This window comes from Eucyclogobius newberryi, unplaced genomic scaffold, assembly GCF_026437365.1.
Source record: "Eucyclogobius newberryi isolate DKJ021-1_F unplaced genomic scaffold, fEucNew1.0.hap1 SCAF_100, whole genome shotgun sequence".
Classification (NCBI taxonomy): domain Eukaryota; kingdom Metazoa; phylum Chordata; class Actinopteri; order Gobiiformes; family Gobiidae; genus Eucyclogobius; species Eucyclogobius newberryi.
The window spans coordinates 21064-85912 of record NW_027315725.1 but is presented as its reverse complement, the minus strand read 5'-3'; the positions used below and the strand labels follow the sequence as shown (position 1 = coordinate 85912).

The following is a 64849-nucleotide window of genomic DNA, read 5'->3' as shown; positions in this document are numbered from 1 at the left end:
TCCTGCATGTGTCCTCTGCAGAGTGCACTGCATGTGTCCTCTGCAGTGTGCACTGCATGTGTCCTCTGCAGCGTGCACTGCATGTGTCCTCTGCAGTGTGCACTGCATGTGTCCTCTGCAGTGTGCACTGCATGTGTCCTCTGCAGTGTGTCCTGCATGTGTCCTCTGCAGTGTCCATCTGTCCATCAAAACCAGACAGAGCATTTGGTCCCAAACGATCGAGTTGTAGTCGCTTTAGTTTGAGTTCCAGAAGATGAGCCAGAACTGGACTAATCTGCATGTTTCATCCCCATAACTGTCCTGCAGCTGTTCTCGGACGCTCACGGGGTTAAAACACTCTTCTAAAGGGTTTAAGACTCCTCTAAAGGGTTTAAGACTCCTCTAAAGGGTTTAAGACTCTCCTAAAGGGTTTAAGACTCTCCTAAAGGGTTTAAGACTCTCCTAAAGGGTTTAAGACTCTCCTAAAGGGTTTAAGACTCCCCTAAAGGGTTTAAGACTCCCCTAAAGGGTTTAAGACTCTCCTAAAGGGTTTAAGACTCTCCTAAAGGGTTTAAGACTCTCCTAAAGGGTTTAAGACTCCTCTAAAGGGTTTAAGACTCTCCTAAAGGGTTTAAGACTCTCCTAAAGGGTTTAAGACTCTCCTAAAGGGTTTAAGACTCTCCTAAAGGGTTTAAGACTCTCCTAAAGGGTTTAAGACTCCCCTAAAGGGTTTAAGACTCCCCTAAAGGGTTTAAGACTCCTCTAAAGGGTTTAAGACTCTCCTAAAGGGTTTAAGACTCCTCTAAAGGGTTTAAGACTCTCCTAAAGGGTTTAAGACTCTCCTAAAGGGTTTAAGACTCTCCTAAAGGGTTTAAGACTCTCCTAAAGGGTTTAAGACTCTCCTAAAGGGTTTAAGACTCTCCTAAAGGGTTTAAGACTCCTCTAAAGGGTTTAAGACTCCTCTAAAGGGTTTAAGACTCTCCTAAAGGGTTTAAGACTCCTCTAAAGGGTTTAAGACTCTCCTAAAGGGTTTAAGACTCTCCTAAAGGGTTTAAGACTCTCCTAAAGTGTTTCCTGAACCTTTCATTTGAGAGTCAAATATTCATCATTGAAACATTATTTTTGGAGGAATGAAAGTGATTTCGAGCGTCTGAGAACATCTGCTTCTGCTTCTGCTTCTGCATGTTCTGCTCTGTGATCTCTCCTCCTGCCCTTCTCCTCCTGCCCTTCTCCTCCTGCCCTTCTCCTCCTGCCCTTCTCCTCCTGCTCTTCTCCTCCTGCCCTTCTCCTCCTGCCCTTCTCCTCCTGCTCTTCTCCTCCTGCCCTTCTCCTCCTGCTCTTCTCCTGCTCCTCCTGTTCCTCTTCTCCTCCTGCTCCTCTCTTCCTCCTGCTCTTCTCCTCCTGCTCTTCTCCTCCTGCCCTTCTCCTCCTGCCCTTCTCCTCCTGCTCTTCTCCTCCTGCTCTTCTCCTCCTGCTCTTCTCCTCCTGCTCTTCTCCTCCTGCTCTTCTCCTCCTGCCCTTCTCCTCCTGCCCTTCTCCTCCTGCCCTTCTCCTGCTCTTCTCCTCCTGCCCTTCTCCTCCTGCCCTTCTCCTCCTGCCCTTCTGCTCTTCTCATCTCCTCCTGCTCCTTCTCCTCCTGCTCTTCTCCTCCTGCTCCTCTCTTCCTCCTGCTCTTCTCCTGCTCCTCCTTCTGCTCCTGCTCCTCCTCCTGCTCCTCTCTTGCTCCTCCTGCTCCTCCTCCTGCTCCTCTGCATGTTCTGCTCCTTCTGTCTTTGCTCTCGTGTTGGTCGTTGTTCTAATTGTGTGTTTTGTCACTGGCTATAGCAGGACTCGGCTGTGCCCTCCTCCTGCCCTGAAGACTCCTCATGAAGCTCCTCCTCCACGTGGCTCCTCCCACACCGGCACGCTATTGGACCAGGGGTAAGGTCACCTGACTCCGCGGGCCAAAGGGAGACGAGCGTCGGCCCCCGGCGAGCGCTCCTTTACGGTCGCTCTACCTCAGTGAAGTGCGTCCCAAACGTGGCAGAGTGGTTAGCCCTCACCCCACAGCGGGAGGGTTTTGGGTTCGAGTCCCAGAGTTTATCGTCTGCTCCAAAAACATGTCCGATAGTTCTGAGTCTGGAGCTTTTATCCCGAAGCCTCAATGAAACACGTCAGCTTCACGTTTACGCCGTTATGTGTTTAAACGTGTTTAAAGTCTGTTCAGACTCTAATCCAACTAAGTTGAATAAAATGATTAAATCAGTTAAATTTGTGACTTGTTTTTTCTCAGTTGAAGAACAAAAGTGTCTCGTTTGTAGCTGGTTCCCTGAGGTTAACCACTCTGCCACTGCTTCACCTGGAGCTGTCCCTGGTTCTGAACATTTCACTCAAACCATCCAAACGTCTTCCAGTCCTCAGTGTGAACCGCCCGGGTGGCTCGGGGGGTGGGTCGGGTTTGACCGGCTCGGGGGGTGGGTCGGGTTTGACCGGCCCGGGTGGGTCGGGTTTGACCGGCCCGGGTGGCTCGGGGGGTGGGTCGGGTTTGACCGGCCCGGGTGGGTCGGGTTTGACTGAACCTAGTCTGAGAGAAACACGTCCAGTTAGAAAAGTATTTTCAACAAAACAAGAAGGACTTTCAGATGTCATAAGCATTTACTGCGTTTCACTTTGAGCTGAAGCGTCTCAAGTTTGACCTTTATAACTTTGAGAGAATTCAAGATGAAATCGGCTTCGAGAGTTTCACAAATGAGTCGTAACTTTGACTCCTGAGACGAACTGGGATGGATCTGGATCTGGTCTTGGATCTGGATCTGGTCCTTGATCTGGTCCTTGATCTGGTCCTTGATCTGGTCCTGGATCTGGACCTGGATCTGGATCTGGTCCTGGATCTGGTCCTTGATCTGGTCCTTGATCTGGTCCTGGATCTGGTCTTGGATCTGGTCCTTGATCTGGTCTTGGATCTGGTCCTTGATCTGGTCCTGGATCTGGTCTTGGATCTGGTCCTTGATCTGGTCTTGGATCTGGTCCTGGATCTGGTCCTGGATCTGGTCCTGGATCTGGACCTGGACCTGGATCTGGTCCTGGATCTGGTCCTTGATCTGGTCCTTGATCTGGTCCTGGATCTGGACCTGGATCTGGTCCTTGATCTGGTCCTTGATCTGGTCCTGGATCTGGTCCTGGATCTGGTCCTGGATCTGGTCCTGGATCTGGTCCTTGATCTGGTCCTGGATCTGGTCTTGGATCTGGTCCTTGATCTGGTCTTGGATCTGGTCTTGGATCTGGTCCTGGATCTGGTCCTGGATCTGGTCCTGGATCTGGTCCTGGATCTGGTCCTGGATCTGGACCTGGTCCTTGATCTGGTCCTTGATCTGGTCCTGGATCTGGACCTGGATCTGGTCCTGGATCTGGTCCTGGATCTGGTCCTTGATCTGGTCCTGGATCTGGTCCTGGATCTGGTCCTGGATCTGGTCCTTGATCTGGTCCTTGATCTGGTCCTTGATCTGGTCCTGGATCTGGTCCTTGATCTGGTCCTGGATCTGGTCCTGGATCTGGTCTTGGATCTGGTCCTTGATCTGGTCTTGGATCTGGTCCTGGATCTGGTCCTGGATCTGGTCCTGGATCTGGTCCTTGATCTGGTCCTTGATCTGGTCCTGGATCTGGTCTTGGATCTGGTCTTGGATCTGGTCCTGGATCTGGTCCTGGATCTGGTCCTGGATCTGGTCCTTGATCTGGTCCTGGATCTGGTCCTGGATCTGGTCTTGGATCTGGTCCTTGATCTGGTCTTGGATCTGGTCCTGGATCTGGTCCTGGATCTGGTCCTGGATCTGGTCCTGGATCTGGTCCTTGATCTGGTCCTGGATCTGGTCCTTGATCTGGTCCTGGATCTGGTCTTGGATCTGGTCCTGGATCTGGTCCTTGATCTGGTCCTTGATCTGGTCCTGGATCTGGACCTGGATCTGGTCCTTGATCTGGTCCTTGATCTGGTCCTGGATCTGGACCTGGATCTGGTCCTTGATCTGGTCCTTGATCTGGTCCTGGATCTGGTCCTGGATCTGGTCCTTGATCTGGTCCTGGATCTGGTCCTGGATCTGGTCCTGGATCTGGTCCTTGATCTGGTCCTTGATCTGGTCCTTGATCTGGTCCTGGATCTGGTCCTGGATCTGGTCCTTGATCTGGTCCTGGATCTGGTCTTGGATCTGGTCTTGGATCTGGTCCTGGATCTGGTCCTTGATCTGGTCCTTGATCTGGTCCTGGATCTGGACCTGGATCTGGTCCTTGATCTGGTCCTTGATCTGGTCCTGGATCTGGACCTGGATCTGGTCCTGGATCTGGTCCTTGATCTGGTCCTGGATCTGGACCTGGATCTGGTCCTTGATCTGGTCCTGGATCTGGTCCTTGATCTGGTCCTGGATCTGGTCCTGGATCTGGTCCTGGATCTGGTCCTTGATCTGGTCCTGGATCTGGTCCTGGATCTGGTCCTGGATCTGGTCTGTGCTTTTCACCCTTGAATATCTAAATGTTTTAATTAAACTTGTAAAATATGATTTTGTAAATCTTTTGAATCTGTTTTTTTAAATAACATTTTAAACAAAGTGGATTTAGCAGAAAATCTAAAGCTTTGACCTGTTTTAACTTTGTAGATGTTTTTTAAATTGGTCAAAACCATTTCATCTTTTCAGAATCATGTGAAACGACCTGAACGTCTCTAAACTTCTGTTTCTTTAGCAACATTTGTGTTTAATCTAACGCTTATGGACTTTATTTTGAAGCTCAAATGTTTTATTTTGAAGCTCAAATGTTTTATTTTGAAGCTCAAATGTGTTATTTTGAAGCTCAAATGTGTTATTTTGAAGCTCAAATGTGTTATTTTGCTAACGAGAGTGTTTTTACATCTCGTAAACTGTTTTATATTGTACAGAGACAAAACTTATTTTTCTAATAAAGTTTTTGACACAGACTTGTTTTTGATGCTTTTTTAATACATAAAATCTTTCATTGAATAAATGTAAAGAGTTATTTATAGAATAAAAACAAATGCATTTGCTCTTTTCACAATAAAAGTGACGACACTTTTGTCACTGACGTTTTTCATGAGTTTCAATAGAATTTAACAAATGTTTTTAAATTTAACTTTTACAAACGACAAACTCGACACGAGCTTCAAAAAAAAGCTTAAATCACAGAAGAAGCATCGGCGGAGCTGCACCTCCTCCACCACCTCCTCCACCTCCTTCACCACCTCCTCCTTCAGCTCCTCCACCTCCTCCACCTCCTCCACCTCCTTCACCACCTCCTCCTTCACCACCTCCTCCTTCAGCTCCTTCACCTCCACCTCCTTCACCACCTCCTCCTTCACCACCTCCTCCTTCAGCTCCTTCACCTCCAGCTCCTTCACCACCTTCACCTCCTCCAGCTCCTTCACCACCTCCTCCTTCACCACCTCCTCCTTCAGCTCCTTCACCTCCACCTCCTTCACCACCTCCTCCTTCACCACCTCCTCCTTCACCACCTCCTCCTTCAGCTCCTTCACCTCCAGCTCCTTCACCACCTTCACCTCCTCCAGCTCCTTCACCTCCTCCTCCTTCAGCTCCTTCACCTCCAGCTCCTTCACCACCACCTCCTTCAGCTCCTTCACCACCTCCTCCTTCAGCTCCTTCACCTCCAGCTCCTTCACCACCAGCTCCTTCAGCTCCTTCACCACCTCCTCCTTCAGCTCCTTCACCTCCAGCTCCTTCAGCTCCTTCACCTCCAGCTCCTTCACCACCAGCTCCTTCAGCTCCTTCACCACCTCCTCCTTCAGCTCCTTCACCTCCAGCTCCTTCACCACCAGCTCCTCCAGCTCCTTCACCACCACCTCCTCCAGCTCCTTCACCTCCTCCATCTCCTTCACCACCTTCACCTCCTCCAGCTCCTTCACCTCCTCCATCTCCTTCACCACCTCCTCCTTCAGCTCCTTCACCTCCAGCTCCTTCACCACCAGCTCCTCCAGCTCCTTCACCACCACCACCTTCACCTCCTCCAGCTCCTTCACCTCCTCCATCTCCTTCACCACCTCCTCCTTCAGCTCCTCACGTCTCCATAGGATAGAACTGGTATTCTTCCTGTTTTAAGGAAGTGCAGGATTTTCAAAATAACATTAGACAGTTTCTAACGCTGTAGTTCTGAAACGTTTCGCTCTTTAAACTGCACTTTATGAAGAGCCAGCGCCATTTACTTTGAGTTCAAATGAATGATGAAAAATATAAAATACATTAGTAACTGGTACTACTGTAGTTTTCTCCTTATGTATTTTTACTTTGAAGTTCAGTTTTGGCTCGTGTACTTTTATCGCTGTTTGACTTTTTAGGACAAAGCTGTAAATGTAACTTTGCTCCTGATATTATCAGATGTTTCTATGAACTTTTAAGTTTAAAATATCCTCCACACTTTAAAAAGTCTATACATACAGTGTTTAGGATGATTAAAAGTAAATAGATAAAAAGTATTATATTCTGGCGGAAGTTGCGTCCGAGTATGTGACGTGTTTCCGGTGTGGATTAAAAACACTGCTTCTGTCAGTTTACGGCTGTAAAACTCTTTAACTTGGACTAAAGTGTATAAAAGTACACGTTACTTTACTTTATTTGTACTCGAGTCTCTCCGTGGCGCCGCGTTCACGATGGACCCGGCTTTGGAGCTCTTTTCTCGGCTTTAAAGGCGCGTTTGAGCCGCGGTTTGGCCGCATTCTGCCTCGCTAAGCGCTTTAGTCCCGGTATGTCCTGGTCTGGTCCGGTATGTCCTGTTCTGGTCCGGTATGTCCTGTTCTGGTCCGGTATGTCCTGGTCTGGCCCGGTATGTCCTGTTCTGGTCCGGTATGTCCTGTTCTGGTCCGGTATGTCCTGTTCTGGTCCGGTATGTCCTGGTCTGGTCCGGTATGTCCTGTTCTGGTCCGGTATGTCCTGTTCTGGTCCGGTATGTCCTGTTCTGGTCCGGTATGTCCTGGTCTGGTCCGGTATGTCCTGTTCTGGTCCGGTATGTCCTGTTCTGGTCCGGTATGTCCTGGTCTGGTCCGGTATGTCCTGTTCTGGTCCGGTATGTCCTGTTCTGGTCCGGTATGTCCTGTTCTGGTCTGGTCCGGTATGTCCTGGTCTGGTCCGGTATGTCCTGGTCTGGCCCGGTATGTCCTGTTCTGGTCCGGTATGTCCTGTTCTGGTCCGGTATGTCCTGTTCTGGTCCGGTATGTCCTGTTCTGGTCCGGTATGTCCTGTTCTGGTCCGGTATGTCCTGTTCTGGTCCGGTATGTCCTGTTCTGGTCCGGTATGTCCTGGTCTGGTCCGGTATGTCCTGTTCTGGTCCGGTATGTCCTGTTCTGGTCCGGTATGTCCTGGTCTGGTCCGGTATGTCCTGTTCTGGTCCGGTATGTCCTGTTCTGGTCCGGTATGTCCTGTTCTGGTCTGGTCCGGTATGTCCTGGTCTGGTCCGGTATGTCCTGGTCTGGCCCGGTATGTCCTGTTCTGGTCCGGTATGTCCTGTTCTGGTCCGGTATGTCCTGTTCTGGTCCGGTATGTCCTGGTCTGGTCCGGTATGTCCTGTTCTGGTCCGGTATGTCCTGTTCTGGTCCGGTATGTCCTGTTCTGGTCTGGTCCGGTATGTCCTGGTCTGGTCCGGTATGTCCTGGTCTGGCCCGGTATGTCCTGTTCTGGTCCGGTATGTCCTGTTCTGGTCCGGTATGTCCTGTTCTGGTCCGGTATGTCCTGGTCTGGTCCGGTATGTCCTGGTCTGGCCCGGTATGTCCTGGTCTGGCCCGGTATGTCCTGTTCTGGTCCGGTATGTCCTGTTCTGGTCCGGTATGTCCTGTTCTGGTCCGGTATGTCCTGTTCTGGTCCGGTATGTCCTGTTCTGGTCCGGTATGTCCTGTTCTGGTCCGGTATGTCCTGTTCTGGTCCGGTATGTCCTGGTCTGGCCCGGTATGTCCTGTTCTGGTCCGGTATGTCCTGTTCTGGTCCGGTATGTCCTGTTCTGGTCCGGTATGTCCTGTTCTGGCCCGGTATGTCCTGTTCTGGTCCGGTATGTCCTGTTCTGGTCCGGTATGTCCTGTTCTGGTCCGGTATGTCCTGTTCTGGTCCGGTATGTCCTGTTCTGGTCCGGTATGTCCTGTTCTGGCCCGGTATGTCCTGTTCTGGTCCGGTATGTCCTGTTCTGGTCCGGTATGTCCTGTTCTGGTCCGGTATGTCCTGTTCTGGCCCGGTATGTCCTGGTCTGGCCCGGTATGTCCTGGTCTGGCCCGGTTCTGGAAGTGTGTGTATAATTATTTTGTGTTTTTATTACCAAAACTTTTATTGTTACACTGAATGTGTCATTTATTTCTTGTATTTGAACTTTGTGAACAACAGAGTCAAAATTCATGGCCTTCATGGTGTCATTGTGTGTCCAGGTCCTCCTAAACCATGGCTGGGCTGCTGGTCCGTCTGAAGCTGCTGGAAAAGGCTCTGAAGCTGGACGTGCTGCGGGAGGCGGCGCAGCAGTTTCCTCTCTCCTGCTTCCTCATGGGGGCGCTGCTCACACTCACCCTGCTGCTCAACAGGTGACACGCCCCGAGAATTACAGCCTCTGGTCAGGGTGGAGACAGGGGGAGACGAGTGTCTCTGGTCAGGGTTGAGACAGGGGGAGACGAGTGTCTCTGGTCAGGGTGGAGACAGGGGGAGACGAGTGTCTCTGGTCAGGGTGGAGACAGGGGGAGACGAGTGTCTCTGGTCAGGGTGGAGACAGGGGGAGACGAGTGTCTCTGGTCAGGGTGGAGACAGGGGGAGACGAGTGTCTCTGGTCAGGGTGGAGACAGGGGGAGACGAGGGCCTCTGGTCAGGGGAAGGTCTGCAGTGCTTTATAAAAGTGGTGTAATACCCTCTGCAGACAGTAGATGGAGCCAAAGCCCAGTCAGTCCCTGTGGAAACAGCAGAGATCAAATGTGATTTAGTTCTAAAACATGTGATGCCAAACTAAAGGTACAAGAACAGTTCTGTGACCGTCCCAGCAGCCAATCAGATTGCTCCGTGTCATTTCTTTTAGGTTCTTCTCATGTACCTCCACAGCCTTATGGTCTTTTTGGTTCTTCTCATGTACCTCCACAGCCTTATGGTCTTTTTGGTTCTTCTCATGTGCCTCAACAGCCTTATGGTCTTTTTGGTTCTTCTCAGGTACCTCCACAGCCTTATGGTCTTTTGGGTTCTTCTCATGTACCTCCACAGCCTTATGGGCTTTTTGGTTCTTCTCATGTACCTCCACAGCCTTATGGTCTTTTAGGTTCTTCTCATGTACCTCCACAGCCTTATGGTCTTTTAGGTTCTTCTCATGTACCTCCACAGCCTTATGGTCTTTTAGGTTCTTATGTGCCTCAACAGCCTTATGGTCTTTTTGGTTCTTCTCAGGTACCTCCACAGCCTTATGGTCTTTTGGGTTCTTCTCATGTACCTCCACAGCCTTATGGTCTTTTTGGTTCTTCTCATGTACCTCCACAGCCTTATGGTCTTTTAGGTTCTTCTCATGTACCTCCACAGCCTTATGGTCTTTTAGGTTCTTCTCATGTACCTCCACAGCCTTATGGTCTTTTTGGTTCTTCTCATGTACCTCCACAGCCTTATGGTCTTTTAGGTTCTTCTCATGTACCTCCACAGCCTTATGGTCTTTTTGGTTCTTCTCATGTACCTCCACAGCCTTATGGGCTTTTAGGTTCTTATCATGTGCCTCAACAGCCTTATGGTCTTTTTGGTTCTTCTCAGGTACCTCCACAGCCTTATGGTCTTTTGGGTTCTTCTCATGTACCTCCACAGCCTTATGGGCTTTTAGGTTCTTCTCATGTGCCTCCACAGCCTTATGGTCTTTTTGGTTCTTCTCTGGTACCACCACAGCCTTATGGTCTTTTAGGTTCTTCTCATGTACCTCCACAGCCTTATGGTCTTTTAGGTTCTTCTCATGTACCTCCACAGCCTTATGGTCTTTTAGGTTATTCTCATGTACCTCAACAGCCTTATGGTCTTTTAGGTTCTTCTCATGTACCTCCACAGCCTTATGGTCTTTTTGGTTCTTCTCATGTACCTCCACAGCCTTATGGTCTTTTAGGTTATTCTCATGTACCTCCACAGCCTTATGGGCTTTTAGGTTCTTCTCATGTGCCTCCACAGCCTTATGGTCTTTTTGGTTCTTCTCAGGTGCCTCCACAGCCTTATGGTCTTTTTGGTTCTTCTCAGGTACCTCCACGTCCTGATGGTCTTCTGGTCGTTCTTGGCTGGACTTGTCACGTTTTACTGCTCCCTGAGTCCAGACACTCTGCTGCCGAGCGTTTGGTTCTGCTCCAGACCTCGACACACGGTCAGTTTAGCAGAACCAGAACCATTAAACAGAACCAGGACCAGTTTAGCAGAACCTTTTGGACTCTGCTGGTGTAAAAGTGTGTTTCTCGCCAGCGTCAGGAGCCGGAGCTGTTCCCGTCTGGACTCTGCTGTGCCGTTTGTGGGAAGAACAAGTGCAAAAGACACCGGTATGTTGGGACCTGCAGGTCATTCACACGGGTCATTAACACGGGTCATTAACACAGGTCATTAACACAGGTCATTCACACGGGTCATTAACACAGGTCATTCACACGGTTCATTAACACGGGTCGATTAACACAGTTCAATAACACGGGTCATTAACGCGGGTCAATAACACAGGTCATTAACGCGGGTCATTAACACGGGTCATTAACACGGTTGATTAACGCGGGTCAATAACACAGGTCATTAACGCGGGTCATTAACGCGGGTCATTCACACGGTTCATTAACACGGGTCGATTAACACAGTTCATTAACACAGTTCAATAACACGGGTCATTAACACGGTTCATTCACGCGGGTCATTAACGAGGGTCAATAACACGGGTCATTAACGCGGGTCATTAACGCGGGTCATTCACACGGTTCATTAACACGGGTCGATTAACACAGTTCATTAACACAGTTCAATAACACGGGTCATTAACACGGTTCATTCACGCGGGTCATTAACGAGGGTCAATAACACGGGTCATTAACACGGTTGATTAACACGGGTCATTAACACGGGTCATTAACACGGTTGATTAACACGGGTCATTAACACGGTTGATTAACACGGTTCATTAACACAGTTCATTAACACGGTTGATTAACACGGTTCATTAACACAGTTCATTAACACGGTTGATTAACACGGTTCATTAACACGGGTCATTAACACGGTTGATTAACACGGTTCATTAACACAGTTCATTAACACGGTTGATTAACACGGTTCATTAACACGGGTCATTAACACGGTTGATTAACACGGTTCATTAACACGGGTCATTAACACGGTTGATTAACACGGTTCATTAACACAGTTCATTAACACGGTTGATTAACACGGTTCATTAACACGGGTCATTAACACGGTTGATTAACACGGGTCATTAACACGGGTCATTCACATGGTTGATTAACACGGTTCATTAACACAGTTCATTAACACGGTTGATTAACACGGGTCATTAACACGGTTCATTCACGCGGGTCATTAACGAGGGTCAATAACACGGGTCATTAACACGGTTGATTAACACGGGTCATTAACACGGTTGATTAACACGGGTCATTAACACGGTTGATTAACACGGGTCATTAACACGGTTGATTAACACGGTTCATTAACACAGTTCATTAACACGGTTGATTAACACGGTTCATTAACACGGGTCATTCACATGGTTGATTAACACGGTTGATTAACACGGGTCATTAACACGGTTGATTAACACGGGTCATTAACACGGTTGATTAACACGGGTCATTAACACGGTTGATTAACACGGTTCATTAACACAGTTCATTAACACGGTTGATTAACACGGTTGATTAACACGGGTCATTAACACGGTTGATTAACACGGTTCATTAACACAGTTCATTAACACGGTTGATTAACACGGTTCATTAACACGGGTCATTCACATGGTTGATTAACACGGTTCATTAACACAGTTCATTAACACGGTTGATTAACACGGTTGATTAACACGGGTCATTAACACGGTTGATTAACACGGTTCATTAACACAGTTCATTAACACGGTTGATTAACACGGTTGATTAACACGGGTCATTAACACGGTTGATTAACACGGTTCATTAACACAGTTCATTAACACGGTTGATTAACACGGTTCATTAACACGGGTCATTAACACGGTTGATTAACACGGTTCATTAACACAGTTCATTAACACGGTTGATTAACACGGTTCATTAACACGGGTCATTCACATGGTTGATTAATACGGTTCATTAACTTTGTTTGTTCCTCAGGCCGACGCTGCGTTTAGAGAACCATCAGCCCTGGTTAGATCTGAAGGTTCACTCCAAAGTGGACTCTTCCATTGCAGAGGTGAGGTCAGGGGTCACAGGTCAGGGGTCACAGGTCAGGGGTCACAGGTCAGGGGTCTCACGTGCTCCTCTGTTCTTCTGCAGGTGTTCGAGCTGGTGCTGGAGAACTTTGTGTTCCCCTGGTACAGGTGAGAACTGTAGAGCGCTGAAGGCTGTGAGTCGTTATTTACAAGACTAAAGCAGGACTAAAGCAGGACTAAAGCGGGACTAAAGCGGGACTAAAGCGGGACTAAAGCGGGACTAAAGCGGGACTAAAGCGGGACTAAAGCGGGACTAAAGCGGGACTAAAGCGGGACTAAAGCGGGACTAAAGCAGGACTAAAGCGGGTCTAAAGCGGGACTAACGCGGGTCTAAAGCGGGTCTAAAGCGGGACTAAAGCGGGACTAAAGCGGGACTAAAGCGGGACTAAAGCGGGACTAAAGCGGGACTAAAGCGGGTCTAAAGCGGGTCTAAAGCGGGACTAAAGCGGGACTAAAGCGGGACTAAAGCGGGACTAAAGCGGGACTAAAGCGGGACTAAAGCGGGACTAAAGCGGGACTAAAGCGGGACTAAAGCGGGACTAAAGCGGGGACTAAAGCGGGGACTAAAGCGGGGACTAAAGCGGGGACTAAAGCGGGGACTAAAGCGGGACTAAAGCGGGTCTAAAGCGGGTCTAAAGCGGGACTAAAGCGGGACTAAAGCGGGACTAAAGCGGGGACTAAAGCGGGGACTAAAGCGGGGACTAAAGCGGGGACTAAAGCGGGGACTAAAGCGGGGACTAAAGCGGGACTAACGCGGGACTAACGCGGGTCTAAAGCGGGTCTAAAGCGGGTCTAAAGCGGGACTAAAGCGGGTCTAAAGCGGGACTAAAGCGGGACTAAAGCGGGACTAAAGCGGGACTAAAGCGGGACTAAAGCGGGACTAAAGCGGGGACTAAAGCGGGGACTAAAGCGGGGACTAAAGCGGGGACTAAAGCGGGGACTAAAGCGGGGACTAAAGCGGGGACTAAAGCGGGACTAAAGCGGGGACTAAAGCGGGTCTAAAGCGGGTCTAAACCGGGACTAAGCACGTTTAAAGCAGTACATTTGTGTGTTGGCGCCTCACTGTGGCCACGTCCCTCACTGCAGTTGTACATTTGTGTTTCAGAGACATCTCGGATGATGACGACTGTGTGGATGAAATCAGAATGACCTTCAGGTTCTTTGCCTCAGTCCTGGTCCGCAGAGCTCAGAAGGTGATGCAGCGTCTGCCATGATCCCATGTTCTAATGCGTGTGAAGGGGCCCCTCCACAGATCCGACCTGTAACTCTTGTGTAAACACTTGTGTCTCTGTCTCAGGTGGATGTTCCTGCTGTTTTTGCAGATAAAATGATGAAAGCTGCAATGAAACACCTCGAGGTTGTGACTGCAGCCAGAGAGAAAGGTCTAAACCAGGACTAAACCAGGACTAAACCAGGACTAAACCAGGACTAAACCAGGACTAAACCAGGACTAAACCAGGACTAAACCAGGACTAAACCAGGACTAAACCGTAGTACTTGTGTTCTAGTCTCTCGTGTGGAGGATCTACAAAAAGCCGCTCTGTTGGAGTACGGTTCTCAGCTCCACTTCGCCCTCCGCAGTCGCAGAGAGGAACTGCAGTACCTCAGGACTCTCACTCAGATGCTGTTCCCCTTCGTCCTCCCTCCAAAGGCCACGGACTGCAGGTGTGTCAGATGCCCCTCCTTGTGTCAGATGCCCCTCCCCTGTGTCAGATGCCCCTCCTTGTGTCAGATGCCCCTCCCTGTGTCAGATGCCCCTCCTTGTGTCAGATGCCCCTCCCTGTGTCAGATGCCCCTCCCTGTGTCAGATGCCCCTCCCCCTGTGTCAGATGCCCCTCCCTGTGTCAGATGCCCCTCCCTGTGTCAGATGCCCCTCCTTGTGTCAGATGCCCCTCCCTGTGTCAGATGCCCCTCCCTGTGTCAGATGCCCCTCCCTGTGTCAGATGCCCCTCCCTGTGTCAGATGCCCCTCCCTGTGTCAGATGCCCCTCCTTGTGTCAGATGCCCCTCCCTGTGTCAGATGCCCCTCCCTGTGTCAGATGCCCCTCCCTGTGTCAGATGCCCCTCCCTGTGTCAGATGCCCCTCCCTGTGTCAGATGCCCCTCCCTGTCTCCTGCAGGTCTCTGTCTCTGCTCTTGAGGGAAGTCATGGCTGGATCTGTGTTTCTCCCGACGATGGACTTCCTGTCTGACCCAGTGAGGAGCGTTTGTTCATTTGTCTGTCATGTCTGTGTCATGTCTGTGTCATGTCTGTGTCATGTCTGTGTCATGTCTGTGTCATGTCTGTGTCATGTCTGTGTCATTGTCATGTCTGTGTCATTGTCTGTGTCATGTCTGTGTCATGTCTGTGTCAGTGTCATGTCTGTGTCATGTCTGTGTCAGTGTCTGTCAGTGTCATGTCTGTGTCTGTGTCATGTCTCTGTTATGTCAGTGTCATGTCTGTGTCATGTCTGTGTCAGTGTCATGTCAGTGTCATGTCTGTGTCTGTGTCATGTCTCTGTTATGTCAGTGTCATGTCTGTGTCATGTCTGTGTCAGTGTCTGTCAGTGTCATGTCTGTGTCTGTGTCATGTCTCTGTTATGTCAGTGTCATGTCTGTGTCATGTCTGTGTCAGTGTCATGTCAGTGTCATGTCTGTGTCTGTGTCATGTCTCTGTTATGTCAGTGTCATGTCTGTGTCATGTCTGTGTCAGTGTCATGTCTGTGTCAGTGTCTGTGTCATGTCTGTGTCATGTTTGTGTCTGTGTCATGTCTGTGTCTGTCATGTCTGTGTCATGTCAGTGTCATGTCTGTGTCAGTGTCATGTCTGTGTCATGTCTGTGTCTGTGTCATGTCTGTGTCATGTCTGTGTCTGTGTCATGTCTGTGTCATCTCTGTGTCATGTCATGTCAGTGTCATGTCAGTGTCATGTCAGTGTCATGTCAGTGTCTGTGTCATGTCTGTGTCTGTGTCATGTCTGTGTCATGTCAGTGTCTGTGTCATGTCTGTGTCATGTCTGTGTCATGTCTGTGTCATGTCTGTGTCATGTCTCTGTCTGTGTCATGTCTGTGTCATGGCTGTGTCATGTCTATGTCTGTGTCATGTCTATGTCTGTGTCATGTCTGTGTCTGTGTCATGTCTATGTCTGTGTCATGCCTGTGTCATGTCTGTGTCTGTGTCTGTGTCATGTCTGTGCCATGTCTGTGTCATGTCTGTGTCATGTCTGTGTCTGTGTCATGTCTGTGTCATGTCTGTGTCTGTGTCATGTCTGTGTCATGTCAGTGTCATGTCTGTGTCATGTCTGTGTCATGTCTGTGTCATGTCTGTGTCTGTGTCATGTCTGTGTCAGTGTCATGTCTGTGTCATGCCTGTGTCTGTGTCATGTCTGTGTCATGTCAGTGTCATGTCAGTGTCATGTCAGTGTCATGTCAGTGTCATGTCTGTGTCATGTCTGTGTCATGTCTGTGTCATGTCTGTGTCATGTCTGTGTCATGTCTGTGTCATGTCAGTGTCATGTCAGTGTCATGTCTGTGTCATGTCTGTGTCATGTCTGTGTCATGTCTGTGTCATGTCTGTGTCATGTCAGTGTCATGTCAGTGTCATGTCAGTGTCATGTCTGTGTCATGTCTGTGTCATGTCAGTGTCATGTCTGTGTCATGTCTGTGTCAGTGTCATGCCTGTGTCTGTGTCATGTCTGTGTCTGTGTCGTGTCTGTGTCATGTCAGTGTCATGTCAGTGTCATGTCAGTGTCATGTCAGTGTCATGTCTGTGTCATGTCAGTGTCATGTCAGTGTCATGTCAGTGTCATGTCTGTGTCATGTCTGTGTCATGTCAGTGTCATGTCAGTGTCATGTCTGTGTCATGTCAGTGTCATGTCAGTGTCATGTCTGTGTCATGTCTGTGTCATGTCTGTGTCATGTCTGTGTCATGTCTGTGTCATGTCAGTGTCATGTCTGTGTCATGTCTGTGTCATGTCTGTGTCATGTCAGTGTCATGTCTGTGTCATGTCTGTGTCATGTCTGTGTCATGTCAGTGTCATGTCAGTGTCATGTCTGTGTCATGTCTGTGTCATGTCTGTGTCAGTGTCATGCCTGTGTCTGTGTCATGTCAGTGTCTGTGTCTGTGTCTGTGTCATGTCAGTGTCTGTGTCTGTGTCGTGTCTGTGTCTGTGTCTGTGTCATGTCAGTGTCAGTGTCTGTGTCTGTGTCATGTCAGTGTCAGTGTCACTGTCAGTGTCATGTCAGTGTCATGTCTGTGTCATGTCTGTGTCATGTCAGTGTCATGTCAGTGTCAGTGTCAGTGGTTCTGATGCTCGTCTCCTCAGGACACGGTGAACCTGTTGGTGCTGCTCTTTGTGGACGACGCTCTGGTCAGTTTCACTTTTTTCTCAAGTATTTTATTCGATCTCATGAAAAACAACAATCGATTTAAATCAAAGACATTTGTTTGAATAAGTTCATTTCATTTGTGACTTTGTTTCATCGTGTTTCAGCCTGAAGCGTCCTATGAGCCTCCGTCGCCTCTCGTCCCGTTTCTCCACCGCTTCAGCACCGCCTCCGACAAGAAGTGTTCTGTGAGTCATCCCTGTCTGCCCCGCCCACCTGTCTGCCCCGCCCACCTGTGTGTCTGCCCCGCCCACCCGTGTGTCTGCCCCGCCCACCCGTGTGTCTGCCCCGCCCGCCAGTGCCTTTGCCCCGGGGCGGCTGTGGCAGTGATACCTCGTGTGTTTCAGGTGCTGAAGCTGGAGCTGAAGCAGATCCGAGAACAACAGGATCTTCTCTTTAGATTCATGAACTTCCTCAAACAAGAAGGAGCTGTTCACGTCCTGCAGTTCTGCCTCACTGTCGGTAATACTACTGACAATACTACTGACAATACTACTGACAATACTACTGACAATACTACTGACAATACTACTGACAATACTACTGACAATACTACTGACACAATACTACTGACAATACTACTGACACAATACTACTGACACAATACTACTGACAATACTACTGACAATACTACTGACAATACTACTGACACAATACTACTGACACAATACTACCGACACAATACTACTGACACAATACTACTGACAAAATACTACTGACACAATACTACTGACACAATACTACTGACACAATACTACTGACACAATACTACTGACAATACTACTGACAATACTACTGACAATACTACTGACAATACTACTGACAATACTACTGACAATACTACTGACAATACTACCGACACAATACTACTGACACAATACTACTGACACAATACTACTGACACAATACTACTGACACAATACTACTGACACAATACTACTGACAATACTACTGACAATACTACTGACAATACTACTGACACAATACTACTGACACAATACTACTGACACAATACTACTGACACAATACTACTGACACAATACTACTGACACAATACTACTGACAATACTACTGACAATACTACTGACACAATACTACTGACACAATACTACTGACACAATACTACTGACACAATACTACTGACACACATACTACTGACACACATACTACTGACACACATACTACTGACACAAAACTACTGACACAATACTACTGACACAATACTACTGACACAATACTACTGACACAATACTACTGACACAATACTACTGACACAATACTACTGACAAAATACTACTGACAATATACTACTGACAATATACTACTGACACAATACTACTGACACAATACTACTGACACAATACTACTGACAAAATACTACTGACAAAATACTACTGACAAAATACTACTGACACAATACTACTGACACGCATACTACTGACACACATACTACTGACACACATACTACTGACACAATACTACTGACACACATACTACTGACACAATACTACTGACACACATACTACTGACACACATACTACTGACACACATACTACTGACACAATACTACTGACACACATACCACTGACACAATACTACTGACACACAATACCACTGACACACAATACTACTGACACACAATACTACTGACACACAATACTACTGACACACAATACTACTGACACACAAATACTACTGACACACAAATACTACTGACACACATACTACTGACACACATACTACTGACACAATACTACTGACACAATACTACTGACACACATACTACTGACACACATACTACTGACACAATACTACCACTAGTACTTGATCTGCTGTGGTTTGATCAGAAAAGTGTGTCTGATAAAGCAGAAATCAGGATTCTGTGTTTGTTTGTTTGTTTGTTTGTTTGTTTCAGAGGAGTTTAACGACAGGATCCTTCAGCCTGAGCTCTCAGACTCACAGCTCATGTTGCTTCACTCCGAGGTGCTTCACATTTATGAGACGTACTGTTTGGACGAGAGCGTGGATAAGATCAGCTTCGACTCCAGCATCATCGAGCAGATCTGCAAAAGTGAGTCCACTCTGTCGTCCAGGAAACACCTCGTCTACACTTGACCCGTCAAGAGCCTCATCTTGGATCATCCGGCGATGATCCAAGATGATCCAAGATGATCCAAGATGATCCAAGATGATCCAAGATGATCCAAGATGATCCAAGATGATCCAAGATGAATCGATTCTTTTTTAGAAGACTAAATTCACGTGATGAAAAGATTGGTACTAATTTAGACTCGGGTGAAGCACATTTATGTTTAATCTTCATTTAATTATGGCTCATGATGATTGTTCTGCTCATGAATTCATGTGTCACATGATGATTGTTCTGCTCATGACTTCATGTGTCTCATGATGATTGTTCTGCTCATGACTTCATGTGTCTCATGATGATTGTTCTGCTCATGACTTCATGTGTCTCATGATGATTGTTCTGCTCATGACTTCATGTGTCTCATGATGATTGTTCTGCTCACGACTTCATGTGTCTCATGATGATTGTTCTGCTCATGACTTCATGTGTCATGATGATTGTTCTGCTCACGACTTCATGTGTCTCATGATGATTGTTCTGCTCATGACTTCATGTGTCACATGATGATTGTTCTGCTCATGACTTCATGTGTCACATGATGATTGTTCTGCTCATGACTTCATGTGTCACATGATGATTGTTCTGCTCATGACTTCATGTGTCACATGATGATTGTTCTGCTCATGACTTCATATGTCTCATGATGATTGTTCTGCTCACGACTTCATGTGTCTCATGATGATTGTTCTGCTCATGACTTCATGTGTCTCATGATGATTGTTCTGCTCACGATTTCATGTGTCACATGATGATTGTTCTGCTCATGACTTCATGTGTCACATGATGATTGTTCTGCTCACGACTTCATGTGTCTCATGATGATTGTTCTGCTCATGACTTCATGTGTCACATGATGATTGTTCTGCTCACGACTTCATGTGTCACATGATGATTGTTCTGCTCATGACTTCATGTGTCACATGATGATTGTTCTGCTCATGACTTCATGTGTCACATGATGATTGTTCTGCTCATGACTTCATGTGTCACATGATGATTGTTCTGCTCATGACTTCATGTGTCACATGATGATTGTTCTGCTCATGACTTCATATGTCTCATGATGATTGTTCTGCTCATGACTTCATGTGTCACATGATGATTGTTCTGCTCATGACTTCATGTGTCTCATGATGATTGTTCTGCTCACGACTTCATGTGTCTCATGATGATTGTTCTGCTCATGACTTCATGTGTCTCATGATGATTGTTCTGCTCACGATTTCATGTGTCACATGATGATTGTTCTGCTCATGACTTCATGTGTCACATGATGATTGTTCTGCTCATGACTTCATGTGTCATGATGATTGTTCTGCTCACGACTTCATGTGTCTCATGATGATTGTTCTGCTCATGACTTCATGTGTCACATGATGATTGTTCTGCTCATGACTTCATGTGTCACATGATGATTGTTCTGCTCATGACTTCATGTGTCACATGATGATTGTTCTGCTCATGACTTCATGTGTCACATGATGATTGTTCTGCTCATGACTTCATATGTCTCATGATGATTGTTCTGCTCATGACTTCATGTGTCACATGATGATTGTTCTGCTCATGACTTCATGTGTCTCATGATGATTGTTCTGCTCACGACTTCATGTGTCTCATGATGATTGTTCTGCTCATGACTTCATGTGTCTCATGATGATTGTTCTGCTCACGATTTCATGTGTCACATGATGATTGTTCTGCTCATGACTTCATGTGTCACATGATGATTGTTCTGCTCACGACTTCATGTGTCTCATGATGATTGTTCTGCTCACGACTTCATGTGTCTCATGATGATTGTTCTGCTCACGACTTCATGTGTCACATGATGATTGTTCTGCTCACGACTTCATGTGTCTCATGATGATTGTTCTGCTCACGACTTCATGTGTCACATGATGATTGTTCTGCTCATGACTTCATGTGTCTCATGATGATTGTTCTGCTCATGACTTCATGTGTCTCATGATGATTGTTCTGCTCACGATTTCATGTGTCTCATGATGATTGTTCTGCTCACGACTTCATGTGTCTCATGATGATTGTTCTGCTCACGATTTCATGTGTCACATGATGATTGTTCTGCTCATGACTTCATGTGTCACATGATGATTGTTCTGCTCATGACTTCATGTGTCACATGATGATTGTTCTGCTCACGACTTCATGTGTCACATGATGATTGTTCTGCTCATGACTTCATGTGTCACATGATGATTGTTCTGCTCATGACTTCATGTGTCACATGATGATTGTTCTGCTCATGACTTCATGTGTCACATGATGATTGTTCTGCTCATGACTTCATATGTCTCATGATGATTGTTCTGCTCATGACTTCATGTGTCACATGATGATTGTTCTGCTCATGACTTCATGTGTCTCATGATGATTGTTCTGCTCACGACTTCATGTGTCTCATGATGATTGTTCTGCTCATGACTTCATGTGTCTCATGATGATTGTTCTGCTCACGATTTCATGTGTCACATGATGATTGTTCTGCTCATGACTTCATGTGTCACATGATGATTGTTCTGCTCATGACTTCATGTGTCACATGATGATTGTTCTGCTCATGACTTCAAATCAAATCAAATCAAATCAATTTATTTTTGTAAGGCCCAAAATCACAACAACAGTTTCCTCTGAGGGCCACAGGGAGAAATGAATCAACAATGTCTGTGGTGGCGAGGGACGATGTCCCAGAGTCCTCTGTCCTTAGACTCTCCTTCTCGGCCAGGAAAAACTACAAAAAAAAAAAAAAAGCGTAGAAACCTGGAGGAGTTCCAGTGAAGGAGAGTTCATGTGTCACATGTGTTGGACTTTTATCTGAGATGAGTTAAAGGTGGAATGGACGATTTTTTCCAGCAAATGTTTTATCATATTTCCTCGTGTCGTGGATAAGTCATTTGTCCTGCCACGTGTCAATCATAAAACGCACCTGTCGCTCACCTGCAGCCGCGTCAGGCTCGTCCCCACGTTTCCGCGTGCCTAAGCGCATGGATCTATCATAATATAGTTCCCTCAGTGTACGGGGCAAAATGAAGACGGAGAAAGACAGTTGGAGCTGACGCAGAAGTGGACAGAAATCTACGGGAGACGAGAGATGTGATGTGATCCGTTGCGCTAATAAACAAACACACGTGTGTGTTGTATCAGTCCACACGGGGGAGTGGCATGTGCACGGGGAGTGGCATGTGCACGGGGGAGTGGCATGTGCACGGGGGAGTGGCATGTGCACGGGGGAGTGGCATGTGCACGGGGGAGTGGCATGTGCACGGGGGAGTGGCATGTGCACGGGGGTGTGGCATGTGCACGGGGGAGTGGCATGCGCACGGGGGAGTGGCATGCGCACGGGGGAGTGGCATGAGCACGGGGGAGTGGCATGCGCACGGGGGAGTGGCATGAGCACGGGAGTGGCATGAGCACGGGGGAGTGGCATGAGCACGGGGGAGTGGCATGAGCACGGGGGAGTGGCATGAGCACGGGGGAGTGGCATGAGCACGGGGGAGTGGCATGCGCACGGGGGAGTGGCATGCGCACGGGGGAGTGGCATGAGCACGGGGGAGTGGCATGAGCACGGGGGAGTGGCATGAGCACGGGGGAGTGGCATGAGCACGGGGGAGTGGCATGAGCACGGGGGAGTGGCATGAGCACTTCCGCCTGCGTTCTCAAATCGCCGAAAAATCGTCCATACCGCATGGTTCATCGCGGTTGCCACGGTGATGCACTGGAGCATTTTTAATTCCATTTTTTTCACACCACGAGCGATATTCAAGATGATGATGACATTTGCCTTTGTTTAGCTAATTAACCCTAATTATGATTTAAGGGCAGCAGCGAAGGAGCTTCTGAAGTGAAGCAACAAGCTGCTCCTGCTTCATTCAACATCATTGTTCCTTTGGTTCCTCATTGTTCCTTTGGTTCCTCATTGTTCCTTTGGTTCCTCATTGTTCCTTTGGTTCCTCATTGTTCCTTTGGTTCCTCATTGTTCCTTTGGTTCCTCATTGTTCCTTTGGTTCCTCAGGCTCAGCTCAGGCAAAGGAAACAGTTCAAACTGGAATAAATGTGAAGAAACCTTAGCTCGGTTTAATGCCAGACTCTGTCTGTGTCTGATGAAAGGTCCTGGAGAACCAGGTTCTTTGGGTCCTTAGAGCGCCTGAAGAACACTAAGTGTATAACTTGTGACCTGGTTCCTTCCGTTGCAGTTGCCATGGCGCCGCACACGGAGGTGATGCGTCTGCAGAAGATGACGTGTCTGTTTGAGGCGTATGAACACGTTCTGTCTCTGTTGGAGAATGTTTTCACCCCAATGTTCTGCCACAGCGACGAGGTAGGGCCTCTGACTCGCTCTGACGCGCTCTGACTCGCTCCGACGCGAACCGACTCGCTCCGACGCGCTCTGACTCGGTCTGATGCGCTCTGACACGCTCTGACTCGCTCCGACGTGCTCTGACTCGCTCCGACGCGCTCTGACTCGCTCCGACGCGCTTTGTCTTGCTCTGACGCGCTCTGACTCGCTCTGACTCGTTCTGACGCGCTCTGACTCGTTCTGACGCGCTCTGACTCGCTCCGACGCGCTCTGACTCGCTCCGACGCGCTTTGTCTTGCTCTGACGCGCTCTGACTCGCTCTGACTCGCTCCGACGCGCTTTGTCTTGCTCTGACGCGCTCTGACTCGCTCTGACTCGTTCTGACGCGCTCTGACTCGTTCTGACGCGCTCCGACGGGCTCCGACGCGCTCCGACGCGCTTTGTCTTGCTCTGACGCGCTCTGACTCGTTCTGACGCGCTTTGTCTCGCTCTGACGCGCTCTGACTCGCTCTGACGCGCTCTGACTCGCTCTGACTGGCTCCGACGCGCTCTGACTGGCTCCGACGCGCTCTGACTGGCTCCGACGCGCTCCGACGCGATTTGTCTCGCTCTGACGCGCTCTGACTCGTTCTGACTCGCTCCGACGCGCTCCGACTCGCTCTGACTCGCTCTGACTGGCTCCGACGCGCTCTGACTGGCTCCGACGCGCTCTGACTGGCTCCGACGCGCTCCGACGCGCTCCGACGCGCTCTGACTCGCTCTGACTCGCTCTGACGCGCTCTGACTCGCTCTGACTCGCTCTGACGCGCTCCGACGCGCTCCGACGCGCTTTGTCTCGCTCTGACGCGTTCTGACCCACTCTGACTCGCTCTGACCCGCTCTGACCCACTCTGACTCGCTCTGACTCGCTCTGACGCGCTCTGACTCGCTCTGACGCGCTTTGTCTCGCTCTGACGCGCTCTGACCCACTCTGACTCGCTCTGACGCGCTTTGTCTCGCTCTGACGCGCTCTGACCCACTCTGACTCGCTCTGACCCGCTCTGACCCACTCTGACTCGCTCCGACACGCGCCGACGCGCTCCGACGCGCTCTGAATCGCTCCGACGCGCTCTGACTCGCTCCGACGCGCTCTGACTCGCTCCGACGCGCTCTGACTCGCTCTGACGCGCTCTGACTCGCTCTGACGCGCTCTGACTCGCTCTGACGCGCTGTGACGCGCTCCGACGCGCTCCGACGCGCTCTGACTCGCTCCGACCCGCTCTGACCCGCTCTGACTCGCTCTGACCCGCTCTGACCCACTCTGACTCGCTCCGACACGCGCCGACTCGCTCCGACGCGCTCCGACTCGCTCTGACGCGCTCTGACTCGCTCTGACTGGCTCCGACGCGCTCCGACGCACTCTGACTCGCTGCTACGCGCTCTCACTCGCTCTGACCCGCTCTGACCCGCTCTGACTCGCTCTGACGCGCTCTGACTCGCTCTGACGCGCTCTGACTCGCTCCGACACGCGCTCTGACTCGCTCCGACACGCGCCGACGCGCTTTGTCTCGCTCTGACTCGCTCCGACGCGCTCTGAATCGCTCCGACGCGCTCTGACTCGCTCTGACGCGCTCTGACTCGCTCCGACGCGCTCCGACTCGCTCCGACTCGCTCTGACTGGCTCCGACGCGCTCTGTCTCGCTCTGACGCGCTCCGACGCGCTCCGACGCGCTCCGACGCGCTCCGACCCGCTCCGACCCTCTCCGACTCGCTCTGACTCGCTCTGACGCGCTCTGACGCGCTCCGACGCGCTCTGACGCGCTTTGACGCGCTCCGACGCGCTCCGACGCGCTTTGACGCGATTTGTCTCGCTCTGACGCGCTCTGACTCGCTCTGACGCGCTTTGACGCGCTCTGACTCGCTCTGACGCGCTCTGACGCGCTCTGACTCGCTCTGACTCGCTCTGACTCGCTCTGACGCGCTCCGACGCGCTCTGACTGGCTCCGACGCGCTCTGACTGGCTCCGACGCGCTCTGACGCGCTCCGACGCGCTCCGACGCGCTCTGACGCGCTTTGTCTCGCTCTGACGCGCTCTGACGCGCTCTGACGCGCTCCGACGCGCTCCGACGCGCTCCGACGCGCTCCGACGCGCTCCGACGCGCTCCGACGCGCTCCGACGCGCTCCGACGCGCTTTGTCTCGCTCTGACGCGCTCTGACTCGCTCTGACGCGCTCCGACGCGCTCCGACGCGCTTTGTCTCGCTCCGACGCGCTCCGACGCGATTTGTCTCGCTCTGACGCGCTCCGACGCGCTCCGACGCGATTTGTCTCGCTCTGACGCGCTCTGACTCGCTCTGACTCGCTCCGACTCGCTCTGACGCGCTCTGACTCCCTCTGACTGGCTCCGACGCGCTCTGTCTCGCTCTGACGCGCTCTGACTCGCTCTGACTCGCTCTGACGCGCTGTGACGCGCTCTGACGCGCTCCGACGCGCTCTGACTCGCTCTGACCCGCTCTGACCCGCTCTGACGCGCTCTGACTCGCTCTGACTCGCTCCGACGCGCTCCGACTCGCTCTGACGCGCTCTGACTCGCTCTGACTGGCTCCGACGCGCTCTGTCTCGCTCTGACGCGCTCCGACGCGCTCCGACGCACTCTGACTCGCTGCTACGCGCTCTCACTCGCTCTGACCCGCTCTGACTCGCTCTGACGCGCTCTGACGCGCTCTGACTCGCTCCGACACGCGCTCTGACTCGCTCCGACACGCGCCGACGCGCTCCGACTCGCTCTGACTCGCTCCGACGCGCTCTGACCCGCTCCGACTCGCTCCGACGCGCTTTGTCTCGCTCTGACTCGCTCTGACCCACTCTGACGCGCTCTGACGCGCTCCGACGCGCTTTGACGCGATTTGTCTCGCTCTGACGCGCTCTGACTCGCTCTGACGCGCTCTGACGCGCTCTGACGCGCTCTGACGCGCTCTGACGCGCTCTGACGCGCTCTGACGCGCTCTGACGCGCTCTGACTCGCTCTGACTCGCTCTGACGCGCTCCGACGCGCTCTGACTGGCTCCGACGCGCTCTGACTGGCTCCGACGCGCTCTGACGCGCTCCGACGCGCTCCGACGCGCTCCGACGCGCTCCGACGCGCTCCGACGCGCTCCGACGCGCTTTGTCTCGCTCTGACGCGCTCTGACTCGCTCTGACGCGCTCTGACGCGCTTTGTCTCGCTCTGACGCGCTCCGACGCGCTTTGTCTCGCTCTGACGCGCTCCGACGCGCTCCGACGCGATTTGTCTCGCTCTGACGCGCTCTGACTCGCTCTGACTCGCTCCGACTCGCTCTGACGCGCTCTGACTCGCTCTGACTGGCTCCGACGCGCTCTGTCTCGCTCTGACGCGCTCTGACCCGCTGCTACGCGCTCTCACTCGCTCTGACCCGTTCTGACCCGCTCTGACCCGCTCTGACCCGCTCTGACGCGCTCTGACGCGCTCTGACTCGCTCCGACACGCGCCGACGCGCTCCGACTCGCTCAGACGCGCTCTGACCCGCTCTGACCCACTCTGACTCGCTCTGACCCACTCTGACTCGCTCTGACCCGCTCTGACCCACTCTGACTCGCTCCGACACGCGCCGACGCGCTCTGACGCGCTCTGACTCGCTCTGACTGGCTCCGACGCGCTCTGTCTCGCTCTGACGCGCTCTGACCCGCTGCTACGCGCTCTCACTCGCTCTGACCCGTTCTGACCCGCTCTGACCCGCTCTGACGCGCTCTGACGCGCTCTGACGCGCTCTGACTCGCTCCGACACGCGCCGACGCGCTCCGACTCGCTCAGACGCGCTCTGACCCGCTCTGACCCACTCTGACTCGCTCTGACCCACTCTGACTCGCTCTGACCCGCTCTGACCCACTCTGACTCGCTCCGACACGCGCCGACGCGCTCTGAATCGCTCCGACGCGCTCTGACTCGCTCCGACGCGCTCTGACTCGCTCTGACGCGTTCTGACTCGCTCTGACGCGCTCTGACTCGCTCTGACGCGCTGTGACGCGCTCTGACGCGCTCCGACGCGCTCTGACTCGCTCTGACCCGCTCTGACCCACTCTGACGCGCTCTGACTCGCTCCGACGCGCTCCGACTCGCTCTGACGCGCTCTGACTCGCTCTGACTGGCTCCGACGCGCTCTGTCTCGCTCTGACGCGCTCCGACGCGCTCCGACGCACTCTGACTCGCTGCTACGCGCTCTCACTCGCTCTGACCCGCTCTGACTCGCTCTGACGCGCTCTGACGCGCTCTGACTCGCTCCGACACGCGCTCTGACTCGCTCCGACACGCTCTGACTCGCTCCGACTCGCTCTGACTCGCTCTGACTCGCTCCGACGCGCTCTGACCCGCTCCGACTCGCTCCGACGCGCTCTGACTCGCTCCGACGCGCTCTGACTCGCTCCGACTCGCTCCGACGCGCTTTGTCTCGCTCTGACGCGCTCTGACTCGCTCTGACGCGCTCTGACTCGCTCTGACTCGCTCCGACTCGCTCCGACGCGCTTTGTCTCACTCTGACGCGCTCTGACGCGCTCTGACTCGCTCTGACCCGCTCTGACCCACTCTGACTCGCTCTGACCCGCTCTGACTCGCTCCGACGCGCTCTGACTCGCTCCTACGCACTCTGACTCGCTCTGACGCGCTCCGACGCGCTCCGACTCGCTCTGACTCGCTCCTACGCGATCTGACTCGCTCTGACGCGCTCTGACTCGCTCTGACGCGCTCTGACCCACTCTGACGCGCTCTGACCCGCTCCGACGCGCTCCGACTCGCTCTGACGCGCTCTGACTCGCTCTGACTGGCTCCGACGCGCTCTGTCTCGCTCTGACGCGCTCCGACGCGCTCCGACGCACTCTGACTCGCTGCTACGCGCTCTCACTCGCTCTGACCCGCTCTGACCCGCTCTGACTCGCTCTGACTCGCTCCGACACACGCTCTGACTCGCTCCGACACGCGCCGACGCGCTCCGACTCGCTCTGACTCGCTCCGACGCGCTCTGACCCGCTCCGACTCGCTCCGACGCGCTTTGTCTCGCTCTGACTCGCTCTGACCCGCTCTGACCCACTCTGACTCGCTCCGACACGCGCCGACGCCGACGCGCTCTGAATCGCTCCGACGCGCTCAGACTCGCTCTGACGCGCTCTGACGCGCTCCGACGCGCTCTGAATCGCTCCGACGCGCTCTGACTCGCTCCGACGCGCTCTGACTCGCTCCGACGCGCTCTGACTCGCTCCGACGCGCTCTGACCCGCTCTGACTCGCTCCTACGCGCTCTGACGCGCTCTGACGCGCTCTGACGCGCTCTGACTCGCTCTGACGCGCTCTGACTCGCTCTGACGCGCTGTGACGCGCTCTGACGCGCTCTGACGCGCTCTGACTGGCTCCGACGCGCTCTGACTCGCTCTGACGCGCTCCGACGCACTCCGACTCGCTCTGACGCGCTCTGACTCGCTCTGACCCGCTCTGACCCGCTCTGACCCGCTCTGACTCGCTCCTACGCGCTCTGACGCGCTCTGACGCGCTCTGACTCGCTCTGACGCGCTCTGACGCGCTGTGACGCGCTCTGACGCGCTCTGACGCGCTCTGACTGGCTCCGACGCGCTCTGACCCGCTCTGACCCGCTCTGACGCGCTCTGACTCGCTCCGACACGCGCTCTGACTCGCTCCGACACGCGCCGACGCGCTCCGACTCGCTCTGACTCGCTCCGACGCGCTCTGACCCGCTCCGACGCGCTTTGTCTCGCTCTGACTCGCTCCGACACGCGCCGACGCGCTCTGAATCGCTCCGACGCGCTCTGACTCGCTCTGACGCGCTCTGACTCGCTCTGACGCGCTCTGACTCGCTCTGACGCGCTCTGACTCGCTCCTACGCGCTCTGACTCGCTCTGACGCGCTGTGACGCGCTCTGACGCGCTCCGACGCGCTCTGACTCGCTCTGACCCGCTCTGACTCGCTCCGACACGCGCCGACGCGCTCCTACGCGCTCTGACTCGCTCTGACGCGCTCTGACCCGCTCTGACTCGCTCCGACTCGCTCCGACGCGCTTTGTCTCGCTCTGACGCGCTCTGACGCGCTCTGACTCGCTCTGACCCGCTCTGACCCACTCTGACTCGCTCTGACCCGCTCTGACTCGCTCTGACTCGCTCCGACACGCTCCGACGCGCTCTGACTCGCTCCTACGCGCTCTGACTCGCTCTGACGCGCTCCGACTCGCTCTGACTCGCTCCTACGCGCTCTGACTCGCTCTGACGCGCTCTGACTCGCTCTGACGCGCTCTGACCCGCTCTGACTCGCTCTGACCCGCTCTGACCCGCTCTGACTCGCTCTGACCCGCTCTGACTCGCTCCGACTCGCTCCGACACGCGCCGACGCGCTCCGACGCGCTCTGACTCGCTCCTACGCGCTCTGACTCGCTCTGACGCGCTCCGACTCGCTCTGACTCGCTCCTACGCGCTCTGACTCGCTCTGACGCGCTCTGACCCGCTCTGACTCGCTCTGACCCGCTCTGACCCACTCTGACGCGCTCTGACTCGCTCTGACTCGTATACTTGTTGTTTCTTGCAGTATTTCCGACACCTGCTTCGTGGAGTCGAGTCTCCAACAAGAAACTCCAAAATCAGCAGGTTTGACTTTAAATGTTTTATAAAACTTTAGGCTCCTCAAGTGGCTCCTCAAGTGGCTCCTCAAGTGGCTCCTCAAGTGGCTCCTCAAGTGGCTCCTCAAGTGGCTCCTCAAGTGGCTTCTCAAGTGGCTTCTCAAGTGGCTCCTCAAGTGGCTCCTCAAGTGGCTCCTCAAGTGGCTCCTCAAGTGGCTCCTCAAGTGGCTCCTCAAGTGGCTCCTCAAGTGGCTCCTCGGGGCCCGGCTGGTCTGTGCTGCTGTAAAACATGAATAAACATCTTTGTCACATGTGAATGAGCTTGTGTCACGTAAAGAGCAGGAGCTGAGGACAAACATCAGATTTTGTTATTTTTTAATTTTAAAGCTGATGAAGGACGTTTGTTTGAGATTTCTAATTCTCTCTTTGTCTGCTCCAGTAGATGTCCTTCATAAATGTCTCTTTGTCTGCTCCAGTAGATGTCCCTCATAAATGTCTCTTTGTCTGCTCCAGTAGATGTCCCTCATAAATGTCTCTTTGTCTGCTCCAGTAGATGTCCTTCATAAATGTCTCTTTGTCTGCTCCAGTAGATGTCCCTCATAAATGTCTCTTTGTCTGCTCCAGTAGATGTCCTTCATAAATGTCTCTTTGTCTGCTCCAGTAGATGTCCTTCATAAATGTCTCTTTGTCTGCTCCAGTAGATGTCCCTCATAAATGTCTCTTTGTCTGCTCCAGTAGATGTCCCTCATAAATGTCTCTTGTCCTCAGGAACCCGTCTCGTCGCGGGGAAACGTCTGGCATCAGTCGCATCGGCAGCAGAATCAAAGGCGTGTTCAGGAGCTCCACACTAGAGGGCGCTATGCTGCCGCCCAACGCCATGTTTGAGCCCGACGAGGACGTGGTCAGTGTCAATAAAGCTAGAGGAGGGTTGCCATGGTAATCTACAGTAACACACATGCTACATCTGTAAATATAATAATAATATAATGTCTGGTACTTTCAGTTTGCACAGGTTATGAGGTAACCATGTACTGCACACTGCACTGCTCTGCACTGCACTGCACTGCACAGTACTGCTCTGCACTGCACAGTACTGCTCTGCACTGCACAGTACTGCTCTGCACTGTACTGCTCTGCACAGCACAGTACTGCTCTGCACTGTACTGCACTGCACTGCTCTGCACTGCACAGTACTGCTCTGCACAGCACAGTACTGCACAGCACTGCACTGCACTGCACAGCACTGTACTGCACTGCACTGCTCTGCACTGCACAGTACTGCACTGCTCTGCACTGCACAGTACTGCACTGCTCTGCACTGCACAGTACTGCACTGCACTGCTCTGCACTGCACAGTACTGCACTGCACTGCTCTGCACTGCACAGTACTGCTCTGCACTGCACTGCACTGCTCTGCACTGTACTGCACTGCACAGTACTGCTCTGCACTGTACTGCTCTGCACTGCACTGCACTGCACAGTACTGCTCTGCACTGTACTGCTCTGCACTGCACAGTACTGCTCTGCACTGTACTGCACTGCACTGCTCTGCACTGCACAGTACTGCTCTGCACAGCACAGTACTGCACAGCACTGCACTGCACTGCACAGCACTGTACTGCACTGCACTGCTCTGCACTGCACAGTACTGCACTGCTCTGCACTGCACAGTACTGCACTGCTCTGCACTGCACAGTACTGCACTGCACTGCTCTGCACTGCACAGTACTGCACTGCACTGCTCTGCACTGCACAGTACTGCTCTGCACTGCACTGCTCTGCACTGCTCTGCACTGTACTGCACTGCACAGTACTGCTCTGCACTGTACTGCTCTGCACTGCACTGCACTGCACAGTACTGCTCTGCACTGTACTGCTCTGCACTGCACAGTACTGCTCCGCTCTGCACTGCTCTGCACAGCACAGTACTGCACTGCACAGTACTGCTCTGCACTGTACTGCTCTGCACTGCACAGTACTGCTCTGCTCTGCACTGCTCTGCACAGCACAGTACTGCACAGCACAGTACTGCACTGCACTGCACTGCTCTGCACTGCACAGTACTGCACTGCACTGCTCTGCACTGCACAGTACTGCTCTGCACTGCACTGCTCTGCACTGCTCTGCACTGTACTGCACTGCACAGTACTGCTCTGCACTGTACTGCTCTGCACTGCACTGCACTGCACAGTACTGCTCTGCACTGTACTGCTCTGCACTGCACAGTACTGCTCCGCTCTGCACTGCTCTGCACAGCACAGTACTGCACTGCACAGTACTGCTCTGCACTGTACTGCTCTGCACTGCACAGTACTGCTCTGCTCTGCACTGCTCTGCACAGCACAGTACTGCACAGCACAGTACTGCACAGCACAGTACTGCACTGCACTGCACTGCACTGCTCTGCACTGCACTGCTCTGTACTGCACAGTACTGCACAGCACAGTACTGCTCTGCACTGTACTGCTCTGCACTGCACAGTACTGCTCTGCTCTGCACTGCTCTGCACAGCACAGTACTGCACAGCACAGTACTGCACTGCACTGCTCTGCACTGCACTGCTCTGTACTGCACAGTACTGCACAGCACAGTACTGCTCTGCACTGCACTGCACACACAGGAGTAGAGTATCCATAGCAACAGTATCCACGGTTGCTCTAGCTTCATCTGTAGCTCGTGTGCATCAGCTGCTCTTCACTCTGACCCTGTTTCACTCTGGATGCCCTCCAGGTGGAGGAGGCCACCATGGTCCAGGAGGGAGACGACCTGTCAGAGCCTCAGTCCTGGCCTGGGCCTGGTCCTGGTCCTGGTCCTGGTCCTGGTCCTGGTCCTGGTCCTGGTCCTGGTCCTGGTCCTGGTCCTGGTCCTGGTCCTGGTCCTGGTCCTGGTCCGGGGTTGAGTTCTGGATCTGGGAGGAACCTGTCTGCGTGGAACATCTGGATCCCATTTATCGACGTCATGGAAGACGACGTGCGCAAAGAACCAGTCCCAGCGTTTCTCCTCCAAGTCCAGCGCCACGACCGCCGAGGAGGTAAACCAGGACTAAACCAGGACTAAACCAGGACTAAACCAGGTCTAAACCAGGTCTAAACCAGGACTAAACCAGGACTAAACCAGGACTAAACCAGGTCTAAACCAGGTCTAAACCAGGTCTAAACCAGGTCTAAACCAGGACTAAACCAGGACTAATTCAGGTCTAAACCAGGACTAAACCAGGACTAAACCAGGACTAAACCAGGACTAAACCAGGACTAAACCAGGTCTAAACCAGGACTAAAGCAGGACTAAACCAGGACTAAAGCAGGACTCTGTTGCAGTGGGCCATGAAGCTGAGAGTTGGTGTGTTCTCAGGAGATACATGGAGTTCTACGTTCTGGAGTCCAAACTCACAGAGTTCCACGGTACTTCTACTTTAACGCTTGTATTTTAAATGTGTCGGTTTGTGTCATCATGACATCATCATGATGACATCATCATGATGACGTCATCATGATGACATCATCATGATGACGTCATCATGATGACATCATCATGATGACATCACACTGGCTCAATTTAACACAAAATAAATAAAGCTTTTTCATTTGTTTTATTTGTCAGATAATAATTCTCCGGTTTGGCCCAGTGTACTGCTTGGTTGCTAGGCAACAGATATGGCATTTCCTTGTGTGAATTTGTAATGTACAATCAGGAAGTAAAATTATAAACAATTATTATTATTTTTTATAATTGTTACTTTTATTATTATTATTATCATCATTATTATTAAATGCCTCACACTCTGTGTCACCAGATCTATGCCACCAGAGGGCGGCATAGATCTGTCTGAAGCCGGGCTCTGGACACAAGCGTCCTCGTCAGAGCGTCAGAGCGTCCTCGTTAGAGCGTCCTCGTCAGAGCGTCCTCGTTAGAGCGTCCTCGTCAGAGCGTCCTCGTTAGAGCGTCCTCGTCAGAGCGTCCTCGTCAGAGCGTCAGAGCGTCCTCGTCAGAGCGTCCTCGTTAGAGCGTCAGAGCGTCCTCGTCAGAGCGTCCTCGTCAGAGCGTCAGAGCGTCCTCGTCTGAGCGTCCTCGTCTGAGTGTCCTCGTCTGAGCGTCAGAGCGTCCTCGTCAGAGCGTCAGAGCGTCCTCGTTAGAGCGTCCTCGTCAGAGCGTCCTCGTCAGAGCGTCCTCGTCAGAGCGTCAGAGCGTCCTCGTCAGAGCGTCAGAGCGTCCTCGTTAGAGCGTCCTCGTCAGAGCGTCCTCGTCAGAGCGTCCTCGTCAGAGCGTCCTCGTCAGAGCGTCCTCGTCAGAGCGTCAGAGCGTCCTCGTTAGAGCGTCAGAGCGTCCTCGTTAGAGCGTCCTCGTCAGAGCGTCCTCGTCAGAGCGTCCTCGTCAGAGCGTCCTCGTCAGAGCGTCAGAGCGTCCTCGTCAGAGCGTCCTCGTCAGAGCGTCAGAGCGTCCTCGTCTGAGCGTCCTCGTCTGAGTGTCCTCGTCTGAGCGTCCTCGTCAGAGCGTCAGAGCGTCCTCGTCAGAGCGTCCTCGTCAGAGCGTCAGAGCGTCCTCGTTAGAGCGTCCTCGTCAGAGCGTCCTCGTCAGAGCGTCAGAGCGTCCTCGTTAGAGCGTCCTCGTCAGAGCGTCCTCGTCAGAGCGTCAGAGCGTCCTCGTCAGCGCGTCCTCGTCAGAGCGTCCTCGTCAGAGCGTCCTCGTCAGAGCGTCAGAGCGTCCTCGTCAGAGCGTCAGAGCGTCCTCGTCAGAGCGTCCTCGTCAGAGCGTCAGAGCGTCCTCGTCAGAGCGTCCTCGTCAGAGCGTCAGAGCGTCCTCGTCTGAGCGTCCTCGTCTGAGCGTCCTCGTCTGAGCGTCCTCGTCAGAGCGTCAGAGCGTCCTCGTTAGAGCGTCAGAGCGTCCTCGTTAGAGCGTCCTCGTCAGAGCGTCCTCGTCAGAGCGTCAGAGCGTCCTCGTCAGCGCGTCCTCGTCAGAGCGTCCTCGTCAGAGCGTCAGAGCGTCCTCGTCAGAGCGTCAGAGCGTCCTCGTCAGAGCGTCCTCGTCAGAGCGTCAGAGCGTCCTCGTCAGAGCGTCCTCGTCAGAGCGTCAGAGCGTCCTCGTCTGAGCGTCCTCGTCTGAGTGTCCTCGTCTGAGCGTCAGAGCGTCCTCGTCAGAGCGTCCTCGTCAGAGCGTCCTCGTCAGAGCGTCAGAGCGTCCTCGTCAGAGCGTCCTCGTCAGAGCGTCAGAGCGTCCTCGTTAGAGCGTCCTCGTCAGAGCGTCCTCGTCAGAGCGTCCTCGTCAGAGCGTCCTCGTCAGAGCGTCCTCGTCAGAGCGTCAGAGCGTCCTCGTTAGAGCGTCAGAGCGTCCTCGTCAGAGCGTCCTCGTCAGAGCGTCCTCGTCTGAGCGTCCTCGTCAGAGCGTCCTCGTCAGAGCGTCAGAGCGTCCTCATTAGAGCGTCAGAGCGTCCTCGTTAGAGCGTCCTCGTCAGAGCGTCCTCGTCAGAGCGTCAGAGCGTCCTCGTTAGAGCGTCCTCGTCAGAGCGTCCTCGTCAGAGCGTCAGAGCGTCAGAGCGTCCTCGTTAGAGCGTCCTCGTCAGAGCGTCAGAGCGTCCTCGTCAGAGCGTCAGAGCGTCCTCGTTAGAGCGTCCTCGTCAGAGCGTCCTCGTCTGAGCGTCCTCGTCAGAGCGTCCTCGTCAGAGCGTCAGAGCGTCCTCGTTAGAGCGTCCTCGTCAGAGCGTCCTCGTCAGAGCGTCCTCGTCAGAGCGTCCTCGTCAGAGCGTCAGAGCGTCCTCGTCAGAGCGTCCTCGTCAGAGCGTCAGAGCGTCCTCGTCTGAGCGTCCTCGTCTGAGTGTCCTCGTCTGAGCGTCCTCGTCAGAGCGTCAGAGCGTCCTCGTCAGAGCGTCCTCGTCAGAGCGTCAGAGCGTCCTCGTTAGAGCGTCCTCGTCAGAGCGTCCTCGTCAGAGCGTCCTCGTCAGAGCGTCCTCGTCAGAGCGTCCTCGTCAGAGCGTCAGAGCGTCCTCATTAGAGCGTCAGAGCGTCCTCGTTAGAGCGTCCTCGTCAGAGCGTCCTCGTCAGAGCGTCAGAGCGTCCTCGTTAGAGCGTCCTCGTCAGAGCGTCCTCGTCAGAGCGTCAGAGCGTCCTCGTTAGAGCGTCCTCGTCAGAGCGTCCTCGTCAGAGCGTCAGAGCGTCCTCGTCAGCGCGTCCTCGTCAGAGCGTCCTCGTCAGAGCGTCCTCGTCAGAGCGTCAGAGCGTCCTCGTCAGAGCGTCAGAGCGTCATCGTTAGAGCGTCCTCGTCAGAGCGTCCTCGTCAGAGCGTCCTCGTCAGAGCGTCCTCGTCAGAGCGTCAGAGCGTCCTCGTCAGAGCGTCCTCGTCAGAGCGTCCTCGTCAGAGCGTCCTCGTTAGAGCGTCAGAGCGTCCTCGTCAGAGCGTCCTCGTCAGAGCGTCAGAGCGTCCTCGTCAGAGCGTCCTCGTCAGAGCGTCCTCGTCAGAGCGTCCTCGTTAGAGCGTCAGAGCGTCCTCGTCAGAGCGTCCTCGTTAGAGCGTCAGAGCGTCCTCGTCAGAGCGTCCTCGTCAGAGCGTCCTCGTCAGAGCGTCAGAGCGTCCTCGTCAGAGCGTCCTCGTTAGAGCGTCAGAGCGTCCTCGTCAGAGCGTCCTCGTCAGAGCGTCAGAGCGTCCTCGTCAGAGCGTCCTCGTCAGAGCGTCCTCGTCAGAGCGTCCTCGTTAGAGCGTCAGAGCGTCCTCGTCAGAGCGTCCTCGTTAGAGCGTCAGAGCGTCCTCGTCAGAGCGTCCTCGTCAGAGCGTCCTCGTCAGAGCGTCCTCGTCAGAGCGTCCTCGCCAGAGCGTCAGAGCGTCCTCGTCAGAGCGTCCTCGTCAGAGCGTCCTCGTCAGAGCGTCAGAGCGTCCTCGTCAGAGCGTCCTCGTCAGAGCGTCCTCGTCAGAGCGTCCTCGTCAGAGCGTCCTCGTTAGAGCGTCAGAGCGTCCTCGTCAGAGCGTCAGAGCGTCCTCGTCAGAGCGTCCTCGTCAGAGCGTCCTCGTTAGAGCGTCAGAGCGTCCTCGTCAGAGCGTCCTCGCCAGAGCGTCCTCGTTAGAGCGTCAGAGCGTCCTCGTCAGAGCGTCCTCGCCAGAGCGTCCTCGTCAGAGCGTCCTCGTCAGCGCGTCCTCGACAGAGCGTCCTCGTCAGAGCGTCCTCGTCAGAGCGTCAGAGCGTCCTCGTCAGAGCGTCCTCGTTAGAGCGTCAGAGCGTCCTCGTCAGAGCGTCCTCGTCAGAGCGTCAGAGCGTCCTCGTCAGAGCGTCCTCGTTAGAGCGTCAGAGCGTCCTCGTCAGAGCGTCCTCGTCAGAGCGTCCGCGTCAGAGCGTCAGAGCGTCCTCGTCAGAGCGTCCTCGTCAGAGCGTCCTCGCCAGAGCGTCAGAGCGTCCTCGTCAGAGCGTCCTCGTCAGAGCGTCCTCGTCAGAGCGTCCTCGTCAGAGCGTCCGCGTCAGAGCGTCCTCGTCAGAGCGTCCTCGTCAGAGCGTCCTCGCCAGAGCGTCAGAGCGTCCGCGTCAGAGCGTCCGCGTCAGAGCGTCCTCGTTAGAGCGTCAGAGCGTCCTCGTCAGAGCGTCCTCGTCAGAGCGTCCTCGTCAGAGCGTCAGAGCGTCCTCGTCAGAGCGTCCTCGTCAGAGCGTCCTCGCCAGAGCGTCCTCGTTAGAGCGTCAGAGCGTCCTCGTCAGAGCGTCCTCGTCAGAGCGTCCTCGTCAGAGCGTCCTCGTCAGAGCGTCAGAGCGTCCTCGTCAGAGCGTCAGAGCGTCCTCGTTAGAGCGTCCTCGCCAGAGCGTCCTCGTCAGAGCGTCAGAGCGTCCTCGTTAGAGCGTCCTCGTCAGAGCGTCCTCGTCAGAGCGTCAGAGCGTCCTCGTCAGAGCGTCAGAGCGTCCTCGTTAGAGCGTCCTCGCCAGAGCGTCCTCGTCAGAGCGTCAGAGCGTCCTCGTTAGAGCGTCCTCGTCAGAGCGTCCTCGTTAGAGCGTCAGAGCGTCCTCGTCAGAGCGTCCTCGTCAGAGCGTCAGAGCGTCCTCGTCAGAGCGTCCTCGTCAGAGCGTCCTCATCAGAGCGTCAGAGCGTCCTCGTCAGAGCGTCAGAGCGTCCTCGTCAGAGCGTCAGAGCGTCCTCGTTAGAGCGTCCTCGCCAGAGCGTCCTCGTCAGAGCGTCAGAGCGTCCTCGTTAGAGCGTCCTCGTCAGAGCGTCCTCGTCAGAGCGTCAGAGCGTCCTCGTCAGAGCGTCAGAGCGTCCTCGTTAGAGCGTCCTCGTCAGAGCGTCCTCGTCAGAGCGTCCGAGCGTCCTCGTCAGAGCGTCCTCGTCAGAGCGTCCTCGCCAGAGCGTCCTCGTCAGAGCGTCCTCGTCAGAGCGTCCTCGCCAGAGCGTCCTCGTCAGAGCGTCCTCGTCAGAGCGTCCTCGCCAGAGCGTCCTCGCCAGAGCGTCCTCGTTAGAGCGTCCTCGTCAGAGCGTCCTCGTCAGCGCGTCCTCGACAGAGCGTCCTCGTCAGAGCGTCAGAGCCTCCTCGTCAGAGCGTCAGAGCGTCCTCGTCAGAGCGTCCTCGTTAGAGCGTCAGAGCGTCCTCGCCAGAGCGTCCTCATCAGAGCGTCCTCGTCAGAGCGTCAGAGCCTCCTCGTCAGAGCGTCAGAGCGTCCTCGTCAGAGCGTCCTCGTTAGAGCGTCAGAGCGTCCTCGCCAGAGCGTCCTCATCAGAGCGTCCTCGTCAGAGCGTCCTCGTCAGAGCGTCAGAGCGTCCTCGTCAGAGCGTCCTCGTCAGAGCGTCCTCGTCAGAGCGTCCTCGTCAGAGCGTCCTCGTCAGAGCGTCAGAGCGTCCTCGTCAGAGCGTCCTCGTCAGAGCGTCAGAGCGTCCTCGTTAGAGCGTCCTCGCCAGAGCGTCCTCGTCAGAGCGTCAGAGCGTCCTCGTTAGAGCGTCCTCGTCAGAGCGTCCTCGTCAGAGCGTCAGAGCGTCCTCGTCAGAGCGTCAGAGCGTCCTCGTTAGAGCGTCAGAGCGTCCTCGTCAGAGCGTCCTCGTCAGAGCGTCCTCGTCAGAGCTTCCTCGTCAGAGCGTCCTCGTTAGAGCGTCAGAGCGTCCTCGTCAGAGCGTCCTCGTCAGAGCGTCCTCGTCAGCGCGTCCTCGTCAGAGCGTCAGAGCGTCCTCGTTAGAGCGTCAGAGCGTCCTCGTCAGAGCGTCCTCGTCAGAGCGTCCTCGTCAGAGCGTCCTCGTCAGAGCGTCCTCGTCAGCGCGTCCTCGTCAGAGCGTCCTCGACAGAGCGTCCTCGTCAGCGTGTCCTCGTCAGAGCGTCCTCGACAGAGCGTCCTCGTTAGAGCGTCAGAGCGTCCTCGTCAGAGCGTCCTCGTCAGAGCGTCCTCGTCAGCGCGTCCTCGTCAGAGCGTCCTCGTCAGAGCGTCCTCGTCAGCGCGTCCTCGACAGAGCGTCCTCGTTAGAGCGTCAGAGCGTCCTCGTTAGAGCGTCAGAGCGTCCTCGTCAGAGCGTCCTCGTCAGAGCGTCCTCGTCAGAGCGTCAGAGCGTCCTCGTCAGAGCGTCCTCGTCAGAGCGTCCTCGTCAGAGCGTCCTCGACAGAGCGTCCTCGTTAGAGCGTCAGAGCGTCCTCGTTAGAGCGTCAGAGCGTCCTCGTTAGAGCGTCAGAGCGTCCTCGTCAGAGCGTCCTCGTCAGCGCGTCCTCGTCAGAGCGTCCTCAACAGAGCGTCCTCGTTAGAGCGTCAGAGCGTCCTCGTCAGAGCGTCCTCGTCAGAGCGTCCTCGTCAGCGCGTCCTCGTCAGAGCGTCCTCGTCAGAGCGTCCTCGTCAGCGCGTCCTCGACAGAGCGTCCTCGTTAGAGCGTCAGAGCGTCCTCGTTAGAGCGTCAGAGCGTCCTCGTCAGAGCGTCCTCGTCAGAGCGTCCTCGTCAGAGCTTCCTCGTCAGAGCGTCCTCGTTAGAGCGTCAGAGCGTCCTCGTCAGAGCGTCCTCGTCAGCGCGTCCTCGTCAGAGCGTCCTCGTCAGAGCGTCCTCGTCAGAGCGTCCTCGTCAGCGCGTCCTCGTCAGAGCGTCCTCGACAGAGCGTCCTCGTTAGAGCGTCCTCGTTAGAGCGTCAGAGCGTCCTCGTCAGAGCGTCCTCGTCAGAGCGTCCTCGTCAGAGCGTCCTCGTCAGCGCGTCCTCGTCAGAGCGTCCTCGACAGAGCGTCCTCGTCAGCGCGTCCTCGTCAGAGCGTCCTCGACAGAGCGTCCTCGTTAGAGCGTCAGAGCGTCCTCGTCAGAGCGTCCTCGTCAGAGCGTCCTCGTCAGCGCGTCCTCGTCAGAGCGTCCTCGTCAGAGCGTCCTCGTCAGCGCGTCCTCGACAGAGCGTCCTCGTTAGAGCGTCAGAGCGTCCTCGTCAGAGCGTCCTCGTCAGAGCGTCCTCGTCAGAGCGTCCTCGTCAGAGCGTCCTCGTTAGAACGTCAGAGCGTCCTCGTCAGAGCGTCCTCGTCAGAGCGTCCTCGTCAGCGCGTCCTCGTCAGAGCGTCCTCGTCAGAGCGTCCTCGTCAGAGCGTCCTCGTCAGCGCGTCCTCGTCAGAGCGTCCTCGTTAGAGCGTCCTCGCCAGAGCGTCCTCGTCAGAGCGTCAGAGCGTCCTCGTTAGAGCGTCCTCGTCAGAGCGTCCTCGTCAGAGCGTCAGAGCGTCCTCGTCAGAGCGTCCTCGCCAGAGCGTCCTCGTCAGAGCGTCCTCGTCAGAGCGTCCTCGCCAGAGCGTCCTCGTCAGAGCGTCCTCGTCAGAGCGTCCTCGTCAGAGCGTCCTCGCCAGAGCGTCCTCGCCAGAGCGTCCTCGTCAGAGCGTCCTCGTCAGAGCGTCCTCGTCAGCGCGTCCTCGTCAGAGCGTCAGAGCGTCCTCGCCAGAGCGTCCTCATCAGAGCGTCCTCGTCAGAGCGTCAGAGCCTCCTCGTCAGAGCGTCAGAGCGTCCTCGTCAGAGCGTCCTCGTTAGAGCGTCAGAGCGTCCTCGCCAGAGCGTCCTCATCAGAGCGTCCTCGTCAGAGCGTCAGAGCCTCCTCGTCAGAGCGTCAGAGCGTCCTCGTCAGAGCGTCCTCGTTAGAGCGTCAGAGCGTCCTCGCCAGAGCGTCCTCATCAGAGCGTCCTCGTCAGAGCGTCAGAGCCTCCTCGTCAGAGCGTCAGAGCGTCCTCGTCAGAGCGTCCTCGTTAGAGCGTCAGAGCGTCCTCGCCAGAGCGTCCTCATCAGAGCGTCCTCGTCAGAGCGTCCTCGTCAGAGCGTCAGAGCGTCCTCGTCAGAGCGTCCTCGTCAGAGCGTCCTCGTCAGAGCGTCCTCGTTAGAGCGTCAGAGCGTCCTCGTCAGAGCGTCCTCGTCAGAGCGTCCTCGTCAGAGCCTCCTCGTTAGAGCGTCAGAGCGTCCTCGTCAGCGCGTCCTCGTCAGAGCGTCCTCGTCAGAGCGTCCTCGTCAGCGCGTCCTCGACAGAGCGTCCTCGTCCTCGTCAGAGCGTCAGAGCGTCCTCGTCAGAGCGTCCTCGTCAGAGCGTCCTCCTCAGCGCGTCCTCGACAGAGCGTCAGAGCGTCCTCGTTAGAGCGTCAGAGCGTCCTCGTCAGAGCGTCCTCGTCAGAGCGTCCTCGTCAGAGCGTCCTCGTCAGCGCGTCCTCGTCAGAGCGTCCTCGTCAGAGCGTCCTCGTCAGCGCGTCCTCGACAGAGCGTCCTCGTTAGAGCGTCAGAGCGTCCTCGTCAGAGCGTCCTCGTCAGAGCGTCCTCGTTAGAGCGTCAGAGCGTCCTCGTCAGAGCGTCCTCGTCAGAGCGTCCTCGTCAGCGCGTCCTCGTCAGAGCGTCCTCGTCAGCGCGTCCTCGACAGAGCGTCCTCGTTAGAGCGTCAGAGCGTCCTCGACAGAGCGTCCTCGTTAGAGCGTCAGAGCGTCCTCGTCAGAGCGTCCTCGTCAGAGCGTCCTCGACAGAGCGTCCTCGTTAGAGCGTCAGAGCGTCCTCGTCAGAGCGTCCTCGTCAGAGCGTCAGAGCGTCCTCGTCAGAGCGTCAGAGCGTCCTCGTCAGAGCGTCCTCGTCAGAGCGTCCTCGTCAGAGCGTCCTCGTCAGAGCGTCCTCGTCAGCGCGTCCTCGACAGAGCGTCCTCGTTAGAGCGTCAGAGCGTCCTCGTCAGAGCGTCCTCGTCAGAGCGTCCTCGTCAGAGCGTCCTCGTCAGCGCGTCCTCGACAGAGCGTCCTCGTCAGAGCGTCCTCGTCAGCGCGTCAGAGCGTCCTCGTCAGAGCGTCCTCGTCAGAGCGTCCTCGTCAGAGCTTCCTCGTCAGAGCGTCCTCGTTAGAGCGTCAGAGCGTCCTCGTCAGAGCGTCCTCGTCAGAGCGTCCTCGTCAGCGCGTCCTCGTCAGAGCGTCCTCGTCAGAGCGTCAGAGCGTCCTCGTTAGAGCGTCAGAGCGTCCTCGTCAGAGCGTCCTCGTCAGAGCGTCCTCGTCAGAGCGTCCTCGTCAGAGCGTCCTCGTCAGCGCGTCCTCGTCAGAGCGTCCTCGACAGAGCGTCCTCGTCAGCGTGTCCTCGTCAGAGCGTCCTCGACAGAGCGTCCTCGTTAGAGCGTCAGAGCGTCCTCGTCAGAGCGTCCTCGTCAGAGCGTCCTCGTCAGAGCGTCCTCGTCAGCGCGTCCTCGTCAGAGCGTCCTCGTCAGAGCGTCCTCGTCAGCGCGTCCTCGACAGAGCGTCCTCGTTAGAGCGTCAGAGCGTCCTCGTTAGAGCGTCAGAGCGTCCTCGTCAGAGCGTCCTCGTCAGAGCGTCCTCGTCAGAGCGTCAGAGCGTCCTCGTCAGAGCGTCCTCGTCAGAGCGTCCTCGTCAGAGCGTCCTCGACAGAGCGTCCTCGTTAGAGCGTCAGAGCGTCCTCGTTAGAGCGTCAGAGCGTCCTCGTCAGAGCGTCCTCGTCAGAGCGTCCTCGACAGAGCGTCCTCGTCAGAGCGTCCTCAACAGAGCGTCCTCGTTAGAGCGTCAGAGCGTCCTCGTCAGAGCGTCCTCGTCAGAGCGTCCTCGTCAGCGCGTCCTCGTCAGAGCGTCCTCGTCAGACCGTCCTCGTCAGCGCGTCCTCGACAGAGCGTCCTCGTTAGAGCGTCAGAGCGTCCTCGTTAGAGCGTCAGAGCGTCCTCGTCAGAGCGTCCTCGTCAGAGCGTCAGAGCGTCCTCGTTAGAGCGTCCTCGTCAGAGCGTCCTCGTCAGAGCGTCAGAGCGTCCTCGTCAGCGCGTCCTCGTCAGAGCGTCCTCGTCAGAGCGTCCTCGTCAGAGCGTCAGAGCGTCCTCGTCAGAGCGTCAGAGCGTCATCGTTAGAGCGTCCTCGTCAGAGCGTCCTCGTCAGAGCGTCCTCGTCAGAGCGTCCTCGTCAGAGCGTCAGAGCGTCCTCGTCAGAGCGTCCTCGTCAGAGCGTCCTCGTCAGAGCGTCCTCGTTAGAGCGTCAGAGCGTCCTCGTCAGAGCGTCCTCGTCAGAGCGTCAGAGCGTCCTCGTCAGAGCGTCCTCGTCAGAGCGTCCTCGTCAGAGCGTCCTCGTTAGAGCGTCAGAGCGTCCTCGTCAGAGCGTCCTCGTTAGAGCGTCAGAGCGTCCTCGTCAGAGCGTCCTCGTCAGAGCGTCCTCGTCAGAGCGTCAGAGCGTCCTCGTCAGAGCGTCCTCGTTAGAGCGTCAGAGCGTCCTCGTCAGAGCGTCCTCGTCAGAGCGTCAGAGCGTCCTCGTCAGAGCGTCCTCGTCAGAGCGTCCTCGTCAGAGCGTCCTCGTTAGAGCGTCAGAGCGTCCTCGTCAGAGCGTCCTCGTTAGAGCGTCAGAGCGTCCTCGTCAGAGCGTCCTCGTCAGAGCGTCCTCGTCAGAGCGTCCTCGTCAGAGCGTCCTCGCCAGAGCGTCAGAGCGTCCTCGTCAGAGCGTCCTCGTCAGAGCGTCCTCGTCAGAGCGTCAGAGCGTCCTCGTCAGAGCGTCCTCGTCAGAGCGTCCTCGTCAGAGCGTCCTCGTCAGAGCGTCCTCGTTAGAGCGTCAGAGCGTCCTCGTCAGAGCGTCAGAGCGTCCTCGTCAGAGCGTCCTCGTCAGAGCGTCCTCGTTAGAGCGTCAGAGCGTCCTCGTCAGAGCGTCCTCGCCAGAGCGTCCTCGTTAGAGCGTCAGAGCGTCCTCGTCAGAGCGTCCTCGCCAGAGCGTCCTCGTCAGAGCGTCCTCGTCAGCGCGTCCTCGACAGAGCGTCCTCGTCAGAGCGTCCTCGTCAGAGCGTCAGAGCGTCCTCGTCAGAGCGTCCTCGTTAGAGCGTCAGAGCGTCCTCGTCAGAGCGTCCTCGTCAGAGCGTCAGAGCGTCCTCGTCAGAGCGTCCTCGTTAGAGCGTCAGAGCGTCCTCGTCAGAGCGTCCTCGTCAGAGCGTCCGCGTCAGAGCGTCAGAGCGTCCTCGTCAGAGCGTCCTCGTCAGAGCGTCCTCGCCAGAGCGTCAGAGCGTCCTCGTCAGAGCGTCCTCGTCAGAGCGTCCTCGTCAGAGCGTCCTCGTCAGAGCGTCCGCGTCAGAGCGTCCTCGTCAGAGCGTCCTCGTCAGAGCGTCCTCGCCAGAGCGTCAGAGCGTCCGCGTCAGAGCGTCCGCGTCAGAGCGTCCTCGTTAGAGCGTCAGAGCGTCCTCGTCAGAGCGTCCTCGTCAGAGCGTCCTCGTCAGAGCGTCAGAGCGTCCTCGTCAGAGCGTCCTCGTCAGAGCGTCCTCGCCAGAGCGTCCTCGTTAGAGCGTCAGAGCGTCCTCGTCAGAGCGTCCTCGTCAGAGCGTCCTCGTCAGAGCGTCAGAGCGTCCTCGTCAGAGCGTCCTCGTCAGAGCGTCAGAGCGTCCTCGTCAGAGCGTCAGAGCGTCCTCGTTAGAGCGTCCTCGCCAGAGCGTCCTCGTCAGAGCGTCAGAGCGTCCTCGTTAGAGCGTCCTCGTCAGAGCGTCCTCGTCAGAGCGTCAGAGCGTCCTCGTCAGAGCGTCAGAGCGTCCTCGTTAGAGCGTCCTCGCCAGAGCGTCCTCGTCAGAGCGTCAGAGCGTCCTCGTTAGAGCGTCCTCGTCAGAGCGTCCTCGTTAGAGCGTCAGAGCGTCCTCGTCAGAGCGTCCTCGTCAGAGCGTCAGAGCGTCCTCGTCAGAGCGTCCTCGTCAGAGCGTCCTCATCAGAGCGTCAGAGCGTCCTCGTCAGAGCGTCAGAGCGTCCTCGTCAGAGCGTCAGAGCGTCCTCGTTAGAGCGTCCTCGCCAGAGCGTCCTCGTCAGAGCGTCAGAGCGTCCTCGTTAGAGCGTCCTCGTCAGAGCGTCCTCGTCAGAGCGTCAGAGCGTCCTCGTCAGAGCGTCAGAGCGTCCTCGTTAGAGCGTCCTCGTCAGAGCGTCCTCGTCAGAGCGTCCGAGCGTCCTCGTCAGAGCGTCCTCGTCAGAGCGTCCTCGCCAGAGCGTCCTCGTCAGAGCGTCCTCGTCAGAGCGTCCTCGCCAGAGCGTCCTCGTCAGAGCGTCCTCGTCAGAGCGTCCTCGCCAGAGCGTCCTCGCCAGAGCGTCCTCGTTAGAGCGTCCTCGTCAGAGCGTCCTCGTCAGCGCGTCCTCGACAGAGCGTCCTCGTCAGAGCGTCAGAGCCTCCTCGTCAGAGCGTCAGAGCGTCCTCGTCAGAGCGTCCTCGTTAGAGCGTCAGAGCGTCCTCGCCAGAGCGTCCTCATCAGAGCGTCCTCGTCAGAGCGTCAGAGCCTCCTCGTCAGAGCGTCAGAGCGTCCTCGTCAGAGCGTCCTCGTTAGAGCGTCAGAGCGTCCTCGCCAGAGCGTCCTCATCAGAGCGTCCTCGTCAGAGCGTCCTCGTCAGAGCGTCAGAGCGTCCTCGTCAGAGCGTCCTCGTCAGAGCGTCCTCGTCAGAGCGTCCTCGTCAGAGCGTCCTCGTCAGAGCGTCAGAGCGTCCTCGTCAGAGCGTCCTCGTCAGAGCGTCAGAGCGTCCTCGTTAGAGCGTCCTCGCCAGAGCGTCCTCGTCAGAGCGTCAGAGCGTCCTCGTTAGAGCGTCCTCGTCAGAGCGTCCTCGTCAGAGCGTCAGAGCGTCCTCGTCAGAGCGTCAGAGCGTCCTCGTTAGAGCGTCAGAGCGTCCTCGTCAGAGCGTCCTCGTCAGAGCGTCCTCGTCAGAGCTTCCTCGTCAGAGCGTCCTCGTTAGAGCGTCAGAGCGTCCTCGTCAGAGCGTCCTCGTCAGCGCGTCCTCGTCAGAGCGTCAGAGCGTCCTCGTTAGAGCGTCAGAGCGTCCTCGTCAGAGCGTCCTCGTCAGAGCGTCCTCGTCAGAGCGTCCTCGTCAGAGCGTCCTCGTCAGCGCGTCCTCGTCAGAGCGTCCTCGACAGAGCGTCCTCGTCAGCGTGTCCTCGTCAGAGCGTCCTCGACAGAGCGTCCTCGTTAGAGCGTCAGAGCGTCCTCGTCAGAGCGTCCTCGTCAGAGCGTCCTCGTCAGCGCGTCCTCGTCAGAGCGTCCTCGTCAGAGCGTCCTCGTCAGCGCGTCCTCGACAGAGCGTCCTCGTTAGAGCGTCAGAGCGTCCTCGTTAGAGCGTCAGAGCGTCCTCGTCAGAGCGTCCTCGTCAGAGCGTCCTCGTCAGAGCGTCCTCGTCAGAGCGTCAGAGCGTCCTCGTCAGAGCGTCCTCGTCAGAGCGTCCTCGTCAGAGCGTCCTCGACAGAGCGTCCTCGTTAGAGCGTCAGAGCGTCCTCGTTAGAGCGTCAGAGCGTCCTCGTTAGAGCGTCAGAGCGTCCTCGTCAGAGCGTCCTCGTCAGCGCGTCCTCGTCAGAGCGTCCTCAACAGAGCGTCCTCGTTAGAGCGTCAGAGCGTCCTCGTCAGAGCGTCCTCGTCAGAGCGTCCTCGTCAGCGCGTCCTCGTCAGAGCGTCCTCGTCAGAGCGTCCTCGTCAGCGCGTCCTCGACAGAGCGTCCTCGTTAGAGCGTCAGAGCGTCCTCGTTAGAGCGTCAGAGCGTCCTCGTCAGAGCGTCCTCGTCAGAGCGTCCTCGTCAGAGCTTCCTCGTCAGAGCGTCCTCGTTAGAGCGTCAGAGCGTCCTCGTCAGAGCGTCCTCGTCAGCGCGTCCTCGTCAGAGCGTCCTCGTCAGAGCGTCCTCGTCAGAGCGTCCTCGTCAGCGCGTCCTCGTCAGAGCGTCCTCGACAGAGCGTCCTCGTTAGAGCGTCCTCGTTAGAGCGTCAGAGCGTCCTCGTCAGAGCGTCCTCGTCAGAGCGTCCTCGTCAGAGCGTCCTCGTCAGCGCGTCCTCGTCAGAGCGTCCTCGACAGAGCGTCCTCGTCAGCGCGTCCTCGTCAGAGCGTCCTCGACAGAGCGTCCTCGTTAGAGCGTCAGAGCGTCCTCGTCAGAGCGTCCTCGTCAGAGCGTCCTCGTCAGCGCGTCCTCGTCAGAGCGTCCTCGTCAGAGCGTCCTCGTCAGCGCGTCCTCGACAGAGCGTCCTCGTTAGAGCGTCAGAGCGTCCTCGTCAGAGCGTCCTCGTCAGAGCGTCCTCGTCAGAGCGTCCTCGTCAGAGCGTCCTCGTTAGAACGTCAGAGCGTCCTCGTCAGAGCGTCCTCGTCAGAGCGTCCTCGTCAGCGCGTCCTCGTCAGAGCGTCCTCGTCAGAGCGTCCTCGTCAGAGCGTCCTCGTCAGCGCGTCCTCGTCAGAGCGTCCTCGTTAGAGCGTCCTCGCCAGAGCGTCCTCGTCAGAGCGTCAGAGCGTCCTCGTTAGAGCGTCCTCGTCAGAGCGTCCTCGTCAGAGCGTCAGAGCGTCCTCGTCAGAGCGTCCTCGCCAGAGCGTCCTCGTCAGAGCGTCCTCGTCAGAGCGTCCTCGCCAGAGCGTCCTCGTCAGAGCGTCCTCGTCAGAGCGTCCTCGTCAGAGCGTCCTCGCCAGAGCGTCCTCGCCAGAGCGTCCTCGTCAGAGCGTCCTCGTCAGAGCGTCCTCGTCAGCGCGTCCTCGTCAGAGCGTCAGAGCGTCCTCGCCAGAGCGTCCTCATCAGAGCGTCCTCGTCAGAGCGTCAGAGCCTCCTCGTCAGAGCGTCAGAGCGTCCTCGTCAGAGCGTCCTCGTTAGAGCGTCAGAGCGTCCTCGCCAGAGCGTCCTCATCAGAGCGTCCTCGTCAGAGCGTCAGAGCCTCCTCGTCAGAGCGTCAGAGCGTCCTCGTCAGAGCGTCCTCGTTAGAGCGTCAGAGCGTCCTCGCCAGAGCGTCCTCATCAGAGCGTCCTCGTCAGAGCGTCAGAGCCTCCTCGTCAGAGCGTCAGAGCGTCCTCGTCAGAGCGTCCTCGTTAGAGCGTCAGAGCGTCCTCGCCAGAGCGTCCTCATCAGAGCGTCATCGTCAGAGCGTCCTCGTCAGAGCGTCAGAGCGTCCTCGTCAGAGCGTCCTCGTCAGAGCGTCCTCGTCAGAGCGTCCTCGTTAGAGCGTCAGAGCGTCCTCGTCAGAGCGTCCTCGTCAGAGCGTCCTCGTCAGAGCCTCCTCGTTAGAGCGTCAGAGCGTCCTCGTCAGCGCGTCCTCGTCAGAGCGTCCTCGTCAGAGCGTCCTCGTCAGCGCGTCCTCGACAGAGCGTCCTCGTCCTCGTCAGAGCGTCAGAGCGTCCTCGTCAGAGCGTCCTCGTCAGAGCGTCCTCCTCAGCGCGTCCTCGACAGAGCGTCAGAGCGTCCTCGTTAGAGCGTCAGAGCGTCCTCGTCAGAGCGTCCTCGTCAGAGCGTCCTCGTCAGAGCGTCCTCGTCAGCGCGTCCTCGTCAGAGCGTCCTCGTCAGAGCGTCCTCGTCAGCGCGTCCTCGACAGAGCGTCCTCGTTAGAGCGTCAGAGCGTCCTCGTCAGAGCGTCCTCGTCAGAGCGTCCTCGTTAGAGCGTCAGAGCGTCCTCGTCAGAGCGTCCTCGTCAGAGCGTCCTCGTCAGCGCGTCCTCGTCAGAGCGTCCTCGTCAGCGCGTCCTCGACAGAGCGTCCTCGTTAGAGCGTCAGAGCGTCCTCGACAGAGCGTCCTCGTTAGAGCGTCAGAGCGTCCTCGTCAGAGCGTCCTCGTCAGAGCGTCCTCGACAGAGCGTCCTCGTTAGAGCGTCAGAGCGTCCTCGTCAGAGCGTCCTCGTCAGAGCGTCAGAGCGTCCTCGTCAGAGCGTCAGAGCGTCCTCGTCAGAGCGTCCTCGTCAGAGCGTCCTCGTCAGAGCGTCCTCGTCAGAGCGTCCTCGTCAGCGCGTCCTCGACAGAGCGTCCTCGTTAGAGCGTCAGAGCGTCCTCGTCAGAGCGTCCTCGTCAGAGCGTCCTCGTCAGAGCGTCCTCGTCAGCGCGTCCTCGACAGAGCGTCCTCGTCAGAGCGTCCTCGTCAGCGCGTCAGAGCGTCCTCGTCAGAGCGTCCTCGTCAGAGCGTCCTCGTCAGAGCTTCCTCGTCAGAGCGTCCTCGTTAGAGCGTCAGAGCGTCCTCGTCAGAGCGTCCTCGTCAGAGCGTCCTCGTCAGCGCGTCCTCGTCAGAGCGTCCTCGTCAGAGCGTCAGAGCGTCCTCGTTAGAGCGTCAGAGCGTCCTCGTCAGAGCGTCCTCGTCAGAGCGTCCTCGTCAGAGCTTCCTCGTCAGAGCGTCCTCGTCAGCGCGTCCTCGTCAGAGCGTCCTCGACAGAGCGTCCTCGTCAGCGTGTCCTCGTCAGAGCGTCCTCGACAGAGCGTCCTCGTTAGAGCGTCAGAGCGTCCTCGTCAGAGCGTCCTCGTCAGAGCGTCCTCGTCAGAGCGTCCTCGTCAGCGCGTCCTCGTCAGAGCGTCCTCGTCAGAGCGTCCTCGTCAGCGCGTCCTCGACAGAGCGTCCTCGTTAGAGCGTCAGAGCGTCCTCGTTAGAGCGTCAGAGCGTCCTCGTCAGAGCGTCCTCGTCAGAGCGTCCTCGTCAGAGCGTCAGAGCGTCCTCGTCAGAGCGTCCTCGTCAGAGCGTCCTCGTCAGAGCGTCCTCGACAGAGCGTCCTCGTTAGAGCGTCAGAGCGTCCTCGTTAGAGCGTCAGAGCGTCCTCGTCAGAGCGTCCTCGTCAGAGCGTCCTCGACAGAGCGTCCTCGTCAGAGCGTCCTCAACAGAGCGTCCTCGTTAGAGCGTCAGAGCGTCCTCGTCAGAGCGTCCTCGTCAGAGCGTCCTCGTCAGCGCGTCCTCGTCAGAGCGTCCTCGTCAGACCGTCCTCGTCAGCGCGTCCTCGACAGAGCGTCCTCGTTAGAGCGTCAGAGCGTCCTCGTTAGAGCGTCAGAGCGTCCTCGTCAGAGCGTCCTCGTCAGAGCTTCCTCGTCAGAGCGTCCTCGTTAGAGCGTCAGAGCGTCCTCGTCAGAGCGTCCTCGTCAGCGCGTCCTCGTCAGAGCGTCCTCGTCAGAGCGTCCTCGTCAGAGCGTCCTCGTCAGCGCGTCCTCGTCAGAGCGTCCTCGACAGAGCGTCCTCGTTAGAGCGTCCTCGTTAGAGCGTCAGAGCGTCCTCGTCAGAGCGTCCTCGTCAGAGCGTCCTCGTCAGAGCGTCCTCGTCAGCGCGTCCTCGTCAGAGCGTCCTCGACAGAGCGTCCTCGTCAGCGCGTCCTCGTCAGAGCGTCCTCGACAGAGCGTCCTCGTTAGAGCGTCAGAGCGTCCTCGTCAGAGCGTCCTCGTCAGAGCGTCCTCGTCAGCGCGTCCTCGTCAGAGCGTCCTCGTCAGAGCGTCCTCGTCAGCGCGTCCTCGACAGAGCGTCCTCGTTAGAGCGTCAGAGCGTCCTCGTCAGAGCGTCCTCGTCAGAGCTTCCTCGTCAGAGCGTCCTCGTTAGAGCGTCAGAGCGTCCTCGTCAGAGCGTCCTCGTCAGAGCGTCCTCGTCAGCGCGTCCTCGTCAGAGCGTCCTCGTCAGAGCGTCCTCGTCAGCGCGTCCTCGTCAGAGCGTCCTCGACAGAGCGTCCTCGTTAGAGCGTCCTCGTTAGAGCGTCAGAGCGTCCTCGTCAGAGCGTCCTCGTCAGAGCGTCCTCGTCAGCGCGTCCTCGTCAGAGCGTCCTCGACAGAGCGTCCTCGTCAGCGCGTCCTCGTCAGAGCGTCCTCGACAGAGCGTCCTCGTTAGAGCGTCAGAGCGTCCTCGTCAGAGCGTCCTCGTCAGAGCGTCCTCGTCAGCGCGTCCTCGTCAGAGCGTCCTCGTCAGAGCGTCCTCGTCAGCGCGTCCTCGACAGAGCGTCCTCGTTAGAGCGTCAGAGCGTCCTCGTTAGAGCGTCAGAGCGTCCTCGTCAGAGCGTCCTCGTCAGAGCGTCCTCGTCAGAGCGTCCTCGTCAGAGCGTCCTCGTCAGAGCGTCCTCGTCAGAGCGTCCTCGTCAGCGCGTCCTCGACAGAGCGTCCTCAATAGAGCGTCAGAGCGTCCTCGTCAGCGCGTCCTCGACAGAGCGTCCTCGTCAGAGCGTCCTCGTTAGAGCGTCAGAGCGTCCTCGTCAGAGCGTCCTCGTCAGAGCTTCCTCGTCAGAGCGTCCTCGTTAGAGCGTCAGAGCGTCCTCGTCAGAGCGTCCTCGTCAGAGCGTCCTCGTCAGCGCGTCCTCGTCAGAGCGTCCTCGTCAGAGCGTCCTCGTCAGAGCGTCAGAGCGTCCTCGTTAGAGCGTCAGAGCGTCCTCGTCAGAGCGTCCTCGTCAGAGCGTCCTCGTCAGCGCGTCCTCGTCAGAGCGTCCTCGACAGAGCGTCCTCGACAGAGCGTCCTCGTTAGAGCGTCAGAGCGTCCTCGTCAGAGCGTCCTCGTCAGAGCGTCCTCGACAGAGCGTCCTCGACAGAGCGTCCTCGTCAGAGCGTCAGAGCGTCCTCGTTAGAGCGTCAGAGCGTCCTCGTCAGAGCGTCCTCGTCAGAGCGTCCTCGTCAGCGCGTCCTCGTCAGAGCGTCCTCGACAGAGCGTCCTCGACAGAGCGTCCTCGACAGAGCGTCAGAGCGTCCTCGTCAGAGCGTCCTCGTCAGAGCGTCCTCGACAGAGCGTCCTCGTTAGAGCGTCCTCGTTAGAGCGTCAGAGCGTCCTCGTCAGAGCGTCCTCGTCAGAGCGTCCTCGTCAGAGCGTCCTCGTCAGCGCGTCCTCGTCAGAGCGTCCTCGACAGAGCGTCCTCGTCAGCGCGTCCTCGTCAGAGCGTCCTCGACAGAGCGTCCTCGTTAGAGCGTCAGAGCGTCCTCGTCAGAGCGTCCTCGTCAGAGCGTCCTCGTCAGCGCGTCCTCGTCAGAGCGTCCTCGTCAGAGCGTCCTCGTCAGCGCGTCCTCGACAGAGCGTCCTCGTTAGAGCGTCAGAGCGTCCTCGTCAGAGCGTCCTCGTCAGAGCGTCCTCGTCAGAGCTTCCTCGTCAGAGCGTCCTCGTTAGAGCGTCAGAGCGTCCTCGTCAGAGCGTCCTCGTCAGAGCGTCCTCGTCAGCGCGTCCTCGTCAGAGCGTCCTCGTCAGAGCGTCCTCGTCAGAGCGTCCTCGTCAGAGCGTCCTCGTCAGCGCGTCCTCGTCAGAGCGTCCTCGACAGAGCGTCCTCGTTAGAGCGTCCTCGTTAGAGCGTCAGAGCGTCCTCGTCAGAGCGTCCTCGTCAGAGCGTCCTCGTCAGCGCGTCCTCGTCAGAGCGTCCTCGACAGAGCGTCCTCGTCAGCGCGTCCTCGTCAGAGCGTCCTCGACAGAGCGTCCTCGTTAGAGCGTCAGAGCGTCCTCGTCAGAGCGTCCTCGTCAGAGCGTCCTCGTCAGCGCGTCCTCGTCAGAGCGTCCTCGTCAGAGCGTCCTCGTCAGCGCGTCCTCGACAGAGCGTCCTCGTTAGAGCGTCAGAGCGTCCTCGTTAGAGCGTCAGAGCGTCCTCGTCAGAGCGTCCTCGTCAGAGCGTCCTCGTCAGAGCGTCCTCGTCAGAGCGTCCTCGTCAGAGCGTCCTCGTCAGAGCGTCCTCGTCAGCGCGTCCTCGACAGAGCGTCCTCAATAGAGCGTCAGAGCGTCCTCGTCAGCGCGTCCTCGACAGAGCGTCCTCGTCAGAGCGTCCTCGTCAGAGCGTCCTCGTTAGAGCGTCAGAGCGTCCTCGTCAGAGCGTCCTCGTCAGAGCGTCCTCGTCAGCGCGTCCTCGTCAGAGCGTCCTCGTCAGAGCGTCCTCGTCAGAGCGTCAGAGCGTCCTCGTTAGAGCGTCAGAGCGTCCTCGTCAGAGCGTCCTCGTCAGCGCGTCCTCGTCAGAGCGTCCTCGACAGAGCGTCCTCGACAGAGCGTCCTCGTTAGAGCGTCAGAGCGTCCTCGTCAGAGCGTCCTCGTCAGAGCGTCCTCGACAGAGCGTCCTCGACAGAGCGTCCTCGTCAGAGCGTCAGAGCGTCCTCGTTAGAGCGTCAGAGCGTTCTCGTCAGAGCGTCCTCGTCAGAGCGTCCTCGACAGAGCGTCCTCGACAGAGCGTCCTCGTCAGAGCGTCAGAGCGTCCTCGTTAGAGCGTCAGAGCGTCCTCGTCAGAGCGTCCTCGTCAGAGCGTCCTCGTCAGCGCGTCCTCGTCAGAGCGTCCTCGACAGAGCGTCCTCGACAGAGCGTCCTCGTTAGAGCGTCAGAGCGTCCTCGTCAGAGCGTCCTCGTCAGAGCGTCCTCGTCAGAGCGTCCTCGTCAGCGCGTCCTCGTCAGAGCGTCCTCGACAGAGCGTCCTCGTCAGAGCGTCAGAGCGTCAGAGCGTCAGAGCGTCCTCGTCAGAGCGTCCTCGACAGAGCGTCAGAGCGTCCTCGTCAGAGCGTCCTCGTCAGCGCGTCCTCGTCAGCGCGTCAGAGCGTCAGAGCGTCAGAGCGTCCTCGACAGAGCGTCCTCGTCAGAGCGTCAGAGCGTCAGAGCGTCCTCGTCAGAGCGTCCTCGACAGAGCGTCAGAGCGTCCTCGTCAGAGCGTCCTCGTCAGCGCGTCCTCGTCAGCGCGTCAGAGCGTCAGAGCGTCCTCGACAGAGCGTCCTCGTCAGCGCGTCAGAGCGTCAGAGCGTCAGAGCGTCCTCGACAGAGCGTCAGAGCGTCCTCGTCAGAGCGTCCTCGTCAGCGCGTCCTCGTCAGAGCGTCAGAGCGTCAGAGCGTCAGAGCGTCCTCGTCAGAGCGTCCTCGTCAGCGCGTCCTCGTCAGCGCGTCCTCGTCAGAGCGTCAGAGCGTCCTCGTCAGAGCGTCCTCGTCAGAGCGTCCTCGTCAGAGCGTCCTCGTCAGAGCGTCCTCGCCAGAGCGTCCTCGTTAGAGCGTCAGAGCGTCCTCGTCAGAGCGTCCTCGCCAGAGCGTCCTCGCCAGAGCGTCCTCGCCAGAGCGGCTCGTCAGAGCGTCCTCGTCAGCGCGTCCTCGTCAGCGCGTCCTCGTCAGAGCGTCAGAGCGTCAGAGCGTCAGAGCGTCAGAGCGTCAGAGCGTCCTCGTCAGAGCGTCCTCGTCAGCGCGTCCTCGTCAGCGCGTCCTCGTCAGCGCGTCCTCGTCAGAGCGTCAGAGCGTCAGAGCGTCCTCGTCAGTGTACGGCTTTATTGTTATTACATGGACATTATATTCTAATGAGCTCTCATTTGTCCTGGTCCTGTGCTCGTCCTGGTTCTTGTCCTGTTTCTTGTCCTGGTCCTGGTCCTGGTCCTGGTCCTGGTCCTGGTTCTTGTCCTGGTCCTGGTCCTGGTCTTGGTCCTGGTTCTGGTCCAGGTCCATTCCCAGATGCTCAGCTTCCTTCTAAACGGATCCTGGGACCAAAGAACTATGAGTTCCTGGAGTCCAAGAGGCCTGAGTTTGAAGAGTACCTGCAGGTGAGAACTGAGAGAACTGAAGCCTCATGTTCAGTCAGTGCTTCAGGGTTTATGGTCTGGTTTATGTCTGGTTTATGGTCTGGTTTATGTCTGGTTTATGGTCTGGTTTATGTCTGGTTCATGGTCTGGTTTATGGTCTGGTTTATGGTCTGGTTTATGTCTGGTTTATGGTCTGGTTTATGGTCTGGTTTATGTCTGGTTTATGGTCTGGTTTATGTCTGGTTTATGGTCTGGTTTATGTCTGGTTTATGGTCTGGTTTATGGTCTGGTTTATGTCTGGTTTATGTCTGGTTCATGGTCTGGTTTATGGTCTGGTTTATGGTCTGGTTTATGTCTGGTTTATGGTCTGGTTTATGTCTGGTTTATGGTCTGGTTTATGGTCTGGTTTATGGTCTGGTTTATGGTCTGGTTTATGGTCTGGTTTATGTCTGGTTTATGGTCTGGTTTATGGTCTGGTTTATGGTCTGGTTTATGTCTGGTTTATGGTCTTGTTTATGGTCTGGTTTATGGTCTGCTTTATGGTGTGCTTTATGTCTGGTTTATGGTCTGGTTTATGGTCTGGTTTATGGTCTGGTTTATGGTCTGGTTTATGTCTGGTTTATGGTCTGGTTTATGGTCTGGTTTATGTCTGGTTTATGGTCTGGTTTATGGTCTGGTTTATGGTCTGAATGTGGACTAAAATGTTTTTCTCTTGTTGGACGTCAGAACTTGCTGCAGGTTCCTGAGCTCAGTAACAGTCAGCTCCTCGCAGACTTCCTGTCTCCTCACAGCATCGAGTCACAGTTCCTCGACAGGATGCTCCCCGACGTAAACCTGGGTAGGACACACCCTTTAGATGTAACCTGTGTAGGACACACCCTTTAGATGTAACCTGTGTAGGACACACCCTTTAGATGTAACCTGGGTAGGACACACCCTTTAGATGTAACCTGTGTAGGACACACCCTTTAGATGTAACCTGGGTAGGACACACCCTTTTAGATGTAACCTGGTTAGGGTGACACACCCTTTAGATGTAACCTGTGTAGGACACACCCTTTAGATGTAACCTGTGTAGGACACACCCTTTAGATGTAACCTTGGTAGGACACACCCTTTAGATGTAACCTGTGTTGGACACACCCTTTAGATGTAACCTGTGTAGGACACACCCTTTAGATGTAACCTGTGTAGGACCCTCCTTTAGATATAACCTGGGTAGGACACACCCTTTAGATGTAACCTGGGTAGGACACACCCTTTAGATGTAACCTGGGTAGGACACACCCTTTAGATGTAACCTGGATAGGACACAACCTTTAGATGTAACCTGGGTAGGACACACCCTTTAGATGTAACCTGGGTAGGACACACCCTTTAGATGTAACCTGGGTAGGACACACCCTTTAGATGTAACCTGGGTAGGACACACCCTTTAGATATAACCTGGGTAGGACACACCCTTTAGATGTAACCTGGTTAGGGTGACACACCCTTTAGATATAACCTGTGTAGGACACACCCTTAGATGTAACCTGTGTAGGACACACCCTTTAGATGTAACCTGGGTAGGACACACCCTTTAGATGTAACCTGGTTAGGGTGACACACCCTTTAGATATAACCTGTGTAGGACACACCCTTTAGATGTAACCTGTGTAGGACACACCCTTTAGATGTAACCTTGGTAGGACACACCCTTTTAGATGTAAGTTGTGTAGGACACACCCTTTTAGATGTAACCTGGGTAGGACACACCCTTTAGATATAACCTGGATAGGACACACCCTTTAGATGTAACCTGGGTAGGACACACCCTTTAGATGTATCCTGGGTAGGACACACCCTTTAGATGTATCCTGGGCAGGACACACCCTTTAGATGTAACCTGGGTAGGACGCACTTTGACCCTTTAGATTTAACCTCGGTGGCATGGTTTCCCCGCCCACTAAACCCATGTACAATAGGCTCCTCCCACTAAACCCATGGTGCTGCACCTGGTACAGAGGTCTCTCCAGGCTCATGTAGATGTGGTGTTTCAATTCAATTCAATTCAATTCAATGTATTTTTGTAACGTCCAAAATCACAACAACAGTTTCCTCTGAGGGCGACAGTGAGAAATGAATCAACAATGTCTGTGGTGGCGAGGGACGATGTCCCAGAGTCCTCTGTCCTTAGCTCCTCCTTCTGTCCTTAGCTCCTCCTTCTGTCCTTAGCTCCTCCTTCTGTCCTTAGCTCCTCCTTCTGTCCTTAGCTCCTCCTTCTGTCCTTAGACCCTCCTTCTGTCCTTAGACCCTCCTTCTGTCCTTAGACCCTCCTTCTGTCCTTAGACCCTCCTTCTGTCCTTAGCTCCTCCTTCTGCAGGAAAAACTACAAAAACCCTCCTTGGGACAAAGTATAAACCTGGGTTAGTTCCAGATGAAGGAGGATGTGACTCTCACAGACGTGAGGGAGACTGGAGCTGGAGCCACTCTTCAGGCAGATGAGGGACCGTCCACACGGGGCAGGGACACTTCACCAGGAGAGGGACATCTGGGTCCACAGGTCCTCAGGATTGAGACAAAGAAGGCGGTGAACAGTTTGCAAGTGGAATTAAAAAATAAATATTGTTTGATAGAATAAGTCAGAAGAAGAGGACAGAGCTCATACTTCCCCCAGAGTTGCTGCTAGGGCAGCGGAGCTGAAGCTGTGGGTTTATGTTTCTGTTCCTAACTAGTCTGACCATAAGTCATTTCGAAGAGGAACGTTTTAAGCCTGGACTTAAATGAAGAGACTGTGTCGCCTCTTTAACATGGACAGGACTCCACCTCCTACTGTGCTTTTAGAGACTCTTGGCACCACCAGAAGTCCAGCATTGAGAGTGAAGAGCTCTGATTGGATGAGATGGTTCTATAGCATCTTTGAGGTGGGAGGGGCCATGTCATTTATGGCTTTGTAAATCAGGAGGAGGAGTTTAAATGTGATTCTAAACTCGACAGGAGCCAGTGAAGAGACTCCAGCACCGGCGTAATGTGCTCTCTTCTTTTTGTTCCTGTTTGTAATCTTGCTGCTGCATTTTGAACCAGTTAAAGCTTTTTATGGAGCTTTTAGGACCTGCTGTGAGCAGGAGTTACAGGAGAATCGAGACGTTACAAATGCAGGAGACGTTTCAGCTTCACTTTTAGGCCGGATTCTTCTGATTTTGGCTCTTGTTGCGCAAATGGAAAGAGTCTGTTTTACTGATGTGATTTATATGAGCTTTAAATGAGAGCTCCTGGTCCAATCAGACTCTGAGGTTTCTTACAGTAGAACTGGAGGCTTCAGTGGGACTATCTGCACAATGACCTCCAGCACAATGACCTCCTGCACAATGACCTTCAGCACCATGACCTCCAGCACAATGACCTCCAGCACAATGACCTTCAGCACAATGACCTCCTGCACAATGACCTCCTGCACAATGACCTTCAGCACAATGACCTCCAGCACAATGACCTCCTGCACAATGACCTCCTGCACAATGACCTCCTGCACAATGACCTTCAGCACAATGACCTCCAGCACAATGACCTTCAGCACAATGACCTTCAGCACAATGACCTCCTGCACAATGACCTTCAGCACAATGACCTCCTGCACAATGACCTCCTGCACAATGACCTCCAGCACAATGACCTCCTCCACAATGACCTCCTGCACAATGACCTCCTGCACAATGACCTCCTGCACAATGACCTCCAGCACAATGACCTCCAGCACAATGACCTCGGTTTGTTCAGGGTTAAGAAGCAGATCATTAAGTGTCCTCCAGGTTTTTATCTCCTTCACACGAGCTCTAAGTCTGTCTCCTTGATCGCTCTGATCAGGTTCATTGATAAATACAGCTGAGTGTTAATGCCATGTGACCTGATCATGTGACCTGATCATGTGACCTAACGGCAGCATGTAAAGAGGAAACAGAATTGGACCGAGTACTGACCCCTGTGGCACGCCGTAAATTACTTTAGAACAAGGTGAGGAGCTCTGGTTTACATGAACAAACTGGTACCAATCAGATAAATAGGATGTAAAGCAGCTGAGGGCGGGGCCTCTGAGGGCGGGGCCTCTGACACCTACATCACATTCTAACCTCTGCAGTAGAATGTTGTGGTCGATGGTCAAACGTTTCCTGACAGTATCTGCTGCTTCTTCTCAGGTAAAATCTTCAAGTCCGTCCCTGGGAAACTCATGAAAGAGGTGAGCAATCTGACCAACTGAACCTTCTGGACATGTCTTCAACTGAACCTTCTGGACATGTCTTCAACTGAACCTTCTGGACATGTCTTCAACTGAACCTTCTGGACATGTCTTCAACTGAACCTTCTGGACATGTCTTCAACTGAACCTTCTGGACATGTCTTCAACTGAACCTTCTGGACATGTCTTCAACTGAACCTTCTGGACATGTCTTCAACTGAACCTTCTGGACATGTCTTCAACTGAACCTTCTGGACGTGTCTTTTGTCTCCACAGAAAGGGCAGAACCTGGATCCGTTCCTTCAGTCGTTCTTTAACTCGTGTGAATCTCCCAAACCCAAACCGAGTCGCAACGAGCTCACGGTGTTGAGTCCTACTGCACACACGGACAAGAAGGTACAAATACTACTGCAAATACTCACTCTGAAGTACTTTTACTGGACACGCCGAGTCCTACTGCACACAGGGACAAGAAGGTACAAATACTACTGCAAATACTCACTCTGAAGTACTTTTACTGGACACGCCGAGTCCTACTGCACACAGGGACAAGAAGGTACAAATACTACTGCAAATACTCACTCTGAAGTACTTTTACTGCACACGCCGAGTCCTACTGCACACACGGACAAGAAGGTACAAATACTACTGCAAATACTCACTGTGAAGTACTTTTACTGCACACGCCGAGTCCTACTGCACACAGGGACAAGAAGGTACAAATACTACTGCAAATACTCACTGTGAAGTACTTTTACTGCACACGCCGAGTCCTACTGCACACACGGACAAGAAGGTACAAATACTACTGCAAATACTCACTGTGAAGTACTTTTACTGCACACGCCGAGTCCTACTGCACACACGGACAAGAAGGTACAAATACTACTGCAAATACTCACTCTGAAGTACTTTTACTGCACACGCCGAGTCCTACTGCACACACGGACAAGAAGGTACAAATACTACTGCAAATACTCACTCTGAAGTACTTTTACTGCACACGCCGAGTCCTACTGCACACACGGACAAGAAGGTACAACTACTACTGCAAATACTCACTGTGAAGTACTTTTACTGCACACGCCGAGTCCTACTGCACACACGGACAAGAAGGTACAACTACTACTGCAAATACTCACTGTGAAGTACTTTTACTGCACACGCCGAGTCCTACTGCACACAGGGACAAGAAGGTACAAATACTACTGTAAATACTCACTCTGAAGTACTTTTACTGCACACGTTGAATCTGTTCTGGGGTTTCAGCTTTTCACTACTTTGTACCACAACAACGCATGTGACCTCGGTGACCTCTCGGACAGGAAGTGCCCTCAGAAGTACTTCCTGGAGCAGCGCGGCATGTTCGACCACATGATGTTTGTGGGTGAGTGTCACAAGTGTCTTTAAACTCATTCATTTAAATAATTCCAGCTTCTTCCTCTTCTCTGGGTCGCGGGGGCTCAGAGTGTTCAGAGTCCCCGCCTCCTTACATCACTTCCTGTTTGTGTTTCAGCTCGGGTAGTGTTCAGAGTCCCCGCCTCCTTACATCACTTCCTGTTTGTGTTTCAGCTCGGGTAGTGTTCAGAGTCCCCGCCTCCTTACATCACTTCCTGTTTGTGTTTCAGCTCGGGTAGTGTTCAGAGTCCCCGCCTCTTTACATCACTTCCTGTTTGTCTTTCAGCTCGGGTAGTGTTCAGAGTCCCCGCCTCCTTACATCACTTCCTGTTTGTGTTTCAGCTCGGGTAGTGTTCAGAGTCCCCGCCTCCTTACATCACTTCCTGTTTGTCTTTCAGCTCGGGTAGTGTTCAGAGTCCCCGCCTCCTTACATCACTTCCTGTTTGTCTTTCAGCTCGGGTAGTGTTCAGAGTCCCCGCCTCCTTACATCACTTCCTGTTTGTGTTTCAGCTCGGGTAGTGTTCAGAGTCCCCGCCTCTTTACATCACTTCCTGTTTGTCTTTCAGCTCGGGTAGTGTTCAGAGTCCCCGCCTCCTTACATCACTTCCTGTTTGTCTTTCAGCTCGGGTAGTGTTCAGAGTCCCCGCCTCCTTACATCACTTCCTGTTTGTGTTTCAGCTCGGGTAGTGTTCAGAGTCCCCGCCTCCTTACATCACTTCCTGTTTGTGTTTCAGCTCGGGTAGTGTTCAGAGTCCCCGCCTCTTTACATCACTTCCTGTTTGTCTTTCAGCTCGGGTAGTGTTCAGAGTCCCCGCCTCCTTACATCACTTCCTGTTTGTCTTTCAGCTCGGGTAGTGTTCAGAGTCCCCGCCTCCTTACATCACTTCCTGTTTGTGTTTCAGCTCGGGTAGTGTTCAGAGTCCCCGCCTCTTTACATCACTTCCTGTTTGTCTTTCAGCTCGGGTAGTGTTCAGAGTCCCCGCCTCCTTACATCACTTCCTGTTTGTCTTTCAGCTCGGGTAGTGTTCAGAGTCCCCGCCTCCTTACATCACTTCCTGTTTGTGTTTCAGCTCGGGTAGTGTTCAGAGTCCCCGCCTCCTTACATCACTTCCTGTTTGTGTTTCAGCTCGGGTAGTGTTCAGAGTCCCCGCCTCTTTACATCACTTCCTGTTTGTCTTTCAGCTCGGGTAGTGTTCAGAGTCCCCGCCTCCTTACATCACTTTCTGTTTGTCTTTCAGCTCGGGTAGTGTTCAGAGTCCCCGCCTCCTTACATCACTTCCTGTTTGTGTTTCAGCTCGGGTAGTGTTCAGAGTCCCCGCCTCCTTACATCACTTCCTGTTTGTGTTTCAGCTCGGGTAGTGTTCAGAGTCCCCGCCTCTTTACATCACTTCCTGTTTGTCTTTCAGCTCGGGTAGTGTTCAGAGTCCCCGCCTCCTTACATCACTTCCTGTTTGTCTTTCAGCTCGGGTAGTGTTCAGAGTCCCCGCCTCCTTACATCACTTCCTGTTTGTCTTTCAGCTCGGGTAGTGTTCAGAGTCCCCGCCTCCTTACATCACTTCCTGTTTGTCTTTCAGCTCGGGTAGTGTTCAGAGTCCCCGCCTCCTTACATCACTTCCTGTTTGTGTTTCAGCTCGGGTAGTGTTCAGAGTCCCCGCCTCCTTACATCACTTCCTGTTTGTGTTTCAGCTCGGGTAGTGTTCAGAGTCCCCGCCTCCTTACATCACTTCCTGTTTGTCTTTCAGCTCGGGTAGTGTTCAGAGTCCCCGCCTCCTTACATCACTTCCTGTTTGTCTTTCAGCTCGGGTAGTGTTCAGAGTCCCCACCTCCTTACATCACTTCCTGTTTGTCTTTCAGCTCGGGTAGTGTTCAGAGTCCCCGCCTCCTTACATCACTTCCTGTTTGTCTTTCAGCTCGGGTAGTGTTCAGAGTCCCCGCCTCCTTACATCACTTCCTGTTTGTCTTTCAGCTCGGGTAGTGTTCAGAGTCCCCGCCTCCTTACATCACTTCCTGTGCGCTCTCAGAATTGTGGCTAAACGTTCATTCGAGTCGTATCTGGATCATCTCATGAACCACAAACTGGAGCAGCTTCTGCAGGAACATCGCCTCGTGTCTCTCATCACGCAACTCCGAGGTCTGGACATGCCCCTGTTTGACACCATTTTTACCTGTTTCAGACAGTGTTTTAAACGTGTTTTTACATGTTTCAGATGCAGTGTTTTAAAGGTGTTTTTACATGTTTTAAACGTGTTTTTACATGTTTCAGATGCAGTGTTTTAAATGTGTTTTTACATGTTTTAAACGTGTTTTTACATGTTTCAGATGTAGTGTTTTAAAGGTGTTTTTACATGTTTTAAACGTGTTTTTACATGTTTCAGATGTAGTGTTTTAAAGGTGTTTTTACATGTTTTAAACGTGTTTTAACATGTTTCAGATGCAGTGTTTTAAACGTGTTTTTACATGTTTCAGATGTAGTGTTTTAAAGGTGTTTTTACATGTTTCAGATGCAGTGTTTTAAATGTGTTTTTACATGTTTTAAACGTGTTTTTACATGTTTCAGATGTAGTGTTTTAAAGGTGTTTTTACATGTTTTAAACGTGTTTTTACATGTTTCAGATGTAGTGTTTTAAAGGTGTTTTTACATGTTTTAAACGTGTTTTAACATGTTTCAGATGCAGTGTTTTAAACGTGTTTTTACATGTTTCAGATGTAGTGTTTTAAAGGTGTTTTTACATGTTTTAAACGTGTTTTTACATGTTTCAGATGTAGTGTTTTAAAGGTGTTTTTACATGTTTTAAACGTGTTTTTACATGTTTCAGATGTAGTGTTTTAAAGGTGTTTTTACATGTTTCAGATTTAGTGTTTTAAAGGTGTTTTTACATGTTTTAAACGTGTTTTTACATGTTTCAGATGCAGTGTTTTAAACGTGTTTTTACATGTTTCAGATGTAGTGTTTTAAACGTGTTTTTACATGTTTCAGATGCAGTGTTTTAAACGTGTTTTTACATGTTTTAAAGGTGTTTTTACATGTTTCAGATGTAGTGTTTTAAAGGTGTTTTTACATGTTTTAAAGGTGTTTTTACATGTTTTAAACGTGTTTTTACATGTTTCAGATGCAGTGTTTTAAACGTGTTTTTACATGTTTCAGGTGTAGTGTTTTAAAGGTGTTTTTACATGTTTTAAACGTGTTTTTACATGTTTCAGATGTAGTGTTTTAAATGTGTTTTTACATGTTTTAAACGTGTTTTTACATGTTTCAGATGCAGTGTTTTAAACGTGTTTTTACATGTTTTAAACGTGTTTTTACATGTTTCAGATGCAGTGTTTCAAAGGTGTTTTTACATGTTTCAGATGCAGTGTTTTAAAGGTGTTTTTACATGTTTCAGATGCAGTGTTTTAAAGGTGTTTTTACATGTTTCAGATGCAGTGTTTTAAACATGTTTTCACATGTTTCAGATGCAGTGTTTTAAACGTGTTTTTACATGTTTCAGATGCAGTGTTTTAAACGTGTTTTTACATGTTTTAAACGTGTTTTTACATGTTTCAGATGCAGTGTTTTAAGCGTGTTTTTACATGTTTCAGATGCAGTGTTTTAAACGTGTTTTTACATGTTTCAGATGCAGTGTTTTAAACGTGTTTTTACATGTTTTAAACGTGTTTTCACATGTTTCAGATGCAGTGTTTTAAAGGTGTTTTTACATGTTTCAGATGCAGTGTTTTAAAGGTGTTTTTACATGTTTCAGATGCAGTGTTTTAAAGGTGTTTTTACATGTTTCAGATGCAGTGTTTAAAGGTGTTTTTACATGTTTCAGATGCAGTGTTTAAAGGTGTTTTTACATGTTTCAGATGCAGTGTTTTAAAGGTGTTTTTACATGTTTCAGACAGTGTTTAAAGGTGTTTTTACATGTTTCAGACAGTGTTTAAAGGTGTTTTTACATGTTTCAGATGCAGTGTTTAAAGGTGTTTTTACATGTTTCAGATGCAGTGTTTTAAAGGTGTTTTTACATGTTTCAGATGCAGTGTTTTAAAGGTGTTTTTACATGTTTCAGCCAGTGTTTAAAGGTGTTTTTACATGTTTCAGATGCAGTGTTTAAAGGTGTTTTTACATGTTTCAGATGCAGTGTTTTAAAGGTGTTTTTACATGTTTCAGATGCAGTGTTTTAAAGGTGTTTTTACATGTTTCAGATGCAGTGTTTAAAGGTGTTTTTACATGTTTCAGATGCAGTGTTTTAAAGGTGTTTTTACATGTTTCAGATGCAGTGTTTTAAAGGTGTTTTTACATGTTTCAGATGCAGTGTTTTAAAGGTGTTTTTACATGTTTCAGATGCAGTGTTTTAAAGGTGTTTTTACATGTTTCAGACAGTGCTTAAAGGTGTTTTTACATGTTTCAGATGCAGTGTTTTAAAGGTGTTTTTACATGTTTCAGATGCAGTGTTTTAAAGGTGTTTTTACATGTTTCAGATGCAGTGTTTTAAAGGTGTTTTTACATGTTTCAGATGCAGTGTTTTAAAGGTGTTTTTACATGTTTCAGATGCAGTGTTTAAAGGTGTTTTTACATGTTTCAGACAGTGCTTAAAGGTGTTTTTACATGTTTCAGATGCAGTGTTTTAAAGGTGTTTTTACATGTTTCAGACAGTGCTTAAAGGTGTTTTTACATGTTTCAGATGCAGTGTTTAAAGGTGTTTTTACATGTTTCAGATGTAGTGTTTTAAAGCTGTTTTTACATGTTTCAGATGCAGTGTTTTAAAGGTGTTTTTACATGTTTCAGACAGTGTTTAAAGGTGTTTTACATGTTTCAGATGCAGTGTTTTAAAGGTGTTTTTACATGTTTCAGATGCAGTGTTTAAAGGTGTTTTTACATGTTTCAGATGCAGTGTTTAAAGGTGTTTTTACATGTTT

General features: G+C 54.1%; 1 protein-coding gene across 1 annotated transcript; it reads left to right on the top strand.

Moving 5' to 3' along the window:
* Nucleotides 1–8387: 8387 nt before the first annotated feature.
* Nucleotides 8388–62084, top strand: LOC140382508 (sorting nexin-14-like; the record flags this gene model as incomplete). The annotated part of the gene is made up of 24 exons (XM_072465919.1): nt 8388–8524; nt 10185–10305; nt 10401–10474; nt 12302–12380; nt 12464–12507; nt 13505–13592; nt 13697–13781; nt 13908–14064; nt 14518–14593; nt 16700–16744; nt 16868–16948; nt 17108–17222; nt 18676–18831; nt 23124–23248; nt 29803–29861; nt 30602–30734; nt 32564–32864; nt 33151–33234; nt 54260–54360; nt 55066–55177; nt 58515–58555; nt 58832–58951; nt 59825–59942; nt 61920–62084. Coding segments are annotated over exons 1-24 (2617 nt in total), but the record flags the coding sequence as incomplete, so codon positions are not given.
* Between the last annotated feature and the right edge of the window lie 2765 nt (nt 62085–64849).